The 72,089-nt window shown below is 35.0% G+C and overlaps 3 protein-coding genes across 9 annotated transcripts; 1 reads left to right on the forward strand and 2 right to left on the reverse strand.

The window, feature by feature from the left end:
• The first annotated feature begins 10,934 nt into the window (after positions 1-10,934).
• Positions 10,935-13,655, forward strand: LOC122603940 (chitinase-like protein 2). Of its 5 annotated transcripts, none has more exons than XM_043776800.1 (4): positions 10,935-11,023; positions 11,683-12,076; positions 12,337-12,496; positions 13,000-13,655. In XM_043776800.1, the coding sequence occupies exons 2-4, from the start codon at positions 11,689-11,691 to the stop codon at positions 13,415-13,417; spliced, it is 966 nt and encodes a 321-aa protein (XP_043632735.1). In that variant the 5' UTR covers positions 10,935-11,023; positions 11,683-11,688; the 3' UTR covers positions 13,418-13,655. The 5 variants fall into 5 exon arrangements, with proteins under 5 accessions (XP_043632735.1, XP_043632734.1, XP_043632738.1 ...); XM_043776799.1 differs by having other exon boundaries at positions 10,947-11,031; XM_043776803.1 differs by having other exon boundaries at positions 10,966-11,027.
• Positions 13,656-15,294: 1,639 nt separating this feature from the next.
• On the reverse strand, positions 15,295-24,247 carry LOC122602757 (PTI1-like tyrosine-protein kinase 1). Of its 3 annotated transcripts, none has more exons than XM_043775351.1 (8): positions 24,099-24,247; positions 23,070-23,247; positions 21,977-22,230; positions 16,737-16,863; positions 16,392-16,665; positions 16,147-16,279; positions 15,827-15,913; positions 15,295-15,731 (listed from the first exon to the last, which is right to left on the reverse strand). In XM_043775351.1, exons 2-8 carry the CDS (start codon positions 23,161-23,163, stop codon positions 15,606-15,608), a joined length of 1,095 nt encoding a protein of 364 aa, XP_043631286.1. In that variant the 5' UTR covers positions 23,164-23,247; positions 24,099-24,247; the 3' UTR covers positions 15,295-15,605. The 3 variants fall into 3 exon arrangements, with proteins under 3 accessions (XP_043631286.1, XP_043631284.1, XP_043631285.1); XM_043775350.1 differs by lacking the exons at positions 15,295-15,731; positions 15,827-15,913; positions 16,147-16,279; positions 16,392-16,665; positions 16,737-16,863 and adding exons at positions 19,966-20,496; positions 20,623-20,709; positions 21,187-21,319; positions 21,433-21,706; positions 21,778-21,904 and having other exon boundaries at positions 24,099-24,241; XM_043775349.1 differs by lacking the exons at positions 21,977-22,230; positions 23,070-23,247; positions 24,099-24,247 and adding exons at positions 16,936-17,151; positions 17,255-18,526.
• An 11,006-nt stretch (positions 24,248-35,253) lies between these two features.
• LOC122604417 (extensin-2-like) lies at positions 35,254-39,964 on the reverse strand. The gene is made up of 3 exons (XM_043777312.1): positions 38,451-39,964; positions 35,742-37,855; positions 35,254-35,634 (listed from the first exon to the last, which is right to left on the reverse strand). Exons 1-2 carry the CDS (start codon positions 39,829-39,831, stop codon positions 35,778-35,780), a joined length of 3,459 nt encoding a protein of 1,152 aa, XP_043633247.1. The 5' UTR covers positions 39,832-39,964; the 3' UTR covers positions 35,254-35,634; positions 35,742-35,777.
• Between the last annotated feature and the right edge of the window lie 32,125 nt (positions 39,965-72,089).

Below are 72,089 nucleotides of genomic sequence, written 5' to 3' on the forward strand. Positions count from 1 at the left end.
GCTGGCAAAGGATCACTTTGTTAGCTTCTTCGTTTGCCAGCCTTGCACTTATTAAAGTTTTCCCATATAAGTCATGCTTTCTCTTTGAGCACCTGTACTTGTATGTCTTAGCCTTATAGGCACTTGGGTTTTATGATCCGGATAGGAAGTTGCTTAAATGAAGGGTTTTCTTCATGCTTAGCAATCCGGATTACTCTTTCACTTTGATTTATATCTGAAGAGTTGTTTGAAATGCCATGCTTGTAAGTAAAACGATAAGTTCATTAGTAACAAAGTTGGGATACATGACTAGACCAACTGTCATTTTCAAAGAAGCACTTAAATGATAGATTTTTAAAGATAAGGGAAAGATGGGTGACCAACATAGTTAGGGTAGAAGGATGATTGCTGCCATCATGGCATGCCTTTGTGGCTTTAATCGCCTTCCATGATCATTCAACATAGCCTTCTGTTGGACCTGGATCATTATCATCCTTACTCTTTTTCTGCCACGCAAATGTCTTTTTTGCCTCATCCTTCCTTCCTTCCTTAGCTCCAGCGACCAAATGTTCCAATTTTCCTTCCTTCACTGCCTTATTGATTGCTATTTTGAGTTGCTTGCATGCTTTGTGTCATGACCATAATCTTCATGGAATTCACAATATTACGTCCATGTTCTTCTTCCCGTATATAAAGTTCATCGGGGAAGGAGGCTTGAAAGTTGCACAAACTTTCTTAGTGCTCAAGATTTCCCTGGGACACTTAACCAGATTGACAGTTAATGCATTCTTGTTATATGGACTAAATCTTTTTTCTCGTCGATCTTGACCATCATGACGGCTACCATCAGATGACCCTCCTCCCAATGACTTTTCCTTCTTGGTGACTCCTCTTACTAGTGAGGCAGTCTCCCTAGACCGGAGGTAATCATAGGCTCTGTCAATGGCTTCTTTGAAGGTCTTTGGAACCTTTGTAGTCAACTTTTCTTGGAGGAGGGCAGGATGCAGAGCTAGAGTGAAGCCTGAAATTTGTTGACTTTCAGGGAGCCCGGGTATCTTTTTACATTCTTGAGTAAATCTCAGAATGAAGTCCCTAAGTGGCTCATTCTCTAGTTGCCTTATCAAATGGGCCTCCAAGTGATTATATTTTTGCTTCTTTTGTTGGAAGAAATGAGCCACAAACTTTTCTTTCAAGTCTTGGAAATCTTTGATACTCTTTTCCGGCAGGTCTGTGAACCAATCTCTAGCATGACCTTGCAATGTCCCTGGGAACAAGTGGCAAGCCACAGGATCTACCCATTTTTCTGTAAGAATGGATTGGTCATACAAAGCTAGGTGGTCTTCTAGGTCCCTTGTACCATCGTAGGTTCCCACAACAGGAGGAACCTTCTGGCCATCAGGGAATGGGTACTCAGCAATCCAGTCATAGAACCTTGACTTCACTGCCAACCTTGGAATGCTTATAGTTCGAGCTCTCTTTCTTTCCTCCACCCTTGATAATACTTTTAGCATTTTTAGCAATTCCAGAGCCGGGTTTGATGGTGGTGTTGTCTCCAGGTTGGGTTGTTGCTGCTTTTTAAGCTGCTCAACCATCAATGTCATTAAAGATTCCATAGAGGTTGGTGGTGGGGGAGGTGGAGTTGGAGCTAGAGCAGGTTTTAGAGCATTGATTAGTTGTGACAACCGTTCTTGGTTAGGTTGTGTTGGTAAAGTGGAAGTGGTTGGTGGGTGAAGAGAATTTTGAGAGGACTCCCCCACAAACTTTAGTAATTCTACAAGTTGGTTTTCTTGCATAGTGATGGTCCCTGATGAACCAGGGATGGGATGTCTATCTGGGGTAACCAAGTTACCCCCGAGTGGTAAGGGTGTAACCGACAAGGATATGACTGGCAAGGATGGCATTGGGGTAGCATTTTGAGTTTGAGAAATTGTATTTTTTGACAGATATTTAGTGACAAAAGAGGGTAAGCTCGTTTGAGTAGTACAACATAGTAAGCCTAGAAAAGAGGTGGCAGGTGAAAATGATGTTCCCAATGTGGAGAACAATGACCCCATAGTTGTATTTTTATCAAGTATACTTCCAGAAGAATATTGGAGTCTAGATGTGACATCCAATAGTTTCTGACCAGAGATTCTTTTTTCACTTGGGGCACGTTCACTACTAACGCCTTCCTCTACAGTGACGATGGGTGGTGGAGTAACGGTGGTGTTTCTTGGTAACCGTTCCCCACCAGTTGTCTCCATCCCTATAAACTCAGATGATGTTACCTTTGAAAGTGGAGTTTCTTCCCCAGCTATGCAAAACCAAGGAAATAGTGACACAAAATGGTGATTTTGATTTTTGAGAGAATGGCATCCGTTCAAAAAATGGTCCCACGGATGGCGCCAATGTTTGAACCTAATTTGATCAGTTCAGTGACGGATTAAGATTAGGGCATAATCACTACAACTCCTGATAAATCAGTGCGAACCTAACAAACTCTTAGCGAGTCTAAGGTGGCAGTGATTGTGTGATGAATATGATATGATTGATTCTTGATTGACTGTAAGCATTAAATGTGATTGAATTGAATGTGTGTATTGACAGACATTGAATTGAGCTTTTATAGAAAGTATATTTGGAAAGGTGATAAACACTTTCGAGGATTCTAATGTTTTCAGTTTCCTTTTCTTTGTAAAGACTGTAGCTTGACATGTATTGATTATCCATATGAATATTTATCAAGGTTACCTTTGTTCTCATGCCTGCCAAGATGTTATATTTTACTGAGCTATAAAATATGACATGCACTCGAGCAAGGGATGTCATAGCTCATGCCATGTGCTATTCAAGCAAGGCATGTCATATCTCATGCCATGTGCTATTCTAGCAAGGCATGTCATAGCTCATGCTATTCTAGCAAGGCATGCCTTAGCTCATGCCATGTGCTATTCTAGCAAGGCATGTCATAGCTCATGCCATGTGCTATTCTAGCAAGGCATGTCATAGCTCATGCTATTCTAGCAAGGCATGTCATAGCTCATGCTATTCTAGCAAGGCATGCCATAACTCATGCCATGTGTTATTCTAGCAAGGCATGTCATAGCTCATGCTATTCTAGCAAGGCATATCATAGCTCATGCCATGTGTTATTCTAGCAAGGCATGTCATATCTCATGCCATGTGCTATTCTAGCAAGGCATGTCATAACTCATGTTATTCTAACAAGGCATGTCATAGCTCATGCTATTCTAGCAAGGCATGTCATAGCTCATGCCATGTGCTATTCTAGCAAGGCATGTCATATCTCATGCCATGTGTTATTCTAGCAAGGCATTGCATAACTCATGCTATTCTAACAAGGTATGTGCTATTCTAGCAAGGTATGTCATAGCTCATGCCATGTGCTATTCTAGCAAGGCATGAGCATGAGAATCATTACTAGAGCAAGTATGAGCATAAGGTCATAACTCGGGCATCATCTATTACTCGAGCATCATCCACTACTCGAGTATCCCCTCGCGACACATCCTTGTTCGAGCAAACCTCAAGCGAACTCATTACTAGAGCAACATAACTCGAGCCATACCCTTGAGGGTTTATTTTGGCTGATTAAGCAAGGTTAGAGTACTATTACATAACTCTAGACATCCTTTGAAACTCGAGCTTTTTGAGAATACCCTATTAGGGGTTTCGAGAGATTACTTTACTTGCTATTATCCACTCGACTTATTGTCGTGGATATCTATACACGATCAGTTTCTGTTATAACGTTGATATATCTTTGCGAAATGGGATTTATCCTTAAAGATGGTCGGCCACCGAATGACCACCGACTGTTATTTACAACCTTGACAAAAAGTATAAATTTAGATTTGTGATACCAATTAATAACTCCGAGAAACTCCTTTATCTTAATGGGACACTTCAGAGGCAAGATTTAAATTTTGAACCCGAGACTTCCTTATCTTTCAAAAATTCCTCCAATAGGCCTTTGTGTGTTGTGAATGGTAATTGGGTATCCGTTAAAACATGTTAAAGTAACTATTAAGCAAAAAATATACTATGTAATATTTTTATTTTTAAAAATAATTATTTTTAATATTTTAAAGTTCAACATTTATTTTTTTTATACATAAAACGAATAACTATCATGCTCAAATCATTAAAGACAAATGTTAAATGAGTCATTTTCATGTTTGAAAGCTGAGAATTTTGTGCACACCGAACCTGTTAAAACCTGTTAAGACACGATTTATGAGTCTCGTGTGGTACCACTTAAGCAATGTTCAATTGGTCTATTAATATTTTTACTATTATATATTTAGATTTTAGGTAAAACAAAAAATATTAAAGTAAAACAAATAAAACAATAGGTTTTTCTTTAATAATAATCCCTATGCATCATGAAAATCATCGTACATCAATTGCTTCGTGAATCTTCGCGCATCAATATAACCATGATCTAACGGTCAAGATCTTGTCTTATTTATTTTACTTTAATACTTGTTTTACAATACCCAACATCTATATATTTATGGGTTTAGTATCCCGGAGTGTAGGTAACTATGCAACTTTTTCTATAGTGTGTATGCATAAAAAATTTTGAGCATTTTATGTAAGTATCTCGCTAAATTGAACACTTAATGTAAAAATTTTACATTGACCAATCAAAAACTTCTACGTGGGCAGCTCATATAGTTGTCACGTATACATTTTTACATTAAGCATTCAATTTAATGAGATACTTACATAAAATGTTCAATCTTTTTTATGCATACACACAATAGAAAAAGTTGCAAAGTTACTTACACTCCGGGATACTAAACCCTATATAAATATGTATGATATATCCAACTTTATCTGTTTTTCACTATTATGTTTATCCACTTTTATCCATTTTACTATTGTGAGTATCCGTTGTTTGGAAAATGATTTGTTACCTAGAGAGAAAGTATTCATGCGTTGCGGAGGTGAGATGGTGGGGTGATAGGTCATAGGAGGTGATAAGTCATAGAGTGTGATAGTCAAATGTCTTAGCCGTATGGGCTCCGCCATCGGGTTTAAAATTCGTCAAAAGTATGTCGAATGACATCTTTAATCAAAGAGCAACCCACATAATTTTTATGATTTACCGATATACGGTTTTTGAGATAAAAGATTATGAATGAATTAGAGAAATAAAATAATTTATAGAGGAGAGAGAAAGAAAAATATGAGTGGTTAAAATTTGAGAAAAGCGAAAAAATGAGTGGTTGAGATTTAAGGGTCTTATAGGTAAATTAGTTAGGTAGAGATGTTTAAATTAATGAATAAAGAAGGTGGTTGGTAATTTAGGTAGTTCAAATCATCTTTTAAAACTTTAAAGAATGGAAAAATATAAAATAGTATAGATATAAATATAGATATAGAAGTATAGATATAGATATAGATATAGCCGGCGGTTATATTAAATGTGAAAATATTATTACAATGTTTCTCAGTTAAAAACCAAGTCATCAAATTTCACGATTCAACCTTTTTACAGATATGTGATGACGTACCCTCCCAGCGGTACGAAGGACCTAACTCTATGGTACGAAGGGTCATCCGTCACGAAGGCTTTTTACAAATAACATAACGAGATAAGGTTCATTCTTCTACAAATTCGGGATTTGGCCTTATCATTTCCGATGGATAACTAAGGAAATTATATCTCCAACCTAAAGTGTAACATCCCAAAACTTTTTGACGTTGACCGTTAACTTGCCGTCAGCAACCGTTAGTTACTATGTGTTTTGTATGTGCTTATGTGAATTAAATGATTAACGTGAGATATGTGTTAAAGTGATTAAAGTAATGAAATTAAAGTTGATAATGATTAATAAAGTCAATTAATGTTCCCGATAAGATATAAAGGTCGATAAGTGTTCCCGTAAGCGTTAAAAGAGCCGTTAAGGGCCGAAACGAGTTGTAACGAAGTGCGAGGGCTTAGATGTAAAGTTTCCAAAGTTCCTCCAGTATATATAGAGCATGTAGGTCGACCATAATGCTGGAAAAACATATCTAAACCCTAGAAAAGTCTTTCACACAAAACCCTAGGTGATTTCCAAGGATTCGGGTAATTTCGGTGGTGATTTCCATAGGTTTTCGATCCGTTTATCTTCCCTACAGGTATAACATCATTCCTTGATTGTTAATTAAGTTCTTTGGTAAGACTTTGTCCATATAATTCGGCCATGAGGGCTAGGGATGATCAATATAAGTGTTTTCGGTTAAAAATTGTTGTTTTCGTGAATAAAGTCGTTAATTGACTTAGCTAGCAACATCAAGTTGCAAACTTTAATGATGAATTATGTTGTTTAGATGTATTAGAGTCTATTTCAGGTGGTTAATTGGAAACCCACTTGATGTATTGAGATTTTGATCAACACGTTACCGATTTTACGTTTTTTGGGTGTCTTAAAGAGTGAATCATTGTTGTATTTGATTCAAGGATCAATTGGTGGTTTCATGGTGTTAATTAAGTCCTAAAAGATGTCTTGAATTGATCTAGAAAGTTTCTGGTCGTAAGGGTCTGAGATGAGTTCGAAACGAATGAAACAAGAAAATCCCGTTTTTTGATAAATCTGAAACCAGTGAGACCCACTGGAAAGTGGTGCGACCCACTAAGGGTCAGTTTGGGGTCAGAGTGTCTTCAGTGCGACCCACTGACTTTTTGGTGCGCCCCACTAACTATAGTTTATTGTTTTCGCTCCTTTTAACTCATGTAATGTATGTTTAATGTATAATAGGTTGTCGGGGATATTAAGCAAGCACTGTAAGATATATATAACTCATTGATAAGTTGTACCAAGGTAAGATACATGACTTTTCTCACGCTGGAGGCACAACAAAATGTTGGTTTCTTTAATTAACCTCTTAATTGGATTATCTTATGTGTGTGGGGTTTTCCGGGTTATGCGTGAGGTTATGTGGGAATGTATGCATGTTGAAATGATTTATGTTGATGTGATGATGTTTAAAGTAGAAGTAAATATGTGCATATGAAGTATGATGCTTATAATTACGTTGTCGTGATATGTTTAAGATATGTGTTGTTGATAATGTCGCTGAGATGCCTTAATGTTGATATGTGATGGCTTGTATGTGGGACTTAAGTATGATATGTCTAGTTCACTGGATACACGTGGGAATTGTTATTAGTTATGCACGTTAGTGGGATTAAATGCAAAGTAGACATGGGACTAATTAGGTAACGATTGTACCTAATGTTAAAGTAAAATGTGAGATGTGGGAAACCGTTCTAGCCTTAGTGTTAGTGCGTAAAAAGTAAGAAAGATATAAATACGTGGGAAATGCTATAGCTAAATACGTGAGATTGACGTGGGAAGTGTTAAGCTTAACCCGTGCTAGTTTATGCCAAACTAGTGCGTACGTGGTCGCTTGAGTGGCTCCTTGCGGCATAGTTATGTGGGACTAGTATTTTCGGGTAAAGTGACTAACCACCAATGTTAAATGCATGACAGGATACTATGGAAATGGCATTGCCTTTCCTAAAAGTTAAGACGTGGGAAATCGTGCTAGTTGTAAAGCTATTGCGTAATATGTAAGATGTAAGAATAAGTTGATTAAGATAATTATAAAAATATGTGAGAAAGATGTACATGTAATTTAAGATGTGGGATTACAATGTGACGTGGGATTTAATAAGATGTGTTGAGACGTGTGATAAGTATGATGTATCATTGATAGGCACAATTAGGAGTATATACTCTACATGTGCTAATATGTATACGTCGGATATGTTTATGTGTGTTATGCAAAGATATGAGATGTTGATTAAGTTGTAAGTATATGATGGTATGATATGAAGATACGATTGCATTGTAAGTATATGATGATATGATATGATGATACGATTGCCTTGTAAGTATATGTTGATATGATATGATGATACGTATGTGTTGCAAGTATATGTTAATATGATACGAAATGTGACGGGATGTGGGAACAAGTAAAGATGGGATTATCTTATGACGTTTGTGGATAATATGTAATGTGATCATGTTTTGATATGTAAAATGCGAAGAAGTTTTATGAAAGTAAAATGAAGAACGTTTTATTAAATGTGTGTATCTTACTTAGCTAATTTATTAGCTAACACTTGCTTTTATGAAAATGTTGTGTCCTTTAGGATAAGCAGGTATGAGATAGAGATGTGTGTAGCTCGTGAGATGGGTAGAAAATAAAGGAAGATTAGCATTAGTCTCCCTATGATTAGACTTTACCCATAGCCATATGTTCGGCTACTTTATTTATGATTTATGAACATGTAATAATGATAGCATTTATGTTGGTGCCATAACTTGGATTTCATTTATATTGTTTTGATGATGCACGTTAGTAACACTATTTTATAAAGGTACCATCCGGTTACGGATGGGAAAGTTTTAAAGTGATCCTTTTTCGTACCTTTTTAAACGCCGTTTGGCAAAGTTTTTTGAAATCCGGGTTTTTAAAATGACGGGTGTTACAAGTTGGTATCAGAGAAATGGTTTAAGTGAACCAAAATTCGACCAAGACCTTAGGATTTTGGACTTAAACCGTATGAGAAATGATAGGCTCAAGTAATAATGCTTTAGCTTTATGATGAAAGTGCCTTTAGGACAGGTTGGGAAGAGTGAGAGTGTAAGATTAAGGTATTATAAGTTGTTTGTGGATTATGCATAAAGAAGGTGGATTTGCCTTAATTTCTTTACCTCTTATTGAACCCGTTGCTAAATATTGATGCTTAATGGTAAGACGATTTGTTATTAAAGAATTATGTGGAATATGCTTGTAGTGTTATTAAATGTTGAAACTTGATGATGTCTTATGTGACAAAGAGCTCGGAGTTACACGAATATACGGATTGTCATGAACGAAGTGATATGCTATGTGGTATTACATCCTTACGTGCCATAACTTGGATTTCATTTATATTGTTTTGATGATGCACGTTAGTAACACCATTTTATAAAGGTACCATCCGGTTACGGATGGGAAAGTTTTAAAGTGATCCTTTCCGCTACCTTTTTAAACGCCGTTTGTCAAAGTTTTTTGAAATCCGGGTTTTTAAAATGACGGGTGTTACATAAAGACTTAGGAAACCCTAAGTCGCCTACTTGTTCTCCAAGAAAATCTTCTTCTATATAAAGAGGAAGATGGAGCCCACAAAAGACATCCAAGATCACACAAACCACGAATAAGCTCATTCGGCGTAAAGAGGCAAAACTCTACCATTGGGGAATCGCCAATAAACGACCTTATTCACCTTAAATCAACCATCACTCTAATCTCGGATTCGGTGCACAAACAATATGTGCATGCTAACACGCATAATTGTGTACCAGAATTTGGTTACATGGAAAATTTATACATATATTAACTATTATATATATATATATATGAGAGAGATCAAATAAGAAGGTGTCTTAAGGAGAGAAGGGAGAAAAGGTCTTATGAACCAATCAGAACGCGACATGTGGATTTAAAAAAAAAAGAACGCGGTGGTATTTTTGTAAATAAATCAAACTTTTGATAGCCTGGTTTTGGGTCAGCTTGGGTCTGGGTCAGCTTGAGTTATTATCAGTTTGGTCTATCAGCTTGGTTGGTCAGCTTGGTTGGGTCAGATTGGTCAGCCTGGTCAGTCTGGAATCTGGGTCAGCTTGGGATCTACATTTGTGTAGATTATGTGTAGTTTTGTGTCAAGCTGACCCAACCCACGCTAACCAAGCTGACCCAACCTGACCCAGACCCCAAGCTAACCCAACCCAACCCCAAGCTGACCCAACCTAACCCCAAGCTGACCCAAAACTTATAATCTACATTTGTGTAGATTAATCTACATTTGTGTAGATTGTGTCAAGCTGACCCAACCCAAGTTAACCAAGCTCACCCAACCTGACCCAAACCCCAAGCTGACCCAACCCAACCCCAAGCTGACCCAACCTGACCCTAAGCTGACCCAAAACCCATAATCTAATCTGTGTAGATTGTGTCAAGTTGACCCAACCCAACCTGACCCAGATCCCAAGCTGACCCAACCCAACCCCAAGCTGACCCAACCCCAAGCTAACCCAAGCTGACCCCAAGCTAACCCAAGCTGACCGAATCAGACCGTGACCCAAATCTGACCAAACTGATCATGCTAACCAACCAAGTTGATCAGAACCCAAGCTGACCCAGACCACCCAAGCTGACCTAGACCAAGTTGACCACCCAACTTGACCCATAACCCATCCTGATCAAACCAAGCTGACCTACCAAGCTGATCATAACCCAAGCTAACCCAGACCCAAGCTGACCCAAAACCAGGCTGACAAAAGTTTGATTTATTTACAAAAATGTCACCGCACATTTTTTTTCATTTTGACACATGTCGCGTTCTAATTAGCCTATAGGACCTTCTCTCCCTTCTCTCCTTAAGACATCTTCTTTCAGGATTTCTACCATATATATATACTAGTCATAATACCCGTACGATGTACGATACCTATATAAATTGTATCATAAAGAAATTCAAATGTGCCTCATACATGTCGTTTTAAAAATATGTCAATCTTGTTTTAGTTTATTGATAAATTGTAATTCGTAAATATACCTAAAAGTTGTCTAATATGTGTCATACGAGCTTAAATGAAAGTGAAACTCCTTTTAAAAACTCGTCTACAACTATGGATGTAAATCTTACTGAGTTATAAAACCACACCGTCACACCGATTCACAACTATCACAACTCAATAAGTGTGAGTTGTCGGCAACCAAAACCTCTTTCAATGTTGGGTCAGTGACTCAGTGTCTTGAAATCAAAGGCACTCTTCTAAAATGTTTTGCTTCATGTTTAATAAACTATGGCCCACAAATAAACATCTAGCACCTTCCATGATTTACACACCCAACCCAACATATATCTCATCTTTCAATCTCCACCATCCATTTTCTCATTAAAACATTCCTTTCATTGTTTCCAAACCAAACAAAATAAAAACTTGTCACAAACTCAATTACTACATCATCAAAACAAGTGACATTTGATCTCTCTGTAAGTAAGTTAAACATTCATTTTCTTATTATAATTCCTAAAAGTTTCCTTCTTTATATTACACACATTCTCTTTGCTGTTCTTTCCACATTGTCTTCTAGCTTTCTTTGAAGCATCATTGTTGGGTATTCTGCTGTTTTTTTGTTGCATTTTATATTTGCTTTTAGAATGAAAAAGAATAGATGCATTTTGAAGTATAGGTTCTATCTTTTTGCTTGTGGGGTTTTGTTTTTATGATTTATCTCTGTGTTTTAGCATATGGGTGTTGCTTTTAAAGTTGTGATATTGGTGATCCTAGAATTTGAGACTTTAATTATATATCAACAACAACAACAACAACAACATGACCCAATCCCTGCGCGGGGTATGGGGAGGTAAGCTCAGGGTATGGGGAGGTAAGGTGTAGAAAGTCTTACCTCTACACAAAGGTAGAGAGACTTTAATTATATATAATATCTGAAAACCGAACCCAAATTAAGCTAAATTATTGACATATTCTATGTAATTTTACAAGATTTTACTGCCCGTTTCGACATAGTCTAAAAGAGACAAATTTTTTAGATAATTACCTCTTGTATATAACATCTGTAATGATTTTTGTTTACTGAATTTTTTAGATAATCTCTATTTGTTTTTACTGAATTTTTGTTCTTTTGTAGGATAAGATGAAAATGAAGGCAAATAAGATATGCATTTTACTAATTGGGATACTATTTATAATCGTTTCGATTGCGAATGCTGATTCGTCTGCACAAGTATTGGTGAAGAAGGTGAAGGGGAAGAAAGTGTGTGATAAGGGTTGGGAATGTAAAGGATGGTCAGAGTATTGTTGTAACCTTACTATCTCTGACTATTTCGATACATATCAGTTTGAGGAGCTTTTTGCAAAGAGAAATACCCCGGTGGCTCACGCTGCAGGTTTTTGGGATTACAAGTCTTTTATTACAGCCTCTGCCCTTTACCAGCCTCACGGGTTTGGTACGACCGGTAACAAGACTACTCAGATGAAGGAGATTGCTGCGTTTCTTGGTCATGTTGGCAGTCAAACTTCTTGTAAGTTTTTATTTTTCATTAACTATTTATATCTTGATAGTTGATGATGAACCTTGTTAGGCATTGTTTAGATCTTATAGTTTAAGTTTTGAAATTGAGCTTACTAATAGAAGCTTGGATATGTTTAAAATAAGAACTGATTTCACTTGAATGCTAGTTTTAGTACACAAATCTTTATGTGCGCTCTGTGGGTGCTTAGTTGTGTCTAAATTGTAGTTTCTTTATTTTACTAATATAAAATTGATTAATAAATAATGAAGGTGGTTATGGAGTGGCAACCGGAGGACCCACGGCATGGGGATTATGTTACAACAAAGAAATGAGTCCACCCCATCTTTACTGTGACGATTACTACAAGTACACTTACCCTTGCGCCCCTGGAGCTGGATACTATGGTCGTGGTGCTTTGCCCATCTATTGGTATGATTCACATTTCCCTTGTTACTTTTGTTATAGTCGTTATCTTTGGTTTGTTCATATCCAACTTTTACTACGTTCCATGAGTAGTGCAATGTCTTAAATGTCCTTAAACGTTGGCAAAATATGGTCATCTTGATGCGTTAATCATCATGATTTCTTGTAGTTACGCTAAGGGGTATGTGTGGAACAGTAGTTTTAATTGGGCTGACCCGAACTGCAAAACAGATGTTTGTCCATTTCTGAAAAAATAACTACAAATTGTTAACACTGATTACATGAATTTTATTTATACAACACTACTAGGAGGTTTCAGGCATCAAAAATACAAGTTGGCCAACTTTCAACCCGTTGAACATATTTTACCCATTTTGCTTTTAGCTAAATTCTTGACATCACTTTTCACCTATACGACATGTTAGCAATATACTCATAACCCACGTGCAACCCATTTGTAGGCAAATGGGCTGACATTGCTGACTTTGCTCTTGTTTGTGTTAATTCAGGCAATACAACTATGGGAAAATTGGTGAAGCTCTGAAAGTAGACCTTTTGAATCACCCTGAATACATCGAACAGAATGCTACATTGGCCTTTCAGGCTGCAATCCACCAATGGGTAACCCCACAGAAGAAGGGCCAACCCTCAGCCCATGAGGCGTTCTTGGGCACCTGGAAACCCACCAAGAATGATACTCTAGCCAAAAGACTTCCAGGGTTTGGTACCACCATGAACATCCTCTATGGTGATCGAGTATGTGGAAAAGGCGATATTGATGACATGAACACTATCACCTCTCATTACCTGTATTATCTTGATTTAATGGGTGTTGGCCGTGAAGAAGGTGGGCCTCATGAGGTGCTGACATGTGCAGAACAGGTACCCTTTAACCCCTCAGCTCCAACCCAATCATCTTCGAGGTAAGTGCGTGAAAAAACACAATGTTCTTGGTTATGAAAGATGTTGATGTGAGATTTACAAGTTGAAGCCATAATAGTGTGCAGCCGTCTAAGTTTGTGGAATGACTTCCTTACCAATCCTCTGTCTATAGACTTGAAATTTGATTCGTGAATTGAAGCATGTTCTATCGATGTAGTTTGTGAATTTTGATGTTTTATGAACTACATACATCGGTGTTATATACGAGTATATATTGTCTAAACAATGTTTTCTGTGTTTCTACAAACCACATATTGATTCCGTGTTTCTACCAACTTTAGAGTGTATTATAGCCACTAAGGGCATGTTTGGTAGGGGAGTTCAAGTTAGAGAAAAGGAAATATAATGATTTCTTTTGTTTGGTAAGGAGAGTTGAAAGTAGAGAAATGAAGACAAGGAGATTTTGATTTCCTAGGATATGCATTTATATGTAATGGGATTTCTTTACTGTGTCAAAAAATCCATTTCTCTACATTTTGAGGACTAAAAAAAACACACGGAGATATAAACTCTCCTCAATTTTCATAGTTAACAAGTGTATTTAAGCCATGACATGTACTTTCCATAGTTAATACCAAAAAATCCATTTCTCTACATTTTACCAAAAAGAACATGAGTTTTTTTCTTCAATAATGAAAATGATGAAAAAAACTCATGTTCTTTTTGGTAAAATGTTCTTCACCTTAACATACTAAAACCTGCAATTAGGATACCGAATAATAATCAAGAGTCAAACATACAGGCTTATATTTACTCCGTGCTTCCAAGTACAACCACATGATCAAGAAAAGCCCTCTTTTATCTTTTAGCATCCATGTTTTCTTCCTTCCGCCAATCTGCTTCCTTACCACCATCAATATTCTTCCCAGGCGATACCAAAATCACACTGCTTTCTTGGCACTTCCACTGTCACTCTGCCGTCTTGGCATTACCACCATTTCTAGCCTCACCATATTTGACCATCACACCATCTTGTACGGGTAGCTTCCTTGGCAATACCAAAATCATTCTGCCTTCTTAGCATAACACCCATCACCCCGCCTTCTTCATTTTACCACTAGTTTTTAGCCTCACTACATTTGACCATCACACCATCTACAGGGTGTTCACACAGCCAGCACAACATGGGCATCAGTTGCCCAGTTGGTTCCCATAACAAATGTATCAAGTAAATCTTAATCGTTAAACTAAGTTCACAATAATAATCAAGCAAAGCCGATTTTTTATAAAATGTTAAAAAAAAAAAAGGGGGTAAATGGGTGGGAACCCTCTAGTCCCATGTACCATTTTTGGTACCCAAAACGCACACTGCATAGAACTCATGCCCGGTAAGTCACCATCCTCACACATGGGATCACAAGATATAGTTTATCCACTTGCTTTTGGCAAGTTTTTGAACATGTGACCTCTGGCCTTTGTCTGTGGTCACATGATGGCGGTACCACTGGGGTTTCACCTCATTGGTACATTAACCAATCTTGTAATTTCAAACCACTACACAAGTATCCAGAGTAGCTTTTCACTTTAACAAGTCCCATAATCAAATCAAAGATTTACCTGTATTGTCCAACATTACCATTACATGTTTTCAGATTAGAGGTTGCTAAAGCTATCTGATTTTTCATCATATATCAAATATTTAACAGACTACAATGCGATTTCAAAATTGATTCCTGCCAACTTAACTCCCTGGTGACTTTGCTTTTTAACAGCGAAAGAGAAAAACACGCATAATGAACAAACACACAAAATGAATGACATAAGTTGGACAGTAACAAAGTGATCAACTCATAGAAATGTGTGAAGTAAATACGAATAGATGTCTCAAAGAGAAGCCAAAAAACAGGAAACAAGCAAGAAAGTACAAAACTCTCATGTAATTTAACGAATCACCACATGATCATATTCCAACTATCCCTGTATTCTTGAAAAATGAACAAACAACACGCAGCGGTAAAAGTATTTCTCAGATGCACCAATCAAATGGATAAAATCCTATACGTATATGTATGTATGTGCTTGTATATGAATGTAGCTGGAGGCGTAATCTACAGATGTACTCACCCATGGCTTATATATGGTGGACCTGCAGAATTTCCCATTACGTTGATGACCAATCACCATGACTCATTGTTGTTAACTACACTTCTGCCTCTGTTGCCTCACCCATGGCTTATATTTGCGGTGCTGGTGCAGCTGCAGAAGCTTTTAGGAGTGATTGAAGAGCCTTCGCTACAATGCTCATGTTAGGTCTAAACTCAGACTCATACTGAACACATAACGCTGCCACAGCTGCCAACTGTATGAAAAACAAAAACAGGTTTAGGCAAACATGTGTCTACGTGTGTTTGTGTTCATGTTTTTATATGTAGTCTATAGTAGAGAGAGAGAAACCTTTGCAACTGCTTTCGGGGGATACTCTCCCTTGAGCTTTGGATCTACACATTGTTTAACCTTGACTTCACTTAGCAGCGGAGTAGCCTATTTACGAATAAACATAACAATGATTTCAGATCTCAAGGTTCTATTAGGGGAAAACATTTTTAAGGGGTCTATGGATGTGTGTTCAGAAGTAATAATCAAATGATCAAATGAGAATGTTTAACAAATCATTATTGAGGACATATTTATGAATGGAATTAAATTCTCTTAGGCAACTTTAGATTATTTAACAGGTAATATACATCATCAAGAGAAGGCAAGTTGAAACCTACCCAACTGACAAGACTCTGCTGTCTACGTGGCATTGTGTGATCAAAAGGCTTCCGCCCAGTTAGAAGCTCAAGAAGAACAACACCAAAATTATACACGTCACTCTTCTGTGTTAGCTGTCCGGTCATTACATATCTACATACGAGTCCATTCAAACAGGTTAGCTAACCAGCAAATCTTCACTATAAAAACCCATAGTTGAGAGTGTTTTGATATTCGGAAAAAAAAAAAGGTTTAGAGGCGTTACTCTGGTGCATGATTGCCACAGGTACCCAAAATACGAGTAGAATGCAAATAACCAGCCATGTCAGGTGACTGATTGGACAGATTGATGTCTGCAATCTTAGCCTTTAAGTCTTCAAACAAGAGCACATTGCTAGACCTAATATCTCTGTGTATTATCGAAGGCTGCACCTTTTCATGCAAGTACTCTAATCCCCTTGCTGCATCCATGGCAATTCTTACCCGTTGCATCCAATCAAGCACAGGCCTTGGTTGTGCTCCTTTCACACCCTTCCTGCCTATATGTGCATATATTTTTCAAATCTTTTCCACAAATAATCGACTTGTTAATTACAATAAAAGTTGTTACCATGTAATATATCATGTAGAGATCCCATGGTTGCGAATTCATAAGCCAGGACACGTTCATTTCCCTCAACACAGTAACCAACTAACTCTATAAGATTGTCGTGCTTCAGATTTGAGAACATTGAGACCTTCAGTTGAAAGAAAAACAATGATATTAGATGCAATATAAGTTAATTTAAATTGTATTTTTGTGGTCATACCCGAGTCAAGAACTCGTTATCTGATTCGGCTTCAGTAGAAACATCGAGCTTTTTCACAGCCACTGTTTTTCCATTATTTAAAGTTGCAAAATAAACTCTTCCGTATGAGCCTTCACCAATCAACGCCTTTTGTCCAAAATTATAAGTTTTTTCTTTCAGTTCTTCTAATTGAAGTACTGCAGGCACTTCCATTGACGGTCGTTTTTCCAGTTCATTCTGTAAACGTTGACCAGCAATTTATTTATTTTGAACAACAGCCAAAATAATACTCCGTACATAGTATAATCAATAGGAAACCTGTTAATTAGTTTAAACTTACTAGTGATTCCCTGGCTTCCTCAAGTTTCTCTACAACCAAACTCATTGATGGTCGTTTCTCTCGATCATTCTGTAAACAATGATAAGCAATATCAGCAATTATGTTGAGTGAGGTTGAGCTGATTCGATCCTTGAGTTCAACATCAATAATCTCATTTAATCTTCCTGTCTCATAGTAACGTGGGGCCAAACGATCTAGAAATCGTTGCTCATTAGGTACATTCATGAAAGACAATCTCCCACACAAGACTTCAAACAATACCACCCCAAACGAATAAACATCGGACTCTTTAGTGAGAATTCCTGTATCCCTATATACTGGATCGCAATAACCATGTGTGCCGCAGGCATTTGTAATGAGATAACTGTCATTTTCATTTGAAAGGCCAATTTTAGATAAGCCAAGATCCGAAATCATAGCTTTCCAGTTCTGACCCAACAATATATTTGCACTCTTAATATCCCTGTGGATAATTTTATGAGATTTCCCAACATGATTATGGAGATAATCCAAACCACGGGCTGCATCAATGCATATATTAATCCGTTGGGTCCACGAGAGTGAAGAAGACGATGTGTCACTCCTTATAAGATACTTATCGAGGCTTCCATACACCGCATGTTCATAAATGAGGATTTTTTCCATTACCTTCTTCGCAATAACCAAGAAGCAAGATTAGGTTTGGGTGTTTATAGCGAGAAAGCAACTTAATTTCAGTTAAGAACTCCTTGAAACCTTGATCAGAAGTGTTACTATTTAGTCGCTTTACAGCAACGGTGGTAAGTTTACCCGAAAGCAAAAGTTCACCTTTGTAAACAAACCCATACCCACCTTTCCCGAGGACTGTTTTGAACTTTTCCGTTGCTACATCTATGTCGTGAAAGGATATACTAAGATGTTCTGACTCTTTAATGGTGATTGCCATGTATATATATATATACATATATATATCTTGTGTGGCAAGATTTGGTAATTAAAGGAGACAAGACCGAAACAAATTATAGAAGCTGCAACAAGATTGATGCTTCAAAGATGGATGTCTATGGATGTAAGCAACCAAGAAAGAACAAGTAAGCACCCAATGCCATTTTTTCCCGGATTTTGGGTCTGAATAACTCGATGATGTATAGGGGAGGTTAAGATGTAGACGACCTTATCCACGATGACGTAGAGAAACTGCTTTCAGATATTATCTAAGATACTAAAGGACCTTAAGCCATGCAAGGCATCAGACAATTATACCGCTTATAAAAAGAATGAGAAAAAGACCTGTTTGCTAGTGGTCAGATGTCACAGTGGTGGATCCATGATGGTTGACTGGTTTGAAAAGGGATGACGAAATAGAGAGATAGAGGACGTCCGTTCAAAAACTAGATAAAACAATAAAGCTTGTATTAATTTATGTTGTATATTTCATCCAATAGTTTTCATTTTGACACCTTTAAAGTTTCGATATTGTTTATTTTGTATGTCTTCTTTAAAAAACTTACAAAGTATTACAAAACTTATTATTTTTATATAGGAAAATTGTCATGTTTCTTTTTATTTATGTTTATAATTTATTTCTATACAATTAATTATAAAAAATATTTTTTTTAAATATCTTTGTATTAACGTATGTCTACCCTACTTATATTTTGGACTTTTGAGTTTTGTCATCTTCTGTTACCCTATCATCCCCGTACCCTGTTATCTCCTTTCTCAGAAAAACTAGAAAACCTGCAAAAAAAAAAACGAATCCAAAACCAAAGCCAGTCAAACCCATGTATGACCAAAACCGGTGCAGGTTTTAGAAAATCGGCAAGTTTGGACTTTTGATTTCAAGTTGAGACCAAGTTAAATCATGTCAGGTTCGGTTTTTGGCAAAATATAAAAACCCAAAAAAACCCAGTCCGTGTTTTACCCAAAACCGGGTTCAAACAGGTTTGGGTTTCAAGTACAAGCCGAGTTGGGTCAAACCCAGTTTTTGCCCATCACTACTTCCAAGTACACGAACATGATCGAGAAAAGCCCTCTCTACCTATCATTTCGCATCCATGTTTACCTCTGTCAGTCAATCTGCTTCCTAAGCATTACCACCATCAATTTTCTTCCTAGGCGATACCACAATCACACTGCTTTCTTGGCAATACCACTACAACTCTGCCACCTTGGCATTACCACCATTTCTAGCCTCATCACATTTGACCATCACACCAGGTAGCTTCCATGGCAATACCACAATCATTCCGCCTTCTTAGCATAACACCCGTCACCCCGCCTTCTTCATTTTTCGACTATTTCTTAGCCCCACCGTATTTGACCATCACACCATCTACAGGGTGGGTCACACTGCCAGCACAACGTGGGCATCAGTTGGTTCCCATAACAAATGTCTCAAGTAAATCTTAATCATTAAACTAAGTTCACAATAATAATCAAGAAAACTGATTTTTTATAAAAAGTTTGATACGTTAACCAATCTTGTAATCTCAAATCACCACACAAGTATCCAGAGTAGCTTTCCACCTTTACCTGTATTGTCCAATATTACTATTACATGTCTTCAGATAAAAGATTGGTAAAGCTATTTGATTTTTCATTATATAATGAATATTCAACAGACTACAAAGCGATTTCAAAGTTGACTCCTGCCAACTTAACTCCCTGGTGACTTTCCTTTATAACAGCAAAAGAGAAAAACACGCATTATGAACAAACAGACAAAGAGAAGCCAAAAAAACATAGATCTCTTGTAGAAATGTATGAAGTAAATACACATAGATGTCTCAAAGAGAAGCTAAAAAAACAAAAAAACAAGCAAGACAACACAAAATTATTCTCATGTAATATACCGAAACACCACATGATCATATTCCAACTATCCCTGTATTCTTAAAAATCGAACAAACAACACGCAGTTGTAAAAGTATTTCTCAGATGCACGAATCAAATGGATAAAATGCTATACGTATATATATGTATGTGCTTGTATATGAATGTAGCTGGAGGCATATTCTACAGATGTACTCACCCATGGCTTATATATGGTGGACCTGCAGAATCTCCCATTACGTTGATGACCAATCACCACGACTCATTGTTGTTGATTACACCTCTGCCTCCGTTGTCTCTGCTGGCTGTGCTGGTGCTGGTGCAGCTGCAGATGCTTTTAGGAGTGGTTGAAGAGCCTTCACTACAATGCTCATGTTAGGTCTAAACTCAGACTCATACTGAACACATAACGCTGCCACAGCTGCCAACTGTAAGAAAAAACAAAAAGAAGTTTAGGCAAACATGTGTCTACGTGTGTTTGTGTTTGTGTGTTTATATGTAGTCTATATATATAATATATATATATATATATATAGAGAGAGAGAGAGAGAGACCTTTGCAACTGCTTTTGGGGGATACTCTCCCTTGAGCTTTGGATCTACACATTGTTTAACCTTGTCTTCACTTAGCCGTGGAGTAGCCTATTTACAAAAAAACATAACAATGATTTCAGACCTCGAGGTTCTATTAGGGTAAAATATTTAGGGGGTCTTTGGGTGTGTGTTGCAGAAGTAGCTATGCAATACGATAATAATAAGTGTGTATTAAAACGGGTTCTCAAAGATAGATTGTAATAATCACATAATCAAATGAGAATGTTTAACAAATAATTACTTGAAGTACAAAAAGGACATACATATGAATGGAATTAAGTCTCTTAGGCAACTTTAGATTATCTAACAGGTAATATACATCCTCAAATCCAGAACTTGTTTATCCGAGCATTATCATCACTATTTTAACTAGTAATAATTGGATATTCAGTTCCAAACGCACAACCACACATCCATTTAAAATTTAAATAGTCCAAAACCGTGCAACCAAATACGTAACAACACAATTGCAGTCTTCAAAAGATGAAAGATAACGATTATAAGAAGACGCAAGTCAAAACCTACCCAAGTGACAAGACTCTGCTGTCCACGTGGCATTGTGTGATCAACAGGCTTCCGCCCAGTTAGAAGCTCAAGAAGAACAACACCAAAACTATACACGTCACTCTTCTGTGTTAGCTGTCCGGTCATTGCATATCTACATACGAGTCCATTCAAACAGGTTAGCTAACCAGCAAATCTTCACTATAAAAACCCATAGTTGAGAGTGTTTTGATATTCGGAAAAAAATAAAAGGTTTAGAGGCGTTACTCTGGTGCATGATAGCCAAAGGTACCCAAAACACGAGTAGAATGCAAACGAGCAGCCATGTCAGGTGACTGATTGGACAGATTGAAGTCTGCAATCTTAGCCTTTAAGTCTTCAAACAAGAGCACATTGCTAGACCTAATATCTCTGTGTATTATCGAAGGCTGCACCTTTTCATGCAAGTACTCTAATCCCCTTGCTGCATCCACGGCAATTCTTACCCGTTGCATCCAATCAAGCACAGGCCCCGGTTGTGCTCCTTGCACACCCTTCCTGCCTATACGTGCATATATTTTTCAAATCTTTTCCACAAATAATCGACTTGTTAATTACAATAAAAGTTGTTACCATGTAATATATCATGTAGAGATCCCATGGTTGCAAATTCATAAGCCAGGACACGTTCATTTCCCTCAACACAGTAAACAACTAACTCTAAAAGATTGTCGTGCTTCAGATTTGAAAACATTGAGACCTTCAGTTGAAAGAAAAACAATGATATTAGATGCAATATAAGTTAATTTAAATTGTATTATTGTGGTCATACCTGAGTCAAGAACTCGTTATCTGATTCGGCTTCAGTAGAAACATCGAGCTTTTTCACAGCCACTGTTTTTCCATCATTTAAAGTTGCAAAATAAACTCTTCCATATGAGCCTTCACCAATCAATGCCTTTGATCCAAAATCATCAGTTTTTTCTTTCAGTTCTCCCAATGGAAGTGCAGGCACTTCCATAGGTGGTGGTGCTGCCTTTTGCACTTCAGATTTGATAGGAGGTCCTTTTGGACCCTTTTGGTGTCCTATATCACATGTAAATCACAATACAGATTACAGAATACACATTAAAAAAAGAGACCCTTAACAAATTGTTTATACCTAGGATAAAATGCATATTTATGTACGCCCTGCATTTCTCAAAAAAAAAAATTTACAGCCAAGTGCATATATGTAGTAGGTCAAAGTGCTGTTTGTGAATTGGAGAATGCTTAAAGTTGATTGCTACTGATCCCAGGCCAATTGGATGCATCATTTTACTAGGACCTCTAAAGTTTGACATTTGCAACTAAGTGTCGTTCATATTAGGTATGGGTTATAAGAACAGGAAAGAAACCGATTAAAATGGGAATCCTTCATATGGGAGTTTGTTTACAGTATTCATTCCAAGGTCAATCCGCTTATGTTCTCATTGTTTATTTTGTCCAGCAAATGCAGCAGTGTCTATTCGAAATAATGCCCATTCCTATATGCATTCCACCCTACTGCTAAAACCGTACACGTAGTGATTCCTAACTACAGTATTTATAATGTGCTAACTTGTTTGAGTAAGTGGTGACAGTTTATAATGTATGAGGAGAAGCTCCAACAGTTTATAATGTATACGACAGTTGTGTAACATATAATTGCTAATGACTGGTTACATAACGTCACATTTAGAATGTTTGACTAAAAATCATTGGGTAAGCAGAGCAACATCAGGAGGAGTATGATTCGGTTTACACTATTCAAATTTCAAACTAACTCAAAAGCCCTTGTGTATTAAAACGAACCAAATACAACAGGCTAAATAACATTTAAAGTTTCACCTATATAAATCTAGCAATGCTTAATAATAAAACTTTGTGATTATATAGGGTGGTACCATCGTTGTAATCTGGGACATTCTTTACAGGTTCGCTGTCATTTGACGGGTACGACTCTTCAACTTGACAAGTACAGCACAACCACCTCCGCATCCTTTATTATTTCTTCAGTAATAAACTGTCTACTACTATTAAACTCCCCACGCATACAATGTATCGAGGGAGAGGCGCATCCGCCTGCATAACCATAAATACAACCTTATATCAATTTTTACTTTTGAACAAATTAAAAGTTATTTCTTTATAAAATCTTATATACTAATCAAGATAACTTTCCCTTCATTAACTGCGTTATCAGTAACAACCACAACAATATACAGATGGTAATATAAGGCTGTCGGGTATCTAAGTTTAGGTGTAGAACACTCACATATTATTTTTTTAATCCATAAAAATCATGGGGGCCCATGCATTTATTCATTAAATAATAAATAGTAAAACATTAGTATGTGAGGAGTTCCACACCTAAGCTTAGGTGCCGGACAACCTTATATTCCCTTTATACTTTATATATATATAGTATATATATATATATAAAGTATAATCTGTTGACAAATATAAGTAAAACTGATATAGGTCAGGCTAAGTGTATTGCATAAACTATTGCATACACATTTTAAAAAAAAGTATCAGATTCAAATAACACCTATATAATGCAATGTTTAAAAAAAACAGTGTGATCTACCATGAAAGAAATATACTAAATTTGTCTTTTAAGGAAAAAAAAAAAAACATAATCCAATAAAAAGCCAAATTGGGTTTCTGCAGTAATGTGACATTGTCAACAAACCCAATTCTACAGTGTTTCTGGTAACCGTGGAGAGACTGCTTCCGGAAGGACATTTAAAGTAAAACTGGCAATCATAAATCAGATTAAAAGCACACGAAAACCAAACGAAAAAAAATTCACAAATGCCAAAACAGGAAGAAAAAATAAATAAATAAGAATAATCACTTGAGAGATCAATATATAAGATTTAACCTTTAACATATGAAAAACTGGATGGTAATCAAAATTACAAGAATACCTGTGATTTTTGGACTTTATATTTAATCGATTTTTATAATTAATTTTGATAATTTTATTTCTGTGTTATTTATTTGTGAAAAAAATTAAAGAACATAGCAAAGCACAACATAACACAATAACACATATATGTAGCAATTATTACGAGTATTTTTTTGGGTTAAAAAATTTATAATATTTAAATTAATTTAATTATTTAAATATTGGCTGTCTCTCTCCCTATGAAAATGGGCGGTGGTGAATGGCAAAGTGATGATTTTCGTCAAAAGCAAATACTAACCTCTTTCAAAAATATAAACTTAACAGTGCTTAGACCCCGTGTGATGTACGCACAACTCTAAATAATTTTTTTTAAACTTTATTTTAAGATTGTATTAATGAATAAATATAACTGAGTTGGACATGGTAAAAATATTCTTATGAGTTGATTAATTTAAAGAAGAAAATTGCTAGATATACCTTGGGATTTATTAATGATACACGAGGGCTTAAAACGCGTACATTGCACGCCGGAGAGAAATTATAAAATTGATTGTCCATAGTAGGCGCATATAAAAAGGATTATTTTGGTTACCTGGATGTGATAGGTATTATGAATTATTCCCCACTTTAATATATAGACCCACGTGGATGCGCTATAACCTTAAATAATTTCTTTAACACCAGTTCAAGCATGCATGTAGCGAAGTAAATGTACTCCTATTACAACTAATGACCATTTTAAAAAAAATTAATGACTTAAAATGCATAGAAAAGCCTTATTTAGCACTAAAATAACATTTTTTCTATCTGAAAGATCATTTTACATTATCATATATTGTGACAAGTTTTCCATTTAGTATAAAGGATAATCACATGACACAATGGGGCACAATCAAAATACATTTTCCTGATACTTTCTATCTTTAATCCTTTGGCCTAGTGCAATAAACTCCAGTTGTATTGTGCCAATATCTGCTAGGATACTATTTGTTTCTCAATTTACTCGATATATCATTAATCATTTGGGATATTGCAATAAACTCAAGTTGTGTTGTCCTGTGCTAGGATACTGTTACCCTGAGATTACAAAACATAATGAGATTACAAAACATAATGAGTAGATTGAGAAGCAAAATCAAATCCATGGTCAAATATGTATCATACTAAAATGCTCATTAAATCTTACTTTCTTTAGGCAAATTCAAAATTATAGTAAATTATATACTCTAAATATATGAATTGGATGTATAAACAAAGAAATACTTATTTGAAGCTATACTTACAATATCGTGGTCTAGGCCTCTTCAATAGGATGAAGAAAGAACTCTATTTTAGGATCCAACTGACCAAATACAACAAAGCTGGGTTGAAAAAGAAGCACTTATGTGGCCTTTAATCCAGCTTAAGAGGAATCCTCGTAGCCTTCTTTGTTGTTGTGAATGACCAGCAAACAAAACCATTACAAATACTCTTTATAGGCTGATCAAACAGCAGCTACAGAAAACCGCTATAGTAGCCAAATGAGGTTGTAAGAAACCCCACCCACACTTTGCTTTGTATACCCTCATGGTAAAAATGTAAAAAAAGACAACTTTTGGCCGAACAAACCTCTTGCTCACAACAATGTATTCCTAACTTGTTGTCTGATATGCAGCAATGCAGTCAACATTTGTGGCTATACACGCATGGATCCACCATTTGTTTCAATCCAATTTCCCCAAACCAAGTAGACATGAATTAATCTTTGTTTCAGATTTGACTATAACTCGATTGTTGGTCACTCATGACTAAAAAAACTCGGGCGATGTAATAGTTACTGAATGAATAACATACGAAAATTTAGAAAATATATTGAAAAACCTTTGAATACATTTCTTCCACTCATCCTTTTGATCAAGCATATAACCTGATAGATAAATCAAGCATTATGTATGTTTAAAGAAATTGAACTTAGACGTCTTCATAAAAAGCTAAAACAGACAAGACATATTTCAAAACAATCGAACTTTGACCATATCATCATGCCTTGGAACCATTTTGTGACGATTTACCATTGTCAAGACCAGAAAGAACATGTCATCATCATCATCAAGTTCATCGTCATCAATTAAGCGGATAATTTCTCTTAATCCCTGAGTAAAATCAACATGTTTTCCGAAATTAACCTAAGAGCTCATAAGTTGAAACACCAGATAACTATAAAAGACAGTACTAACCTTTTCGAACTTATGAAAATGGAAACCTACATGAATACCAACCACTCACCTTTCCATCATAACCAGGATCACCCTTGAGGAAGTACAAATTTGGTACTATTAGATTCTACAAATGAAAGCAAGTTACAAAGTTGGCATATCCCACCTCGTAGTATACTAACTTGATTGATAAACTTTGAATTTGATATAAGCTGAACACGAACTCTTTCTGGAAGGGAAGGAAGGGTTCTTTCTGTCCCACCATATGCCTGCACATAACACGTCAAATACAACTATATTAAATATAAAACAGTGCAATTACTATATAAACACAGATGGCTAAAGACATAATCCATTAAAAAATCTATAACATGATTCAAACACAAGGCAAACAACTCCATTCTCACCTCCTACTCTATAACCAAGTTACCATACCATGAACTAAATATTAACCCATACATGTTTTTCAAGATCAATAATTTTGGGTCCAAGTATTATGAATAATTTTGAACTAAATATCTAAGTTTGGGTCTAAGTATTATGAAGCTAACCTGGATGTGATAAGTTTCATGGCTTTTGTTTTCTCCCACTTGGGTACTTGCTCATGAATTTTTAATAGTTATATAAAATATTAATAAAAAGAAAACAAACGTTCTGCATACTTGTGAAGCTTGTAAGCTTCTCGTATGTATTATCTATTTGTCATGTCGTTTTACTCGATCTATATACCTTATCACTCGCCGTGCCTCATGAGATGCCACATTACCCTCTGCCCTCTCATCAACCAAGTTATCGGTATCCGAATCATTGATATAACTGAAATTAGTAAACAGAATTATTACATATTGGTATGAAATGAAAAAGGAGATTTCATGTTAATATGTATGATAGAATATAACATCACTACACATATTATATATTAGACAACATAGAATGAACAAATATAGGTTGGAATTATCATAACTATTCAACATATAAGAATCATAATCTATATCTCACACTACCAACATGCACATCGTATCTAATACAATACATGACACTTATCTATGCACACCATATCTATTATGTAATACAGTAATGACTTCTATCTCTAAAAGTATTTCTTTTAGTAACATGACTTAAAATTTCAAACGTATGGCACTGTGATATTTTTCACTCATGAACATACTCACTAAAACATCAAAATAAAGATTTAAAAGAATCTCAAACTTAATAGGGGGCTTAACACATTCATTCCAAAAAGTTCAAAATTAAAAAATAGAGATACATATATATATATATATAGAATAATATAACAGTATACAATATCATCTTCAAAAATTTTTCCTCACTGATGCTTGAAGACGATCTCCCTGGTTTTAAAAATAAATATCAACCAATATGATACTGCATATATATACAGTATACAATACAATAATATATAAAGTAATATGATCAAAAAAGAAAAATTCACAAACGATGAATACTTACATGTTCGTCCATCAGGATCATTTCAATGTTACCTATGTTATTAACATCTCCATATAGAGGTTGCTTCCATAGCTGCAAAATTCTAACCGTTATCGTACATGGCTTATTATTTGGACGCAAATTTCTAATTGAAACATGGTTTAGTGAAGCCATGCTAAATGGTATGTTATGTGATTATGTTTTGAAATGCCTAAAAACTGAATGGAAGTGGCCTTATATAGACATAGACATGCAAGGAAGTAACCGCCACAAGCAATACACGAACGGTTACACTTTCAAATTTTAAGGTATGTATTGTTAAATATAGTAATACATGTCGTGGGTAACAAAACATATGAACTTTTTACATAATTTTTTTTTTAATAAACCAAATATACCTCATAATTTTTATCACAAATTTGATAGGTTGTTATTTGTATAAGATTTGAAATTTGTTGATCATTCATTTTAACTCCAATAGCATCAGTGGCATCTACAATCCTAACTTGCACATTAAACCTACCAAAAAAAAAACAGAGATACAATTTTACCACACAACTTAATGATTATAAAGTTTTAATATGAAATATAAATATATACCTAGGATTGATGAGAACTCCTTCCTTGTTACATGAACAACAAATCCACATTTTGTTGTCCCTTAAAGCATCAATAATGTCGACTGCATCCATGTAGAGATCGGTCAACTTAACTTCTTGAAAACAGTTCACACATTCCATTAAATAACATAAGTGGTCAGTTGGAATAAAACCGATTGTTGCAACAATAACCACTTTATCAAATTGTCAAAATGAAAATGTTTATACATTAGAATGTTAAAAAGCTAGTTATAAATTCGAAAGAATGTTATGTTAAAAAGTAATCTTATCAAAAAAGAAAAATTCACAAACAATGAATAATTTACTTGTTCGTCCATCAGGATCATCTCAATACTACCTATGTTATTAACATCTCCATATAGAGGTTGCTTCCATAGCTGCAAAAGTCTAACCGTTATCGTACATGGCTTATTATTTGGACGCAAATTTCTAATTGAAACATGGTTTAGTGAAGCCATGCTAAAATTGATCTATTATGTGTTTACGTTTTGAAATGCCTTAAAACTGAATGGAAGTGGCCTTATATAGACATAGACATGCAAGGAAGTAACCACCACAGGCAATACACGAACGGTTACACATTCAAATTTTTGAAAATTTGAACTTTTTGAAAGCATAACTAATCTGTTTTCGAAAATTTGAACTTCTTATAAAAATAACTAATCTATAGACCTTCCAGGAGCAATATTGTAATGATTTTTAGGCTTTCTTGCATTTTTAAGCATGCCACATAGGCAATAACTAACAAATTTTGAAGTGAGATTTATATAATGTAGGATAATCATCATACGCATAGGCTATTTTTTCAGATATTACTATTTTTTTAACAGCTATTTTTTACGATTAATCTATATTTATCCTTTTTTAATAATATATATATATACTATCTATATAAACAAACTACCTTCCTTAAAATTTAACACTCTACCTTTAAAATTTCCAATTTACCCTTTTAATATATATTACCATAAAACACTTTATTCTTGGAATTCCAAAAATACCCTTAAAAAAGATCTTACGCGTGTCCCTTCCCTTCCCTTAAGTTGCTCACATAGTATACCAAAAAAACACACATGCGTTACCGAATTTAATAATCAATCAACATAAAAAACGCTCACTCTAAAATAATAACGGTGGTAAGAAACAATTGAGTTAAATCATACAATCATGTAATAATACGGTACAGCTACTTAACCAGCGTTTTTTTCTTATGTCCCGCTACATCGCGCGGGTACAAGGCTAGTATATATATATATATATATGAGTCTTTTCATGAATTTTAAAAATTTAAATATAAAATTATTAGGGGAGAGGAGTGGCAGCGACATCTCTCACGGTTTGAGGAGCATGCCGAGTGTACACCGCCGCCATCACAACGGCATGAAGACGGGCTGGAGGATGGCGGGTTAAAAGCCAGCTACGACTTAGGAAAGAAAGATATGTTGGGAGCGTGGGGTCTAGCCAAATTAGCCGTTGGAATATTATTAAAAAAAAATAAAATTGAACCCCCTTTGACTAAAGTAGCCGTTAGTATATATATATTATATATAAAACCTCCTCTTTTTTTTTTATCTATAAATACACTCTTTATTCTCAAACAACCACAACAAAAAAACTATACCTTTTCATACACCAAACACATTTTCTACTTTCACAATCATCCATGGATCAGAGGAGGGGGAAACATGTTAGCGGGCCATGAGCACCGACACGAGGCAACTTTCATCTACCACGAAGAGTAGAACGACCTAAATATCAACCTCAACAAGTCGACATCTTACAATACTATATTCTCGACCAACCACCGACTACTCAGCCTCAACATCATTACGCCTCACAATCTCATACGGCATATTTTCCTCCTCCCCCTCGCGCAATGCATCCTCCTCCCCCTCGCGCAATGAATCATCCTCCCTCTCGCACAATGCATCCTCCTCCCCCTACCCACGGCCAAGAGTATGAGTGGTATCAAACGGCTAAGATTGATTTGGAGACCTTCGATCTGAGCACCGACTCCCCTCCCCACCGACGATGAGGATGAGGTCATTCCCGATACACAAGAAGTTCAAATAGGTATATATATATATATGTGTGTGTGTGTGTGTGTGTTCATTACGTTAACTATTAATTATCAATATACTACCTTATATATATATATATATACTGCGTTTACTTGTTTATTTATTAGTCGAAGAAGTTGTACCAAAAAAGAAGCTTCCAAGGCGGGCTGAAAAATCAAAATGGATGCAAGAAAAAGAGGTGGCGTTGGCACAAGCGTGAATTCATATTTTCACATGTAGATAAGTCGGTAATGAACAAGGACGGGATATGTTTTGGGCCAAATTTTGGAGCATTTCTCGAAGGAGTTGGGTTGTACAAGTCGATCTAAGGATAGCCTCAACACCAAGTGGGGCAACATGAATACGGCATATCAATGTTCAACGGATGCTACATCACAGAGGTATTTATCTACTTTATTTATATTTACATACTTTATTAATTTTTAATATATTTATATACTTTATTAATTGTTAATATATTTATATACTTTATATACTTGTGATGATATAAATGTGATGACTGAAGCGTTGAAGGACTACAAAACAAGAACCAGTAAGGACTTCACGAATATTGCAGCTTGGGAGGTTGTGAATATCCTCACGGGGTTTCATCTTCATGGTGGTATCTCTAAGGGTTTCTAATGAGATTGGATATATGTGGAAATCATATAAGTTGTCATACGTATAATGCTATGTTATTGGTTTGCAAGTTTTTGTTTGGTTGGGTACATCCAATAACCAGGATTTAAAAGTACCTGAATATTTCATTACACAACATAATCATTAATGCATAATTTTTACATTTTGGTGTCATTATCCTTTAGTTTTTTCTTTTTTAAATAGGTTTAGTATTTGAAGGTGTAAGTGGCTTTTATACTTTTTCTATTGTGCGAATGTAATTAATTTTCATTTAGTTCATTGTATGCAATCAACGCGTTAAATTGAACGATTAATGTAAAAGTGTGTAAGCTGCTACGTAGAACTTTTTGATTGGTCAACATAAAAAATTTACATTATTCGTTTAATTTAATGAGTTAATTACATACAATGAATCAAATGAAAGTTACATTCACACGATAGGAAAAGTATAAAAGTTACTTACAACTCGAGGTACTAAACTCTTTTAAATATAGTTGCATTCAAGAATAGAGAGAAGGGAATATAAGGTTGTCCGACACCTAAACTTAGATGTGGAACCCTTCACATACTAATATTTTATTATTTATTGTTTAATGAATAAATGACTGGGCCCCCATAATTTTTATGGTTTAAAAAGTTAATATGTGAGTGTCTGACATTTAAGCTTATATACCTAACAGCCTTATATTTGAATGATATATTTATTGTTTCAAATCTATACTTTGTTACTTGTTTGGGATGGGTCTTGCCTTAGTCTTGCCTTGAGATGGAAAACATAACTAAACTTGGTGGAGATCCTCTAAAGTTGTTTTCAACTTTATAGGTAAAGTTGAAAACATCTTGACCTTTGGATAGATTAAAGGCCAAGATTCAAAAATCATACTTGAATCTTGACCCTTGATTTTAATCCAATAGTCAAGATACCAACTTTACTAATAAAGTTGAATTTTAACTTTAGAGGATCTCAATTCAACTAGACTTATATCTTGTATGGGTATGTTTGCCGTGGCATTAATTAACCATGCCACAATCTTTATCTATTTCAATTCGTGTGACGTCATAGTAGTTTATTCATCATTTAGTAGTTCTCTGGTATATTATCAATGTGTTATAATCATCTGGTCCGTCACACTGTATGATTCTATCTAAGGTGAGGTATAATATTATTGGAATGAACATGGGAATGATGAATATTTCGATAATGATTAATTTGATGAAGGTGTAATGATTATTGAGATGATAGATTAATATGTAATCCTTTTAGTTGAAATGTGAAGTCGAACCATACACTATAATGGGTTAGTATGATAAAGAGTTAAATGATAGTAGCCTTGCGAATGTGATTAAAACCAACCGAAAACCCTGCTTTTACCAGCATGAAAATAAACACGGACTAGCAACAAGGAGTTAACTGAATGACCAAAGCATTGGTTGCTTCCACTTGTGTCCTTCTTCTAAGACTTTTGTGTATTAGTTATTTTGAAAGACATTTGATGGAGAACATTTTTTTGTTTTTGGAACTTGTCATTTGTGTGGCCAAGATAATTACATGTACGTGTATATATATCAACCTATTTGGTGTGCTTAAAGATATGTCTAATAGTAAGATGATGACATGCCTAAAGATATGCCTAAGATTTTAAGTTGATTTTTAGACATATAAGTTAGGTTGATTAATCATTTTTCTTTAATAAAACATCCTAAATCATGTTAACATTGATTACTTTAGATTGGTAGAGTCCACTTTACTACCGGATGTGCATCCATATGTACCGATAATAAATGGTATGATATGCTTGAAATGATGGTGCAACGATATTTATGCTTTTATGTATAAGAAAAGTAAGTATGAGGTTGTTATGTACCCAACTTGAGTAAAAAACCTCTCAAATATTAATTTTTTAAAATTTTGAACAAATGTATGGGCCCCATGCCTTTTATGGTTTAAAAAAAGATATGTGAGGGTTTTTTCACCCAACTTAGGTGCCTAACAGCCTCATATTCACATCCCCCTTTATTATATATATATATATAGAGAGAGAGAGAAAAGTGAGTATGGGCTATTATACACCCAACTTGGATGAAAAACCCCTCACATACCAATAATTTAATATTTTGAATAAATGTTTGACCCCCCATGATTTTTATGGTTAAAAAAAGGTATGTGATGGGTTTTTCACCCAACTTAGGTGTCTAACAGCCTCATATTCTCTTCCCATATATATATATATATATATGAGAAAAGTGAAGGTGGTGTTGTCACACACCTAAGTTGGGTGAAATCCCTCTCACATGCTAATTTTTTAATCCATAAATGTATAATGAATAAATAATGGGCCCTCATGTTTTTTATGGTTTAAAAAATTAACATGTGAGAGAGATTTCACCTAACTTAGGTGCCTAACACCACCACCATGACTTCCCCCTATATATATATATATATATTATAGCCACCCTATATATAGGTAAGGTTCATCTAAGAACTGTTTAAGATGAACGTATATAGTATTAAATATAACTTGAATTGGTCAAATATGAACAAATTTGTTTACAACTATTAAGCTATAATTTAGAAGTTCTCATTGTTCATCTAATTCATATCGGCATTAACCTTTTCCTATATACGTGATATACTTACTAAGCATTAGCTTACCATTTGGTTGTTTCCATCTTATTAGACGAACGAGCGAGAGGAAGCGTCGATTCACAAGTTGACCGTTGAAGCTCATTTTAAACCATTGATGATTTAAATGATAGTACATACCCTATATGGATTAGTAATCTCCTTTTACTTAGCTACCGACCAAAATGCCCATTTTGTTTGTAAATGATGTGAGAGTTGATTTGAGAATTCGTCCCGTGGTTTCTTCATTTTCACGATTTACATCACTTCTTAAGAATTTTTAGTGGAATATGACCACACTATTCAGTTTGTTGTTGTTGGTGATATGTAAATGGTATAGTATGAACTTATGCAAGTTTTCGATTATTCATCATAAAAAGCTTAGAACGAATGATTATTTAGTAAGTCACCATTGTGAGTCACTATAGGTCGTTAGCCTATTCAACCATTTGGCAAGTATATTTTTAGTCACACTTATTTGATGTGTCTTAGGTGTTGATTAATTCTATAAGTTCCGCACATTTTGGTGCTTTAAAATGAAGTTTTAAGTTGAAATTGGTTTAATATGTTTTACTGTCCAAAAATGCTCCTCTAGCCTACTTTGTGGGCTCATAACTCATAAGCTTCAGTTGGTTACGTTTATAAAAAAGTAGTTATTTGGGTTAGCAAGTAGGCCCATGCCCGGCCAATAGGCTTTGGGAATGGTTTTGGTGATATATAGATTTTTTTTTAAAACGGCGTTAGCGATTGTATACCGGTTAGACAACGACAACTAGCTAGACTGTCTCTATAAGTCTATATATTAATAATATTTGGGGTTTCAAATTTTGTATATTAACTCAAGTCTACAGCTAGAAAGTTAGTTAATTATTACATCACATGCATATATAAAAGATCTATCGAATGTCAAGTTTAAAATTAATTTTATATTTTTCTATTGCATGGATTACTTAGAACAGGGATTGTAACATATCCAAGTTATTGAAATACATACCAATTAAAATCAAGAAACTTATAGCTAGATAATTAAGTCTGATTTCATAGCATTCAAGTTGGACCAAAATAAGTGAACATATAAATCATATGATATGATATGTCGATATATATGATGGGAGCAGTTGGATTGTTGATTTAGATCACCTGCTTCTTATTCAAAATTCCTTCAATCACTTTCTGGAGCTGTGTCCTGTGCGTCTCATATGTTGAATTTTAATGATGATTATCTGGATCGCACCTAATTAATCTTTATTCATTTTGTCACTCTTTAATTCTATATGCATATATTTGAAAAGGATGCATGATGTATTTGAGTTATTAATTACATAAAGATGGAAGCAGTTTAGAGTTGGTTACATGTTCAAAAGCATGAAAGTGTACATAAGTAAATTATTTGCAAATGATAAGATGGATTAGGTGTAAATTGAACTTTAATTATGTACTTTATGAAATAATAATAGTGCGTGTGTCTCTATATATGTATACTAGCTTATATATCATAGGTCGTGATAGTTTTGTGTAAGATTACAAACAAATACGTTGATATTTCAAATGCATATTAGGTAAAGATATAAGACTTGAAATCATGTAATTGAAAAAGTAAGAAGAAAATATCAATCAATCATATATATGAAAAATATTATCTACCTATTTATACAACGATAATAAATTAAAATGAGAATAAACAACAATAAAAGAAATAACACTTTATCACCCTCTTCCGATGGTAACACCAGTTATAGTTTTCTTCTTCTTCTTTTTTTCACTTTTAATATAAAACTTCAAGCTTTCCTCTTAGAGATGTCGACCCGTAACGATGAGATAGACAGGAAATGATCACAATACCAGAAATGATACGTACTTTGAAGTGCGACATTGAAGACCTTATTAGAAAGAAATGGGTGTCGAAGAACTAATTATCAAGCATCTCCTTGAGGAGCCTTCTTTATTGAACTCATAATTAAATTGAAACCTAGAAACATAAATACGAGTTAGTAAGTTATATGTATTACAGTATAAAAAATATATATGGAAGACACAAATGGTTAATAAATAATAAGATAAATATTTTGTACTCACGTGATTAAAGTAGCGATATGATGGAGTTATGGGAGTCTAATAATGAACTGGGGGTGGGGGAGAAGCATAGATGTACACAGGGGGTGGTGGTGATTTTACTGGTGGAGGGGGTGATGTGTAGAGATATGGTGGTGGAGGAGATTTAACCGGTGGAGGAGGAGAGGAATAGTGGTATGGTGGGGGTGGAGATTTCACGGGTGGTGGAGGTGATGTATAGTGGTACGGTGGGGGTGGCGATTTTACTGGAGGTGGAGGTGAGGTGTAGTGGTATGGTGGTGGTGGAGATTTCACTGGAGGTGGTGGTGATGTGTAATGGTAAGGTGGTGGTGGAGATTTAACTGGTGGAGGAGGTGAGGTATAGTGGTATGGTGGTGGTGGAGATTTCACCGGTGGAGGAGGTGATGTGTAATGATAAGGTGGTGGCGGCGATTTAACTGGTGGAGGAGGTGATGTGTAATGGTATGGTGGTGGTGGAGATTTCACCGGTGGTGGAGGTGATGTGTAATGATAAGGTGGTGGTGGCGATTTAACTGGTGGAGGAGGTGAGGTGTAATGGTATGGTGGTGGTGGAGATTTCACCGGTGGTGGAGGTGATGTGTAATGATAAGGTGGTGGTGGCGATTTAACTGGTGGAGGAGGTGAGGTGTAATGGTATGGGGGTGGTGGCGATTTCACTGGTGGTGGAGGTGATGTGTAATGGTATGGAGGTGGTGGGGATTTCACCGGTGGTGGAGGTGATGTGTAATGGTATGGAGGTGGTGGGGATTTCACCAGTGGTGGAGGTGATGTGTAATGGTATGGAGGTGGTGGAGATTTCACCGGTGGTGGAGGTGATGTGTAATGGTAAGGTGGTGGTGGGGATTTAACTGGTGGAGGAGGTGAAGTGTAGTGGTATGGTGGTGGTGGAGATTTCACTGGTGGTGGCGGTGAAGTGTAGTGGTAAGGTGGTGGAGGGGACTTAACTGGTGGTGGAGGAGATGTGTAATGGTAAGGTGGTGGTGGAGATTTCACAGGTGGTGGTGGCGATGTGTAATGGTAAGGAGGGGGTGGTGATTTAACGGGTGGTGGTGGTGAAGTGTAGTGGTATGGTGGTGGTGGGGATTTAACGGGTGGTGGTGGGGAAGTGTAGTGGTATGGTGGTGGTGGGGATTTAACTGGTGGAGGAGGTGAGGTATAGTGATAAGGAGGAGGAGGAGATTTCACCGGTGGTGGAGGTGATGTGTAATGATAAGGTGGTGGTGGGGATTTGACTGGTGGAGGAGGTGAGGTGTAGTGATATGGTGTTGGCGGGGATTTAACCGGTGGTGGAGGTGATGTGTAGTAGTAAGGTGGTGGTGGTGATTTTACGGGTGGTGGTGGTGATGTGTAGTAGTAAGGTGGAGGTGGAGACTTTACTGGTGGGGGAGGAGATGTGTAGTGGTATGGAGGTGGTGGAGACTTAACCGGTGGTGGAGGTGAGGTATAGTGATAAGGAGGAGGAGGAGACTTCTTTGGTGGTGGTGGAGAGGTGTAATGATATGGAGGTGGTGGAGATTTCTTTGGTGGTGGTGGTGAAGTGTAGTAGTAAGGTGTTGGTGGTGATTTAACTGGTGGTGGTGGAGAAGTGTAATGATATGGAGGTGGTGGAGACTTCACAGGTGGTGGTGGTGAAGTGTAGTAGTAAGGTGCAGGTGGCGATTTAACCGGTGGTGGTGGAGACTTATACATGTAAGTCGGTGATGGTGGAGGTGGTGATTTATACGAGTAAGTCGGTGATGGTGGTGGTGGAGATTTGTAGTAGTATGGAGTTGGAGTAGGCTTTGGTTTCTCACAAATCTTGGAAGGAGTCTTTGGTGCATAGGCAAATGGTTTGGCATATAGCACAACCTCATCATATGTCTTGGACTTGACCTTAAGCTCGGCACCCTTCAAACCGCCATGGAGATTTGTTGGGACATTACATTTGGTTCCATTTGGTGCCATATGAAGTTTAGCTTCACAAGCTTCAGCACCTCCATATTTGGAGTAATCTAAACCATCAATAGTAATTGCATATTTCCCATTGATCTTTGTTTTTCCATAAGCAACAATATCTTTCAAACCATGAGCCTTACATGTGACCTCCACTACAGCACCTTTACAACACAAATTAAAGTACAAACCAACATCAAGTCAATTATTATGGTCAAACTATTAAAGCATTAATTCATTGATAATGATAACCTATATATGTTCCAATTATTATCACATCAAATAAACTTTATAGCATCAATAATCTGTTAAATATCTTTATCCAAAAATAATAAGTATACTGCGGTCTAAATATAAGTAAGCATTTGGATCTAAAATCTATATCATAAATAAAAGCTTTGTGGATTTTATATTCATAAACATATATATGACAAATATATATATATAGAATAACTTTTAAAAATTTTGGTGTCAAAAAAAATGGGTTGGATCGAAACAGAGGGGTCAAGTTTGTCCTCTCCACGGCCGCCCATGAGGAAAAACAATTAAGCCAGCCACATGAGATGCTTTAGAAAACTCTATAACGATTTTATGCTTTTGTCTCTCTTAAGGATGTGAAAACTAGAAAAAGAAATATATAAAACATGGGGCCAACCATGAAATTAAGCACATGCATCCAACTCGATTGATATAAAAAAAAAATGTACGCACGTAGTGCAAAAGATAGGTTATTATGACATAAAGATAGTTAATTAGTACCTTTGAGGTGATGCTTGGCATGAGATTTGATTGGGTAAGTCCAATCGTAGCAGCTGTAGCAGTAAACTTTACCGACGACCTTGACGATCATTTTGTGGTGGTGAGGGTGGGGGTAGTAGGGAGTTGGTGGTGGTGGTGAAGTGTAGTAGTAGTGGGGAGGAGATTTGGTTGGTGGTGGTGGAGATTTGTAGTAGTATGGAGATGGTGGTGATTTGACTGGTGGAGGTGGAGACTTGTAGTAGTATGGTGGTGGTGGAGAATGCACTGGTGGTGGTGGTGACTTGTAGTAGTAAGGTGGTGGTGGTGAGTGTACTGGTGGTGGTGGAGACTTGTAGTAGTATGGGGGTGGTGGAGAGTGTACCGGGGGAGGTGGTGACTTGTAGTAGTATGGTGGTGGTGGGGAATGTACCGGTGGTGGTGGAGACTTGTACACGTATGGTGGTGGTGGTGAGTGTTTTGGTGGTGGTGGGGACTTGTACTCATATGGTGGTGGTTTGTGTACTGGTGGTGGTGGAGACTTGTACTCATATGGTGGTGGTTTGTGTACTGGTGGTGGTGGAGACTTGTACTCATATGGTGGTGGTTTGTGTACTGGTGGTGGTGGAGACTTGTACTCATATGGTGGTGGTTTGTGTACTGGTGGTGGTGGTGGAGACTTGTACTCATATGGTGGTGGTTTGTGTACTGGTGGTGGTGGAGACTTGTACACATATGGTGGTGGCGGTGAGTGTTTTGGTGGTGGTGGAGACTTGTATTCATATGGTGGTGGTTTGTGTACTGGTGGTGGTGGGGACTTGTATTCATATGGTGGTGGTGGTGAATGAACCGGAGGTGGTGGCGATTTGTACTCATATGGTGGTGGTGGAGAATGCACTGGTGGTGGTGGAGACTTATATTCATAAGGTGGTGGTGGAGAATGCACTGGTGGTGGTGGAGATTTGTACTCATAAGGTGGTGGTGGAGAATGCACTGGTGGTGGTGGAGACTTATATTCATAGGGTGGTGGTGGAGAATGTACGGGTGGAGGTGGAGACTTGTACTCATAAGGAGGAGGTGGCGAATGTACTGGTGGAGGTGGAGACTTGTAAACATATGGTGGTGGTGGTGAATGTACGGGTGGAGGTGGAGACTTGTACTCATAAGGAGGAGGTGGCGAATGTACTGGTGGAGGTGGAGACTTGTAAACATATGGTGGCGGTGGAGAATGTACGGGTGGAGGTGGAGACTTGTAAACATATGGTGGAGGCGGGGAAGAATACATATAAGGCTCATCAGAAGCCGAAACAGTTAACACGTTAGCAACACAAAATATAGTAAATGCAATGACTATAGGCCATTGACGACCCCTGAAAGGGCCGCCGCCACCAGCGGTAGCTGTCATGGTTGACTGGTGATCGGAGAAAAGGGGAGAGAATGGTAGTAGGATGAGGTGATGAATTGTGAAGTAATTGTGGTATATATTTATAGTAAGAGGACAAAGAGAATAGTCGTTAGGGGGAAGCTGTCAGGCAAAGCTCAAGTATGCTGTTTTTGTAATAAAAAAAATAGTCTATTGTTTCTATACAGCTGGGACATATACTACTTTATTAGACCTCATCTTGGCCACTTTGATAAAATGAGACTAAATCAAATACATATCGACATTTTAATTTACTTTATTTTTGGCAAATAATGCATCATCTTGAATTCTTCTCTTACTCAAAACACGTCCCAATTCATCTTCAAAAGTGTCTTCTATTTTCTGTTTTTACATAATATTCGGTGAATGTGTATTATTCCTTCAACAATGACGTTTGTCGTCGAAAAATGTCGTCACCAGAAGGTGTATATATATATCGACGACAAAGAGCACATAAATCACAACATGGATCTGTCATCACAAAAGTGTTCTTCTTGTAGTGATTATATATGCATGTACATTTTCGTTCATCTTTTTTCTACTTTAAACTTAAATAACTAGCTAGTGTATAGCTTGATACACAAATGTGAAAAGGAAAAAAAAAAAAAATCATATATATTGTCACATACTTATTTAATGATAATGTACTAATTAGCATTTAATATAAGACCGTTATAGTTACCTGCTCTAAGTTTTTATATGTTGTGATCCAGACAGATGCTCTGCCATTTCTAGTATACAATGTCACAATTGCAATATTTTCCCTATTATGTTTTAAGAAGTTCTACATTTCGTGTTTGTTATATCATGGAGAAAATGACATTATTTTCTATCGAGAAATTTCTTTTCCACCTTTATTTATAAAATATAATATACTTTCTAAAGAGAAGTTTTGTATTGTTGATACATACTTGATAGACAATTGACAAATGACAATGTTTATTATTATTATCATTATCTCATTTTATTTATAGTTGCTTGCTAGCTGTCACGTTTTGAAGTCAATAAATCATTTTCAACTATTTGATGTAACTGTTTTTTTGTAAACATACTAATTTTTTTCTCATATAAAAACATGTTGATTCAGTAAACCTCATAAAAACCCTTTTATCAATCTTCACTTCATAGGTAAATCACAAATGTATCAACTAGCTAAATTGAAATCATTGACAAAGTACTCGTAGCAAATATACAATACCGAGAAACAGCCATAAGTGGAAAAATATTTATGGGTTGTAAGAGTCCACTAATGAATTAATTTAGTAAATAATTATGCCATTTGTTTGTCGCCCAAGGCCAGCATTAAATCTTATATATTTAATTATAAATTATAAATAAATGCATATAAATATAAATAAATGTATATAAGCATAGTAAAATATTGTAGCATTTATATAGATGAATAGTGTGGACAACATAAAAACCGCTAGAAACTACAAGCAAGTGCTTCTTTCATTTGGGTCAAGATTAATTATGAATTATTGGATTATTCTGTTAATGATAATATTTTGGAGACTTTTTGTGTTTAATTATTTTAATTTGTTTTTATTTACGTTGTTTGTTTTGTAGGCCATTTACCTAAGAATTCCAACCTTTGGGTCTCTTTGTCCTATTCTTTCACCAATTAACAAGTAACAATATAATATCAGGGTTGTTGCGTGTGTTTTTCTTTCTGGTGGGACAGGGCGGCTTTATATATGACATTTTCACACATTTTATTTACTGCAGTTAAAAGAGTTGTTTTTTGTGAAACAGTTTCTCAATCTTGAAAATACGACCGTTTATACATCATTTTTTCGTTTCACTTACGAAATTAGGTATTGTTATTGTTACTGCCAAAACAACCATGTTTAAATTATCTGGCACAAAAATACATTAATTTCCTTTATCAAACATTAAAGGGGAGGGAGTCGAAAGGGGATGGCAGCGAGATGGAGGCGAGTTGGCGAGGGCTTCGCGAGATCTGGGCGTCACTTGAGCGAGTTCGCCGCGAGCTGGAGGTTGCGAGCTTGAAGCTCGCAGGAGGTTGAAGAAGGGCAGCATCATCAAGGACTAAAGGTGCCACAATTGGAAAGTTAAAGTGACCGTTGGGGGGACTAAAGGGACCAAGGGTGTCAAGTAGCTAAAAATTTTTTTTTTATTTTCTTATATATATTACCCATTTAAACTTCCAAAAACACAACACACACTCCATATAAATTCTTAAAATGATATTTTATTTATTAAAAGAGTACATTACAACATAATTAAAACCAATTTAAAAGTACATAACATTACAACATACTAAACACTTATTTTTTTTATCATAAACTGCTTCGGCATTTAAGACGATGAAGAGTAGTTATGTTTTTTTTAACTTATGCATTGTGCGCTTTTATTCCGTACGTGTGTGTTATTTACTTTTAAAATATAATGTGTTTTAAGTTTATGTAATGTATTTTGTTATTAATAAAAGATATAAATTAAAAAAGGGTTAGTTATGTAATGTTTATAATGTTAAGGATAAATTATTAATGTGAAGAAAAGGTTGGGAGTTTTGATTGCCACTAAAAAAAGGTTGAAAAAAGATTGGAGGGTTGAAATAAGGTGGACTAATTTGATTAGATAGTTGAAAAGAGATGAAAAGGCTGGGAACTTCGGCTCCCTTCCCCTTATTATTGAATAAACTAGTGTACCTATTTAATGTGTGATACAAGTATATAATTCTCCCTACATATTGGTATGATATATTAAACTTTATGCAGCATAATTTACACTGAAAATTTATATATCGTAGATTATAACTTTATTAGTCATTGAGATTTTGATATAACACTGGGAAAAAATATTATGTTTTTTCAATAGTAAGTCAATATCTGACTTCCCAGAATTTAAAAGTAAAAAATTAAAATTTAAGTCTCAATATTTGCAATTATATAATATTAGTTTTAATAAAAAAGTTTGCCCTTGAGCTCTTTTAAAAAATACAGTGGGTATTTTAAAAAATACAGTATGTTAGCTTTGTTTTTTAAAAAACTCTTTTTTTTATAACAAATACTGTATACTATATTTATTTTTATTCCTAAACTATAAACTTGATCTCTTCTTAAAAATGCAAAATAAATGACAGCATCGGAATTTTTTATTTTGTTTTCTAAACAAGACTTTCCAAATTCCAAACATATACATATGTAACGATTTACAATCAACACTATTATATATTAAAATGACGACCAAAGTGGAATCCGATTACCATTGGATCTTGGAGGGTAGTATAATGTTTCTATTGCAAAAATATTTTATATATAGGAGTATTTTGTTTTTCAAAAGATCTTTCTTTAGTTGTTAGGGTGCTTCATACACCCTCATAAGAAACATGGTCATTGGTCACTCGGGCGGTCGGGCCAGTATCGATTTGAACATCGCCTCATGGTCCTGGTGTTGATTGGGTAGTGAGCAAAGTGGGCAACACCCTTATCACCGGCCCTTAAAAGAAATTGACGGATTGTGACAACCATAACAAAATCATATCATTTAAATAGATGAAATTTCATATGATGAGCTAATACAATGTAACGACATATACTTCAAAAAAAAAAAATTAATAATAATAATAATAATAATAATAATAATAATAATAATATCTTGATGACGGTACTATTGTTGGAGATACCCTCATGGTAGCCAAGGCGTTAAACATCATTAGGACAGATGGCCCCGCTCGTGGTTTGTTTTTGAATGTGGACAAGACTGAACTCTTTTGGCCCATGGAGGATCCCAGGAGTAGAGTTGAGGGGGTTTTTCCTATTAACATATCACGCCTGTTCAATGGTGTCAAGCTTCTCGGTGGGTCGGTTAGTTTGGACGAAGGTTTCTGTATGGATTTGGTTTCAAAGAGGGACTCTAAAACCATCTCTTTGATGGAGGCAATCCACAAACACTACTACAAATTTTGGGTAATAGAAAGCGGTCAAATAAATAGAGACCGGTTGTTTTCTAAAATAGTGGTCTCTAAACTTACGCAACTGATCTCTATAGTTAGGTAAGAATAGAGACCGGTTGAAAAAAGAATAAAGACCGGATGACTATAAAACAAGTGGTCTCTATTCTTTAAGGCCTGTTGTTTTATACTCAACCGGTCTCTATTCTTTGTGTAAGATGCATTATCCTATTGTCTTTTTGTTAAAATGTATAGAGACCATGTTATTTGTAACCGACTGGTCTCTATATTTGTATGCATTGAAGCTTCAAACATGTTCATTCCCTTCTTTCTTACAATTTGCACGGTTAGAAAAAATAAATACAGCTGTATATTATATACTTACAATATCTTATTTATACATATATCCTTTGTATTGTATGACATAAAATCGTCATTATATTCTAACTAGGTGGTATTTTGAATTTATAGGTTTGTTTAAAGATTGTTGCGCTATATAGCTAATGATTTGTTAACATATACATAAGAGGTATATTTATCATAATTTATATAACTTACGAGTATTTAATTATGGATAAGGTTCCTTTAAAGTTGTACTAACTTCATAGATAAAGTTGAAGTGATCTCAACCCTTAGATTAAAATCAAAGATCAAGATCCAAATTTGAGTTTTGAATCTTGACCTTTAATTTTAATCCAATGGTCAAGAGTTGTCCAACTTCATCTATGAAGTTGGTACAACTTTAGAAGATCCTTATCCTTTAATTATATACGTTAATTTATTTATCATGGCATTTATTCACATAATATAGGGTCCACATTGTATTCCTTAGGTTATACCCGTCCAAAGTTAACCTACTAGAGGTTAACTTCGAATTGTCCCCATTGGGCTACTTTTTAATATTTTGTCTCGTTTAGGATGTGAAAGGTTTGTTAGTGATGAGTGATTTATTTATGACTTTTTACCTATGTATTCGGCCATTTTTAATGTCAAAATGAGTTTAAATGTATGAACTATCGGTAAAGGTCATCTACCAACTCAACTTAGATGCCAAAGGACTTTACAAGACACAATACGGTGAAAAGAAAACCTAATGTTAAAACCAACTTTTCATCCTATAAATAAAAGAATAAAACCTCGAGACTTAAAGGAGAGCAATAAGCGGCCACTAGATGAAAAACCCTAACCCTATGTCGAATTTTGAATTTTTCAAAGAGGATTTTGAAGTTCCAAACATCTCTTGATATTCATCTTCAACCCCGATCTTCATTCTATTTTATTTTTTATTGTTGATAAACAATGTCTTTAATATTTTCAGACTTTGATATTTCTTTAATAATGTCCGACTAATGGGCTAATACATGTTTGAATTGATGTGGTCATGCATACTTATATTTTACTTTATTTAATGTTAGATTTGTTGGATTGTGTTAACTGTTTACCGTAGATCTATGATAGAGTTTCATATGATTACTGGTTTTATATCTCGAGTATGTTGATCTATTCCTCTCTTGATATTTTTATAGTCAGTCATTAGGGTTGACGTGCTTTGGATGGAAAACACCCGTTGGTCTATGATTAGACGTAAAAAGTGATTCCACTCTAGCGAGCGAATCCATAATCAATGTAATTAGAAATAGATGAACATGATGCTTAATAATGTGAGACGCGACGAGTGACATGAAAACGTGCACTATGGCCAACAAAAAGTTGTGACCTGTAAACGTGCACTATGTTTAACAAGGTTTTCCATTAGACCAAGTAGTTGTGACCTTTCCTATAATACTATTTTAAATAGTTTAATTAGAAAAATCGTGACAACCCTAACTACTGGAATTATATACATATATACTCATTCATATTTATCGATGGATCATATTTACCTTGGAATAATAAAAGACTTTACGAGTACTCACTGTTAGATGCTATGGTTCGTTTTTAGACAAGTGCAATTTCGATTCACACGGCTAAAGTATGGATTATGTATTATAATTTGGCTTTATTAGGAATTTTCTAATGAGTTTTCTATTTTCCGAAGATACGTAGTTCTTAAATTTTATTTAGTGGTTTGATTGAGCATTTGGTGCTAGTAGTTTGGATGTTATAATTGAACATCAAGTTAATTTGGTTTTGGTTTCTATTGATGAGGACCAAGTTTGTTTAGGGTGTTTTGGTTTTTGTATGAATGTTGAAAAGCATATATGGTGTTTTGTATGAATGTTGAATTGTGAGAGCATATTTTGTTTTGGTAGCATTTTGGTTATTTGGTATAATATAGCATAGTAGGTTTTAACAGCCATAACAGTTTTTTTTTAAAATATAAAAAATGAATAGAGACCGGTTGGATATAAAAAAACAGGTCTAAAAATAAGAATAGAGACTTGTTGGAATATAAAAAACTGGTTTCTATTCGCTTGGCGGGAAATACTATATAGTGGGGATAAAGAATAGAGACCTGTTAGGTTCAATGGAACCGGTCTCTATTCTAAGAATAGAGACCGGTTGACACCCGGTCTCTATTATAGAAACCAGTAGTCATAGAGACCGGTTGTAAAACAGGTCTTTAAAGTACTTTTGACCGGTCTCTATAGTCTTATTTTGTACTAGTGAAACTTCATGATCCCCAGTGTGAGCTTCTTCTTTTACGCTATTGTGCTGGGTTCGGGAAGTTATCTTACTCTTTGAGGACTTCATCTCCTTTATATTTATCAGAGGCCCAAGTTCAGTTTGATCAGGCATTACGTGCCTCCTTGGAAAAAGTGGTTACCGCTTCAGGGCCGGGGTTTGGTGATTGGCAGTGGCGGTTGGCCACTCTCCCAATCAAGTTGGGTGGTCTTGGTATCCTTTCAGCAAGAGACATTATTCATTATGCTTTCCTCGCCTCTCGTATGCAAACGAGCACTCTGCAAGCTAAGATATTGGTGAAGACTGGTATTGACTCACTTGGTTCTTCTTTTCAGCATGCTCTTGATGTTTTTAACTCGAGATGTAATGGTGACATGATCTCTGTCACCAGAAGCACTTGTGCCTCCCAAATGATGAAGACCTTGGCAAAGTGTTACTTTGGTGTCATTGACAAAAACCTAGTTTCTCAGTACTCACCAAGTCCTCGCCAGCTAGCTATTCTCAACAACATCCGAGCCCCACATGCTCAAGATTTTCTATCTACCATTCCTATTGACGGTTTGGTTCAGCGGATGAACCATCGTCATTTCCGTTGTGTTTTGAGCTATAGGCTTTTTATACCGATGTTTTCTGAAGGTAGCATGTGCCTAAGTTGTAATGTGCATCGGATGGACCAATGGGGAGATCATGCTATTCACTGTTTTAGTGAAGTGGGTGTAAAGTTTAGGCATAATTTGGTGCGCGATATCCTTGCTGACATTTGTTCTAAGGCAGGGATGATGGTGCGCAAAGAGGCTCCAATGGGTTTTCTATCAGAAGTTGGAAAGGATCTACGCCCGACAGACCTTTTATTATTTAATTGGGCACAAGGTAAAGACGCCTGTATGGATGTGACTTGCATTTCTCCTTTTGCTGGTACGGGGGTTACTTCTTTTGCACTTGGGGTAGCCTTACACAATGTTGTGGAGAAGAAAAAGAAGAAGTATGCGTCCAAGTGTGAGGACAACGACTACAAATTCATAGCATTCACTTTCTCCACTTTTGGAGAATTTGATCAGGATGCTTTAGACACACTTTCACGTATTAAGTCTATTTCTAGTAGCCACTCAAATAATGCTAGGAGTGGTACTTTTATTTTTCACAGATTATGTTTTTGCATTCAGAAAGGGGTGGGAGCACAACTTATGTTTAGACTTCTATCCAACTTTATGTAAAAGCTTCATTTTTTAATTAATAATAATAATAATAATAATAATAATAATAATAATAATAATAATAATAATAATAATAATAATAATAATAATAATAATAATACGATAAGTACTTTGCACATTAGCTAGTCCATCATATGTACAAATTTAGTAAGTGATTTTTGTTTGGAATAGGTTATAATCATTTGAAACATAAAAATTTGTGAAAACTAGAAAACTGTTCAAAATGTACTGTGATATGAACTTAACACAATGTATTAAATTCAAATCACAGTATGTTTGAATAATAATTTTTCGATTTTCATGCGCTATCAAAAACACACTGTGATTTCAATATGTTTTTATATTATACCATAAAAACACATTGTGTTTTTAGAAAACACGAGCATGGTACCCGCGCAATGGGGCGGCGATGATATTAGTTGCAATGTGGTACGTGGCGTCAACGGATGGTGATGGCGTCAAGTAGTGTATGAAATTGATACAAAGATATTTGAAATTAGAGATACTGAATATATATCCTTTAAAGGAATATGAAATAATTGCGTAAGTTATTTAATTAAGAGTAAAACGGTAATTTCGCATGTCCCAAATTGTAAACTTTTCAACATATGAATATAATTTTTATATAGTTGTATAGAAGTATTGATAATTAAAACACATTATGTTAGATACAGATCACAGTGTGTTTTGACCAGTTTTCTGGTTTTCATAAAAATTTTAGTTTTTAAATGAGCATTTCACATAGTTATTAATTTAAATATGATACTTTATATTTAGTCGATTAAAATTTACTTATGGTTTTGATTGTAGCTTGTATCTCGAAAACTACTGAAAATTATTTAAAAAATACATAAGTAAATTTAATGATAATAATAATCTTAAAGTTCTGCTGAAGAAATAAGAAATGAATTTACTTTATAAGATAACCATTATTACGCATTCGATATCAGTTTCATGAAGAGTTTAAAGTTTCGTATAGAACATTAAAGTTTCCATGTACTTCTTCGTTTACTTACACTTAAAATGTGTTTACATATTTCAACATTATGCTAGACATTAACCCGCACGATGAGACGACAATGACGGTAACGAGCTAATGGCACAGGTGGTGGTAGCGACGATGGGTGATCACGAAATCGTTGGGGGCGAAAGTGGTAACAGTAGTGAGGTGATCACAATTTCCTCCATTAATAGGTTGTTTTGATATCAGGGTATTTTGTCGTGGTCATGATTTGTATTTGACATCATCAGATATATATTTTAAAATGTACTTTATAATATTGTGAAACAAATTTGATTAAAAAAAAAGCAATGTACAAATCACTTTCCTTTATAATTTATATTATCAAACCATGTTGTTATGACAACAAGAGACAGTACTAAAGGAAGGGGGGGGAGGCAACTGCCCCCTCCAAAAATTAGATTTTTGTCATGTAATTTTAAATTTTTCATAAACTTTTAAATTTTTTTATATCTTTTTTACATTTTGTCCTTTTTTTAAATTTACTTTTTATGATTTTTTAATTTTGTCCTCTCATTGATTTTTTTTGCTAATATGCTACCACCAACATTGACTAGATGAGCGTAGAGGTAGTACTAATTTCAAACACATCTGCTCAAGAAAAAGTCGGGTTTTGCTTGATATTCAACAAGACAAATGTGCTTGGTTTATATAGTTACAATAGTTAAACAAGTTGAACGCATGAAATGTTTGAAAGGGCATGTGCTGAAATATTTCTACATTGTTTTGCTAAAAACACAATTAGAGATAAAGCTTCTAAAAGGTTCTATGAATCATGATTTTTTGACTAAAGGGTATTTTAAATGTCGAATACTTGAAATGACTTAAAATTTGGTAAAGTCGAGTTGACTACTCAAATTAGCATGTTTTTATCCTAATTCATGTGATAGGTAACGAGAGTAAGTATCCGTGCGTTGCGGCAGTGAGATGGTGATGGTAATAGGTCATAGGACATAATAATGTCATAGAGTGTCAGTCAAATATCTTAGCCGTACGTGCTCCGACCTCAGATTTAAAAATTCGTCGAAAGTATATCGAATGACATTTCTAATGAAAGAGCATGAAATTTTAAGAAAACCCATATATTTTTTATAATTTATCGATGTACTGTTTCTGAGATAAAAAATTTTGAAAGAATTAAAGGAATAAAATGATTTATGGAGGAGAGAGAAAGTTGTAGGCATTAATGTATGGTACATTATGTATCATCATGTGTACATTGTTGAAATTAAAAGTTGAAACCCTATTTGATTTATAATATATATATATATATAATTGATATAAGGTTATTGTAAAAGCGAGCATCATAATGATGAATATATTACTGTATTATAGAAGATATAGGTGACTAAACATTTAGAACTCAAATATATATAATATATCACACTTAAAACATTTAATTAATAGACCATAAAATTCTGGTCACTGTTCATCTTGATCGATTAGTAAAGGTCATATCTAGGGGTGGTAAATTTTGATGATTTATGAGCTTAGTGTGAGTAAAAAAAAAAAAAGACTCTAAGTAGATCTAATGAGATTCATTATAACACTGTAAATACTAATTAAAATGTACATAGTCGGGATAATTAAAAGTTAAGATATTATATAATACATAATTTATATACAGTATATTTTTAAAAAAATTCGAATCGCTGAAGATTTAGTTCCTGGACGGTCTCACTCACTTCATCCAATACTTAGCCGCCCTGATCATACGCTGCCACTCGTTTTCGAAGACTGTACTAAAAAGTTCGATTAACATTTAAGATAATGTGACTTTAAATACAAACTTGCAAAAATACAAAACTCAAGTCCTCCACTACGATACTTTTTTAACTTTTTATATTGTTCGTTTTTCTTTATCTAATTATTCGTTTTTATAAGATGTCATGTTTGCTAAAATTTGAAGAAAAACAAATACTAGCATGTGGGCTGTAATCAATTATCCTCATTTTGCAATGAAGACTTTTCTTTTCTTCTTTTTCTATTTATGTAACAGGGAATTCTGTGAAAGGGAAAATGCACAAAAATCGGCAATAAATGAAATCCCATTTTTTTTTTGATTATATCTTCTGCCTAGTTATCATGATTGATTGCATGTGTCCTCTGTATATTATTAACAAGTCGAACTTATAAAATTTCTAAATCTAATTAAAGAGCGTCACAGTATAGAGAATTTTATAATATTGTTCTTAATATGATATTGCCACTTTTACAAAATGGATGGGATATTATTAGGCATATACTACATAGAAACACATACTAGATGCAAAATGATTAAATATTGTTGCATAATATAATGAACTAATGGAGGGAGGCAGATCATCGAACTATGAAGACACCGGGAGCTAGGGTAGTCCTGACCATCTCAAAGTTTCTGTGTATATATTGTTTTAATTATATAGATTCTATATATATAAAGGGAATGTTAAATATAACCCTAAACTGTATTTAACGTGCATAAAAAAACTTATACCTTTCATATTAAAAATCTACCTCCTGAGTTTCATGATAATATGCACCTTAAACAAAAAACTACGGATTGAGCATATTACTTGGAAATTTGTCCAACAAAACGGATATGCATTTATGATGACCATTTAAGTGGAGCGGTAACCTCTTACAAAAAAAAAATTACTAAAATTCAAATCCTGACAATAGTCTACTATGGAGTACTTTATAAATTAATTTTGACTTTAGATGTAAGATTTGCTGTTAAATAAAACGGATATGCATTTACATCTTTAAGTAATATTGAGGCCTATGAACGACAACTATCAATTAGTAGAAGCAAATGTGTTAATTATTCATCTTTGTATTGCAACATCCTGTAACACTAGTTTTCTATATGTTTAATACATACAAAATGTCATATACTTAAATATTGTCATTATATTCCTTTAGTAGCAAAGTCCATCCTAAACAGACCTAAAGCATAATTAAGTTTGTCATAAGTGTCTTTATTAGTAGCAAAGTCCATCTTAAACAAACCTCAAGAACAAGTTTATCACATGCATTCCTCTAAATTAATTCTTTTAATTATACTTCAGATGTCATTAATTTTCTTTTATTAGTACCAATGTCCATCTTAAACAAACCTCAAGCATAAGTTTATCACATGCATTTCCCTAAATTAGTTCGTCGACTTACAAGATACAGAATTTGTCATAATATATTATGGTGGTCAATCAAATAAGAACGGTTTTAAAATAAAAACACGGTGAGAACACTTAAAAACTACACTTTGATGCATTAAAAGTCCATAAAACTAATATAGTGTGTAACTAATTATCTTTATTTAAGTGTTTAACAACACATTGGTCTGTGAAAATTGAGAAAATCATGTTTTTTGTTTTGTGCATCCATGTTTGATGCATGTTTATCAAAATGATACATCCAACAAAAAACGTGATTTTTTCAATTTTGACGGATCAATGTATTGTTAAACACTTAAATAATGATAATTAGTTATGCACTATGTTAGTTTTATGGGCTTTTAATGCGTCAAAATGATGTTTTTAAGTGTTCTCATCGTTCTTATTTTAAGACTGTTCTTACCGGAGTGTTACCCTATATATGTTTTTAAAGTTAAGGGCTACGCCCATACCATATCCAGCCATCACTCTTTCTTGGATTACCGCTCATCAAATCCATACTATTCTTATATGCGTCTGATGATAACCCCTTTAGAACAGATAAGGTCAACGCTCGTGCCGTATTCATACGTTTTCAACACATAACTCATAAAAAATTTTACAAAAAGAAGTTCTTTTTTTTGGAACAGGTTTTATTAAAAGAACATAAAAAAAAATTAACTAAAAATTAAAAACCACACCAAAAAGGAAAAAAAAAGATAACTAGTGTTTCTCATAGTTCTCTCCTAAGTTTTGGCTCACACATTAACTCAACACATTTTTAATATACTAATATAGATAACATATATATTACACTTTACTTAGAATAATAAATTATGTACTCGTATGTTTACAGAGTACAATAATAAGTTAATTATTTAAATGGTACTTAACGTTTCCGTGATATTACTGATTTGATATCTTTCCTTTCGAAATTATGCAGATCATACCTAACGTTTCTAAAACTCCACTCGGACCATACTGGAACCAAACGTCGTTTGATGACCGTTCAAACGCCGTTTGATGACCATTAACCCCCCACGTGACTTGCACATGAGGGGTAAAGATGTAATATTGTGTTTCTTAATTACCTAAATGGTACCTAACATTCGCATGATATTGTTGGTTTCAAACCTAATGTTTCTTAATTACTTAAATAGTACATAATGTTTAGTTATTAAATTTATTTATTTTTTTTGTATTTTTTTTATTTTGAAAGGTGAATTTTGTTTTAAGTCAATGTCTAAAAACCAGTATTTTAATCATACTGGTGTGAAAACAAGTCTGGTAGTATCGGTATTACAGGAAATACCAGCCGATACGATTATTTTTAATATGTTTTGTTTTTCTTTTATAAAAATTCTCCAAAAGTTGTTACAATTTAACGAAAATATTCAAAATACACTTATAATTTACTAAAAAATAATATCAAATACGTATTTCATAACAAAATATAAGTTTTAAAGTTCACAAAACCCAAAAATAGCAATAAAGCATCATAAAAGTAATTTTTTTAAAATTTCAAATTTTCTTTTGTGAAAATACCGGAAATACCGCAATGGTAATAATTGAATATACCAAGAATACCATAAATGCCCACCGTTATTTACCACGACACGAAGCTTAAAGCAATGCTTTAAATATCGATCGATATTTCTGGAATTCCTGAATATTTTTGGTATTACCATTGCGGTATTTCCGATATTTTCAAAAAAGAAAATTTGAAATTTTTTAAAATTATTTTTATGATACTTTATTGCTATTTTTGTTTATTTGTGAACTTTAAAACATATGTTCTTTTTTATGAAATACGCATTTGGTATTATTTTTGTGTGGATCATAAGTCCATTTTGACTATTTTCGTTAATTTGTAACAAGTTTTGAAGAATTTTTATAAAAGAAAAATAAAACAAATTAAAAATAGTCGTACCGGACAGTATTTCTGGTAATACTGATAATATCAGAAATTTTTCCACACTAGTATAACTAAATTACTGGTTTTTAAGATATTGGCTTAAAGCGAATTTCACCTTTCAAAATAAAAAAATACAAAATTTTCTTTTTAAAAATTAATAACTAAACATTAAGTATCATTTAAGCAATTAAGAAACATTAGGTATGAAACCAACAATATCATGCAAACGTTAGGTACCATTTAAGTAATTAAGAAACGCGATATTACATCTTACCCCTCACGTACAAGTCACGTGGGGGGGTTTTTTAACGGCCATCAAACGACGTTTGTTTCCAATATGGTCCGAGTGGAGTTTTGGAAACTTTAGGTATGATCCGCGTAATTTTGAAAAGAAAGGTATCAAACCAGTAATATCGCGCAAACGTTAGGTACCATTTACGTAATTAACTCTACAATAATATATACTGTAACGGCTGATTTTTTTGCGATCGGATTACTTGATGACGAGGATTTTTAACCACGTACACATGTCATTTCACTACTGGTCATCTCCAAGATAGTTTACTTAGGAAGATTTTGAGAGTTATAAACTACGACTTTTTTTAAAAGAACAAGACGACTACTATTTGCGCACCGAATCAAGGTTTATGTGATGTGGATTAAAAGGTGATTGAGCTCGTTTATTGGCGATTCCCCAAAGGTAGAGTTGGTCTCTTTACACCAGTTAAGTTTTCTTTTTATTTGAGTGAATGCCTTTAGTAGGTCTTACAGTTCTCCTTTTATAGGAGAAGTGTTCTTGAGGAACAAGTAGGCCGCTTAGGGTTTCCTAAGTCTTAGGTCGGGGATATAATTTCCCTAATTATTAGTTGGGGATGATAAGATCAAATCCTTACTTTATAGGGGAATGATTATTATCCTTTGCTGTTCGTTGCAGAGCCTTCGTCACGAATGGTCCTTTGTATCTCAGCCATTATGTTAAGGACTTTGTATCGATAGAGGGGTATGTCATCAAGACCCCCAGTCCGAGGTGATATGTTTCGCGAGATGTATATTGCCTTGGACTAATTATAATCATTCTTCATTCTTTGGGGGGTTGTTTATGAAAATTGATTAAAGACCGCCTTAATTACCTTTCAATATCCAATTAAGGGGGAAGGTTTGCACGAATCCCTAGGAAAGCGATCGATGGGCGAAAACTCCATGCAGCCGATCATATAAATAGCCATACCAGTTGTTTTTGGCTTATTTTCTCTTTATTTTAGAAAAAACACTCCCCTTTCTCATTCTAGGGTTTCTGCTGTGCACATCGTCTGATCACTAGGTACGCAACTGCTACTTTGTTAATTTCTGTCTTTGTCTTTTGATTCTTAGTGTTCCGATGCTGAAGGGTGGTATTGAATCGACCGAGTCAACTCTACCATCTGATGGCGATACTATACTAACTCCTTCAGATGAGTATGTCGGTTTTTATATTAAATCGATGACTGATGGTAATGTCAGATACCCCTTCTCTACTTTTATGCTTGATGTTCTAGATTTTTTCGATATCCATATCTCTACTATCACACCATTAGGATTATCCAGAATAATTTCATTCGAAGTTATGTGTAGAGCATATGGTGGCGAGCCATCCTTAGATTTGTTTAGGTATTTTGCACAGACACATCCATCTGGGGATTGGGTTACTGTGGGTAATCGTTCAAAAGTTGGTTGTTTTAAGAAAGGTGGTTTTGATACTCGTGATTGGAAAAGCGATTTTGTGTTTATGAGAGCATCTTTGATCCCTGCTGGTTATGAGGTTGTGACTGATAGGAAGTTATTGTGCATGCATAAAGATTTTGAAAATCCCTTTCCTGAATATGTGGTTGATGATTTGTGTCGGGAGATCCAGATGAATCCCATATAGGTTGCTTGTTATCATGATTGTGTGTTGTATAAGGCAAGACTGATAGATATCTTGCCACCTGGGAGTATAGAAATCGATGGTAAGGGCTGAATTTGGCTAATTGTCTTTACTATCGAGTGGTCATTTATTTATGACATTTTGTTCTCTGTTTTATGCAGATATGACTTTTAGGAAATTTGTGAAGAAAGGTGTGAAGGAGGTGACCATAATACCTCACAATGAAGAACAGGGAAGCCTTGTTGCTGATGTTGGTTCGTCTGATATTCAAAATGAGAATCCTGAGGTTTCGAGTGCGGTGAATCTTCCCATCCTGAATGTTGATATGTCTGGTGTCGAAGCTGTGCCTGCCTTTGCCTTTAGCAGAGGTAAGAAGAAGAAGAGGGATGTTCCTGGATCAATTGGTGCTCAGTCTGTTGTAGGGCGTCTTTTAAAGAGGAAAAAGGTTGTGGAGAGTGACAAAAACACTGTGTTTCGCGAGCTTGCTGCTCCAAAATCAGGTGTGAATTTTAATTTTTTAATTTTTTTTTCTTTATTTTGCTTCTTCTTTCTATTATTTCCTGTTTTTTTTTTTTTTGACAAAAAGTTCCTTCTTTGTAGACCTCCATGATCAAGAGATTCTAGAGTGGTTGAATGGTGAGGACATGAATGCAGAAGATGTCAAAAAAAATTGACAATATGGACAATGAGACATTCCTTCGTGTCTTTATAAAAGATCGTCAGTTCCATACATACCTTGATGCGGTTATTGCAAGGCATTTTTCTAGAATGTCTGTTGATCTTAGGTCCAAGAATTTGGAGATGCATTCTTTGTCAACAACCATTGAAGATTTGAAGGCTAGAGAGACCCGTTTTGTCACTACTATTGAATCATCAAATAATGTTCAAGATTTGAGGCGACAAATTAATTTGTTGAAGGCAGATGCAATTGTTCATGATGAAGCAGTGTTGAAGTTGCAGGATGAGTTCGCCGCAGAGCGTGAGGTTTCCAAGTTGTTACGTGATCAGATTGATTTGCTGAAGGAGGACATGGTTAGGTTGATTACAAAGGTCATTCCTCATGTGAGCAAATCTTTGTTGTATAGTGATGAAGTTGGGCAGCTGTTGGGGGAATTGACTTCTACTGAGAAGGCAGAAGAAAGGTCCACCGTGTTAGAGGAGTTTTCTGCAGAGGGTAAGTGTGACCTTTGTTGCAGAAGTGATTTTGTTGCCACTGCTTCTCTGGACCTTGAGGTTGCTGACCAAAAATGGAAGGAAGCTTCTTTTCCGTTTTTGGAGAAGATTATTGCTGATCCCAATGCTGCTGTGGATGACTTGCTCAAGATTACCCCCAATGTGATTCAACCTGAAGTTGTTGCTAACCCCCAGTGATGACCTGCGTGCCTTTGTCATGGCGAATGTGCCCTTTTCGAATAATCTTCTTTTGATAACAGCTCGTAATGCTGTTTTGGATAATTTACTTTTAATGTTTGTAGATATTTGAAACTTGTGTCTTGTTAATATTAAACGTGTTTGCAGCTTTAGGAGCCGTATTTCTTGTAGCTTGAATGCTGTCTTTCTCTTTTCTTTTACCTTTTTTTTTTTTTTGCAGCTTGAATGCCGTCTTATTTTGCACCTATTTGTTTTGCATGCTTGTTTTGTGTGGATATATCCGTAGGTGTCTGTTAGGACTATTGGTCCTTTTGTTCTCCGGAGTTTTATATTCATGGGCGTCCCCATTTTATTTTGAAATTTTTGTGGCGCATATTTTTGCGTCTTATATTTTTTCTTTTTCTTCTTTCTTTTTTTTTTTATTTAAAAAATAAAGAAGGAAGGAGGAAATAAAAAGCCTTTATTACATAAAGGTTGAGGTTACATACCATATTCTCTAGGCTTTGGAAAAAGAAAATGTATTGGGCCTTGTCAAATGGGCCATTCATTATTATCCATGGTATGGCCTGTCATTCATAGATATTTCACTAGAGCCGTCTCGGCCTTCGTTAGAAAGCTTTTTGGCCTTTCCTTCTAAGGTTGCTATTCTTCCATTCGTTTCGTACTTGATCAGGCCATGCATTACGGATGGAATCATTCCAAACTTTTGGATTCCGGGCCTGCCCAGAATTGCTTGAAAAGGTGAAGTTCCACTAACTACCATGAATGTGATCTTCTACTTTCGTTTCCAATGTCCCTTTCCGATCGATGTTTGCACATGTTAATTTCCCAACGGTTCGGTTGTGTCGCCAGAGTACCCTTGAATCGATGCCCCTGCCTTTCAGAAGTTCATTCGTGACAAAGGATTTAGCTTCCAGAATACTTCTTCGTACAGAACATTGCACTCACTCCCGGTATCTACTACTATTTCTTTTACCTTTGAGACCTCTAGGAATGCTGAAATAATTAGGGGGTCTCTGAAGATTCTGCCATTATAGATGGGTGGGAAGGTGATACTGGGTACGTTCCCCCTGTAGGGCCTTCGGGACGAGTATCCAATCTTTTTCTTCACGATAGTGTAGATAGTTTTGTCGGGGAATTTCTTTTTGTCATCTGTGTCATCTTCCTTCTCAGGTTGTTGTTGTTGTCTAACGCTTTTCACCAAGTGTGACAGCTTTCCTTCGTTGATTGCTTCTTCGATTGCTTTTCTCAATTGCCAACATGCATTCGTGTCGTGGCCATAACCCATGTGAAACTCACAGTATTTTTCGGGGTCCTTCCTATTTTTGACGCTCAACCTGGGGGTGTTGGAAAGGTCTTTGCGACACTTTCAGTGAGGAGTATCTCCTTCGGACTCTTATGGAGTTCCGGTAGATTGACCTTCAGATACCTTTTTCGTCCTTGTTGTACGGGCCATATCTTGGCCTTTCTCTCTCGTTATTCCATTCCCCTTCCCTATTCGTCTGAGTCTCCTTGTCCCGAGTCGGGCTAATGTCTCCCTTCGGCGCGGTATCCCTTGCATCAAGGTATACGTGCGCGGTCTCTATACAGAAATTCAACGAGTCCCCTGCTTCGAAAGCCATGTAACAGTGCCGATATCCTTTGTGACTTGGGAAGATCCACGATATCTTCTGTTTCGGTGGTGAACCTGTCGAGGAATGCCCTACAAGGCTCTGTTTCCCTTTGCTTTACCCCATGGGCTGCCTCATGGAGTTTTTTATGTTTCTTCTGTTGGCTGAAGCGGGCTCTAAATTTTTTCTTAAGGTCCTCGAAGCTAGTGATGGACCCTTTCGCCACACTTTTTAGCCATTCTCTGGCATCCCCTTCGAGCGCATACCTGAACATCCGACACGCAACCGGTACGTTCCAGACCTTCATTTCGGCCACGCCTTCGAATGCTTCAATGAAGTCATCCGGGTCACTTTTCCCTTTGTATGTTCCGAGATGAGAGGGATATTTTAGATCTTTTGGGAGACGATAGTTCTGTATCCATGGCGATGAATGGTGAGTTTTCGACGCTTCCCCCATACCATTTGCAATTCTAGGGCATTTTGATACATCGGAGCCCCCAGTTCTGTGGTCCGTAAGGTCCTGGTGCGGAGAGGGGAACGATATGTTGCGGTGGATAATACTGATGGAACTGCGGCTGCCCTGTCTGAGGATTTCCGTAGGCCCCTCCGATGGGTTGGATGCCATATGGTCGGGAAACATGTTGTGAACCTCCCGCTCCATTCATGCCTTCGTATCGAAAACCCTGCGGCATGGGATAACTTTGTCCTGTAGGACCCTGCGGGACCTGCCCTGAAGGCCCTGGTTGACCTTGGCCCATGGGCCGTGAGAGAATAGAGCCTGGGAGTGCATGGAAGGTCGGGCCCACGTACTGTTTTGTCCCTTCGGTGGGTACTCGAAAGACAGAAGCAGAAGACCCGACATGGGTTTGTCCTAAATTTTGATGCGTTCCAGCCGAGACTCCTGAATGGCCTCCGGGTGGTATCTCATGTCTTGGAGGTGCGTTACCTGTTGCGTTAGGCCCTCTTGGGGTCGGTTCAGATCGGGGCACGTTAGGAGTCTGGTTGCCCTGTCCCGCAGCGGGGACGTCGCCTCTAAGATTGGCTTCGGGCGCCGTGTTCCCTTGTATTGGAGCTTCTGCGCCTTCTGGTTGTGTTTGGTGTAGGGGTGTTCGAGGTCTTAAACCTTCACTTCCCAGGCCAAACCCATAACCTTCTTCGAGACGAAATCTTGGATTCCGCAGATAGCGCCGAAGCTCTTTCGGGGGGGTATCAACATCATAGTCGTCGTCTGTTTCCCCGTCAAAGTTCAGCGTCCTGGTGACGCTATCGAGTGCTCCCGTGCTTCTGAGATACCTGATGGTACGACTAATGTGGCCATAACTTCTAATGATGTAGTCCGGATCGAACAATTGCGGGGGTCCGGACAAGGACCCTAGTGCGAATCCCCTTCGTCCCTCCAATGTTTGTTCGGGGCGACTAGTGTTGATGTCGGCTCCATGATCGACGGGTTGGCCATCGCCCCCAGCCGCTTCGGTTGTGGGTCCGGACCCTGGGGTGGGGTTTCCGGAATTTCCATTTTCGTTGGTTTGTTGGGAATTCTGACCAAACCCTGGCGGGACATCAGCCATGTCTCGATTCGATACAGAAAACAATGCCTACAATGGTTATGGGATCCTAAGTAGTGGGTCCCACGGATGGCGCCAAATGTTTGTGCACCGAACCAAGGTTTATGTGATGTGGATTAAATGGTGATTGAGCTCGTTTATTGGCGATTCCCCGAAGGTAGAGTTGGTCTCTTTACGCCAGTTAAGTTTTCTTTGTAATCGACTGAATGCCTTTAGTAGGTCTTATGGCTCTCCTTTTATAGGATAAGTGTTCTTGAGGAACAAGTAGGCCGCTTATGGTGTCCTAAGTCTTAGGCCAGGGATATAATTTCCTTAATTATCAGTTGAGGATGATAAGATCAAATCCCTACTTTATAGGGGAATGATTCTTATCCTTTGATGTTCGTTGCAGGAGCCTTCGTCACGAATGGTCCTTCGTATCTCAGCCATTATGTTAAGGCCTTTGTACCGATAGAGGGGTATGTCATCAACTACCATACTTTACTAGCTATACTCCGGTCTTTTTGTTCTATATTTCTTTCGTGTGTAAAAGATGGATTTTATGTCGACTTATCTCCTGTTTATTCCCCTTGACGTTCTTACAGTATACTCTTTGTTTAAGTACTAATATCACAAATGCATTTGGTAAAGAAAAATATTTAAATAACCAACCGAAAAAAGGCTTTATGCCTTATTTTAAAAGAAAAAATAGTTATGTTTGTATCCTTGCAACAATTACGAGTATAACGTCTATCAGTGGCTAATCGCTTAAAGAAAGAGAAAAACTTATTGATCAGTCAATATCAAAGACTAAATTTTAATGCTATGTCATTTCATTTGTGATCGAGACTGTACAATATATTAATTTAAATCCTCAGATAATGTAAGCGAAAGTCATAAGTAAACTATTTTTATTAAAAAGTTGTAATTAACCAAATTTAAAAAATTACTAAATATTAGTGTTATATTCTTATATATACTAGCTAAATAATGTTGAACCCGGACATTTTAATACAAATTTGTTAATCAATAATCAATAATGTTTACTAAAGGATTAGTTGCAAGTTTGTTTTATTCTTACATATATATGAAAAGTTGATATGAAAAATACTGAATCAAATAATGCAATAATAATTGAACATGATGCAATAAAGTATTTTAACGTTGACTATATATCACATGTATGAATAAAACTGATACAATATACATGAGAATGGGAGAAAATGTTATAACCATAATAGTGTATTTAAAGATTTAAATGGACATCATACAATTAATTTTTCATTTGTTCACACCTTCAAGTTCAAGAGAATAAAACTTTTTATGAAAATTATTACAGTACTTAGTATCAACTATTTAGAGATATTGTTTAATAAAAAGTATTTTTAAGGTTAAAAATCTTATAAAATACACACAAAAAAATAATTATATTCTTTTAGTTAAGCTACAACTTAAAAGAAACTAACAATTAAGTTGCAAATTAAAATATAATTATATTCTTTTAGTTAAGCTACAACTTAAAAGAAACTAACAATTAAGTTGCAAATTAAAATAAATATAACTGTATATTTAAGATACAAATTAAAATAAATATAACTCTATATCACTAATAATAACATTAACATAATAATCAAAGTTTATTAGATTACTTAGTATCAACTATTTAGAGATACTATTTAATAAAAAATATTTTTAAGGTTAAAATTTTTATAAAATACACACGAACAAATAATTATATTCTTTTAGTTAAGCTACAAATTAAAAGAAACTAACAATTAAGTTACAAATTAAAATAAATATAAGTCTATATCACTAATAATGACATTAACATAATAATAATAGTTAACAACTATAAAGAAGCATTTGGTAGGTTAAAAAATAATTAGTTTCCAAATTAGATAAATTATATAAAAGTCAAAAGAAAAGAAAATCAAAACGATTTATGATGTCATGATTTTTAAAAACCCTTGTAGGAAAGAGTATAAGTTTAACACATAAGATTTTTGTTTAAAAAAACATTTAGAAACAATTCTTTTTTATTTTTATAAGATATATATATATATATAAGGGTGGGTTAAATAGAATACAAACAATCCAAAAAGTACAAGGGGATGAATCTCCACCGTTGGAGCAAACATCTTCCTCCTTCTTATCCTGCGAGACTGCCGCCACCAGCCACTACCTTCTTCTCCGGCGACCGTCACCACCTCCTCCTTCTTCCTTCTTCTCCAAAAAGACAACCACCACCACCACCACCACCTCTGGCGACATCTCCGGCATTTAGTAGTTTCGTTTTCCGGTGGATACGGATCGGACGTTGCCCTCACCCGTTTTAGACTGGTTGTCACTGATGTGTATTTTCTAGTCTTAAATTTATGAACACGAAATACCTAGCTACTGACTACTACACACTTGCGGGCAATGAACCCGTTCGTATGCAATATAGTTGACTTGGTAAACCGAGGTCGAACACAAGGACTTAATAAGCAATTGTTACAATAAAATGATTCAGATAAAAGGGAGGTTTTGTGACCGATTTGTCACGTTGCAAAGTTAGTGAAGAAAGTCAGTAATCCCGTAGGATTAATCACAAAGAGTATTTGATTGGTTGAATCTTAACACAGATTTAAAAATGAACACCTACTTGGATCAGCTCACATGCCAATCATCGGGTCTAAATATTACTTGCATTTATTGAACGACTCAAAAAGTAGACAAGATGAACTCCCGTTATACTTGAAACTTTAACTGCTCAAAATATAATTATTGCTCCCGCACTTAATTTCTCCTCTAAACAGTTAAGCATTAAATTCCTTAGTTGATTTTATGATTTAATCTTTTGAAAGCTTTCTCCCGAACTGCTTATTCGCCTAATCAGATCCCTCTATCATAGGCGTTTACACATTCAAAATGAATTTAATTTTTTTTACTCTTTATCGTTGATTTCTCCCGAACTCCAACGATTTCAGGTTAATTATAGACCGATTAATCATTTCATAAATCAATTGACAATGACATAGATTTCTCCCGAACTTCTAATTACAATTATCAATCAATTAATATAAAAGTCGAAAACAATATTTAAATCCAAATAAATGTGGATCTTCAATTAAACATATAAACCTTGTTCAACATTCACAAGCAACATTAATTCGACCCTATGACATGCTTACTACCCAAGCGGGTGCTAATGATTTAGCTACTCATATTAAAAACACAAGAACAAACAAATAAAGAGGAAATCATATTATACCAAATGAATGACGATAATCCGGTAGCAATGATGATTACAATCCAAAGCTGAAAATAGGTGAAACCCTAATCACTTGTTTGCTCCCAAGTATTCCAAAAAAATGAAAAACCAATAAAATTGTGTTATGATTTCGTCCCAAAATGCAGAACCCTAACTGATCCCATGTACAAAACACGCGTGTAACGGCCGTTACTGGGGTAACTGGCCGTTACACTTATACTACATGTCTAACGGGCGTTACTGGCCTAACGGCCGTTACTCGCCAGTTGATTTCTAACAGCCGTTAGTTCTCTAACTGCCAGTTACAGGAGAAACCACATATCACCTCTATAACGGCCGTTACTACAGTAATGGCAGTTACAACTTCCAAATTTCGTTTTCTTCATCTTTCGCTTGATTTCACCCGAATCCTTCTCCCGTTTCTTCCATAACTCATCAAAATCGACCCATTCATTCGATTAATCAATTTCCAACCTGAAAACACTCAACACACCTTCAAAGCATCGAAAGTTGGATATAAAACTATCAAAATGACGAATAATTGGTTCTAAAATCACGTGGAAAATGGTATAAAATATGATACATCAGTCACCGGATGCATATGGGAATCGTATAGATTTGATGGGCGACGATCCAAGAGATGGTGGCGGTTTGATACGGTACGGGCTTTGCCCTTGCTGCCGGCGTCAGTACCGTGGTTGTCTCGCCGAATAAGAAGGAGGCGGTAGCTGGCGGCGACTGTCTCACCGGAGAAGAAGGAGGTGATACTGCAGCCGGAGATGGAGGGGGAAGGCTTGACCTGAGCCCTTGATCGGACGGCCAAGATTGACCCCCTTCTACTTTTTGGATTGTTTGTACTTTAATTATCTATCCTCTCTTTCTATATATATATATATATATTAACTAACACTTTTTCTTTCAACAATTCTTTAAAAACAATTCTTATAAACGCGAATAGAGTTAATTACTTATATGATACCCAACGTTTGATACCTTTCCTTTCATATTACGCGGATCATAACTAAAGTTTTCAAAACTCCACTTGGATCATACTGGAACCAAACGTCGTTTGATTGCCGTTAAACCCCCCACGTGACTTGCACAAGTCACGTGAGCGGTAAAAATGTATTTCCGCGTTTCTAAATTACTTAAATGGTATCTAACGTTTGCAGGCTATTGGTATGAATTTTGCACGCTATTGTTGAATTCATACCTAATGTTTAGTTATTAATTTTATTTTATTTTTGAATTTTTTGAATTTTGAAAGGTGAACTTCGCTTTAAGTTTCGTGTCGTGATTCGACAGTAAGAGGTCTAGCATACGATTTTTTTTTGAACGACATTAATTAATAATTAAACAAATAAAATGCTAATCTTAGACTACCTGTATCGAATCTTGGAGGAGGCAGTTATGTTTCGAATAATCTATCTAGCGTGGACCCGATTAACGTATGTTATGTTGTCCATCAACAAACGAGGATTTGAATACTGAAAATACAAATATATATATATATATATATATATATTATATGGGTGGATTAAATAGAGTACAAGCAATCCAAAAAGTATAAGGGGATCAATCTCCACCGTTGGATCAAACATCTTCTTCATCCTTCTTACTTCTTCTCCGGCGGGACTGTCGTTGCCAGCAACCACCTTCTTCTCCGGCGACTGTCACCACCTCCTTCTTTTTCTTTCTTCTCCGGCGAGACAACCACCACCGCCACCTCCAGAGACATCTCCAGCAATCATTAGTTTCGTTTTCTGGTGGATACCGTACGGGCATTGCCCTCATCCATTCTAAACTGGTTGTCACCGGACGCATATTGGAATCGTATGGATTTGATGAGCGGCGATCCAAGAGATGATGACTGTTTGATAAAGTACGGCTTCGCCCTTGATGCCGGCGTCGTGGTCGAAGTGGTCGGAGATGATGGTTGTGGCGGTGGTTGTCTCGCCGGAGAAGAATGAGATGGTGACTGGCGGCGACTGTCTCACCGGAGAAGAAGGAGGTGTCATCAGCCGGAGAAGGAGAAGGCAGGTTTGATCTGGGCCCTTAATCGGACGGTCAAGATTGATCCCCTTGTAGTTTTTGGATTACTTGTACTATAATTATCTTTCCCTATCTATATAAATATTAAAACAGTAAGAATCCTAGCCTTTTAAGCCATCCTCTCTAAATCAAAGCTATGCTTAAATGTTGCCACATAAGATTTATTCTATGTGGCATCCCCATGTTTTTTTTTAAATTATCAATCTTTTTTTATAGAAAATATAGTATAAATTAGAATATAGAAACTATAAAATTGGATATATCGTATATGAAAAACAATATATTTATGGGATTGATTAACATTAATTTGGCAAGAATATTACAAATCCACAAATTCTTACATACCCTTTATTATTATTATTATTGTTGTTGTTGTTGTTGCTGTTGTTGCTATTATTATTATTATTTTTATTTTTAATAAAATCGTCACTTTGTATGTACGATTACAAATTCTATATTACTAAATCTTTATATTTGTTAGAATTGTACATACGATTACAAATTCATTTGTTATTGATTCCATTTGTATGGAATTCTAGCCTTTTAAGTCATCCTCTCTAAATCAAAACTATGTTAAAATGTTGTCACATAAGATTTATCCTATGTGGCATCTTCATGTTTATTTTTAAATTATCAATCTTTTTATATAGAAAATATAGTATAAATTAGAATATAGAAACTATAAAATTGGATATATCGTATATGAAAAACAATATATTTATGGGATTGGTCAACATTAATTTGGCAAGAATATTACAGATTCACAAATTCTTACATACCCTTTATTATTATTATTATTATTATTATTATTATTATTATTATTATTATTATTTATTTATTTATTTATTTGTTTGTTTATTTTTATTTTTAATAAAATCGTCACTTTGTACGTACGATTACAAATTCTATATTACTAAATCCTTATTATTGTTAGAATTGTACGTACGATTACAAATTCATTTGAAATTGATTTCATTTGTATGTGTTTAGGATAAATGATAATATAATCTAATCACATTAGTAATTAAATAAAAAGGGTTTTTTTAAGCTTTATTTTGTGTATGTATATAATTGCTATTTAACAAATAGTTAAACATTCATCAAACTCTATGTAGTCAAAAGATTCAATCATCAAGATGTGGAAATAATATACTCTATATGAACTAATAGACGATAATAGATGTGTCAAAATAGGTTGATTCGCGTGTTTCAACTTTACATGTAGGTCTACACTACACTTTATTGTTTTGTTTTGTTGACCTAATTGTATGTTGCGGGTATTCGACCAACTATAACAATTCTTTAAAGTATAGCCAAAGTCCTTAATGCCAAATTTCAACCTGAATTTAGATCTATTTGTATGTTAAAACATTATGCATGGAGTTCACATTACATAATCTATCATCTAAGGATTAGAGGTCATTATATTTTTCATGTTTCATAATATAGTTTATTATTATACTGCTTTAAAAAAAATCCACACATCGTACGAGTAAAAGACCTAGTATATGTATATATTTATTTATATTTCTTCATGACTACAGTTTTCCTCGTAACATGCTAACATCCTTCAATCATTTGTAACTTGGAGAACCTAACACGCCATTGACCCAGACCTATAATCCGTTATAGTAGAATCAAAAATTTTATATATGCGATAATAATATAATAAACCATACTTAATCCCATGTATAATTTTCCACTTCTTGGATTTCCACTAATATAAGACTCTAAGCATATGTATATTATCGCACAATGTAACGGTGGTAGTTGCAGGTGATGGCCACTGGTGGTGGTGTTGGGGACAACAAGTGATGTAGATAATGGATGTAAAACTGATAATGTAGTTATTTTATAAAACAAGAAATAAAAAATGTATAATATAATAAGGATATTATCAAATATTAGAAATATTTAAGGTGTTTGGGATTACATTTTGAAGTGATTATTTGATTATTACGTATATAAAACACAATCAATTCAAAAAAAGTATTTAGAAAAAGTGATTATTAGCTATGTAAACACACTTTTAAAGAAGTAATTACGTATATGATGCTTTTCAAAATATACTTTTAATTTAAAAACGTAAAATCTACATTAAAAACATAAAATCTATGTTGAAAACACAAAATCTGTTATCACTGTTCAGTCACAAAGTTACAATCACGAAACATGGAGATGAAGATGATTAGTTTATAATTTCACAAAAAGTAACAAATACTACAACATATAGGTTGAACCATATATTACTTTAAGAAAATCTAACAACTAAAAGTTCGAGACTCCACTTGATGGCTACAACTGCTTTAAACTGTTTTTGTTTTTTGCTATTCTTTTTTTCTTTCCACTTTATTCACTCTAGGTTTAAAAAAAGTAGTAAACGTACGTAGACGGTAGAAGTCTATATGTATGACTATAAATGTAATCATCACATATATTATTTTCATACAATCACCATCTTAAATGTAAAATGATTGATGATTGTTTGTCTAACTTTATTTTCCCATGTTGTGTGTTACTCGTAGTATTTTGGTCTTCTTGATACGGGGGATTATGAAGGGTTTAGACAATATAGGAATGGTAAAGACAATAACGACCTACTTAATACCGCATTAATTAAATTTATGTAAAATATCAAGAAACTGGGTGATTCAAAAGATTACATAGTCTGATCCAAAACACAAAACAAACTAGCCGATACAAAATATTACTATTGACCTCCTTTGATTTTTAGAACTTTGAAAATAAAAAACCATGACTCCCAACTAATTATAGAATTTGGTATCTCACTCGTAATAGGTTTTGCCTTTTTTAAAAAGTAAAAACTGGATTGCATAACTATCACTTAGTTTGACTTAGTTACATCATTACTCGACAATCTCTATATTATACGGATTTAACCTTACTAGCACGTTACCCGCGTAATGCAGCGGTAATCGTGGTGGCGACGATGTGGTGGTAGATGCGACTATTTGTGGTAGATGAGACGTCGATTGATGTAGATTATTAATGGGGATATTTTAAAAAATAAAGGATTGGTAGTATAACGTAATCATTAATGTTAAGGGGTAGTGTAAGTAAAAATATTTTAGTGCTAAGTAAAAATATTACATATCTTAAGGGTGGTAGATGAAAATATTACATGGAAGGACATTTTAGACATTTCCCCCTATAACTTTCAACATGGGGATTATTTTTTTTAATAAGTAGTATACATATAGATGAGTAATTAACATTGATAAAAAGATATATGCATGTTACTTTTGTGATATATATATGTAGTGGCTAACATATGAAAAAGGGGAAATTACCAAAAATATTGACATCGACACTTCATACATTTCATGTCAGTAATCACATATTAGATCACCGGTTGTTCCTCGTCTAGTGTTCAAGTCAAGGTATATGAAAGTACTCATTAAAATACCTGAGGTTGTGTCGCAATGTGACGTGACGTTCATTCGAATACTTGTGATTGTGATCCATGGGATATTGTATTTTAATATTTTTTAAAAATAAATTAGAACGTACAAATATCGCATTACATTAGATCAAGACTAATGGAAAACAGAGAGAATTTGATTGTTCACGACTATATTATTCTAGTTTCGGGTCAGGATTCGATTATAAGTTGGTTTGATGTTATAGCTATAAGTTCTTTGTTTTTAAATAAAATTATCGAGATATATTGTGTTGGTTAGTTACCTTTTCAAGTAGCGAGGAGTCAAAATATTTATCTTAAAAGAACAAATTCAAAACGTTAGTTTTATGTTTTGTATATATTCACTATACCTATTTTTTGTATGGATAAAATTTCAAATATATATTTTTAAAAACATAAAATATTATATTATACCAAAATAGGAATGAAGTCGGCTGGCCACACTACCCCAAGCTAACTCCGTCCATGTTTTAAAGTAGAATTTTGTTATAAATATTTAAAGATATCTACATTTGTGAAAGTCATTTAGTACGAGGAATTGGAAAAAAAATAAGATGTAAACAGTTTTATTTTTACTCTAGGATAAAAATGTTTTTTTACAACCCCCAGTCATATTGCAGAGAATGAGTATCCAATTCTTAATTTGGTAAGAGATGTTATACCTAGTGGGCTTTTTAAGTTGTTTCGGTAATTTGTGTTATCTAACATCTTCTTACTAGAATTTTATTAACGAACTTTCTTTGCGGTTATAAAAAAATTGCTATCGATATGATACTAATAAATATCCACCGATGCGTATATTCTAATATACGATGGAGTAGTATTGATAGTCAATAGTAGTATTGATTTAACGATTTGAACAATTGAACTCAAGGAGTTGACAAATCTTTACTTACAAGATAGTAATAAAAAAAAAAAGCAGACCAAAATCATAAACAAAATAGAAGTACCAGAAGATTAAAAAAAAAAAACTACAAAAAAGTAAAAGGTTACTAGTTAAAAAAGCGTAGACGATAAGCCATCAATAAGGACCATTTTTCATTTAAAGCATAAAATTTAACCCCTCAAAATAATAATTGAGAGCCAAATATAGATAAAAGTGGGACATGGTGGCTAAGCTAACACTTTGCCTTTTGATCTATTTCTCTTTGTGGTCTCCTTTTTACAGGCTGTGTAGACCACAGTAAGAACAGTGCATTAAGCAAACCAATTACCTTTACACCAAACATAAGTTTCAGCTGCTCCATTAATCTCATTTTTTCTTATATAGTCTACATCATTGATCTTTTTAGGAAATGGGGCTTAGAATTTTGTCTTAATTTTATATACATAATATACATTGTAGTGATTTGAGTACACGTTGACGGTTGGGTGGGCACAGTGTCGTACAGTAGTCTTTATCTTTTTCGATTGGTAAAATAGATATAGAAATGAGAATGTCTGATTACTTGCGTACATATATCAGACTTTCCATTTATTTGAAGCTTAAAATGCTAGCTCAAAGTTAAACGCTTCTTTTCTCTTTTTGAAAACGCATGAAATTTAAATTACAAATGTTGGTTTGCTTCGACTATCTATCAATAAACTAAAACAGAATCGTTAAAGTCTTATTACGACACATGATATGATTTTGAAATGACTAAGTGTTCTTTTAAAAATATATTATAACTCTAAATTAAAAAAAGTTGTAATATATCCCTTTTTACGTTGATATAAATTATTGTTTATTTAGTTTCCAAATCTATTATATCTCCTAAACCTATACATATTTATAGCCATTCCGTATTTGTTTTAAAGTTTAACAAGAAAACATAAACTATAAACATGATATTTTATTTTTTGGTTATGTTGTTGGTCGACCTGTATATAAATACACAAAGGATTGTTTTTGATTACTTCCATTCTAGCAAAAACATGAAGATATCACAAAGGCTATTTACTGTCATCCACCATGATTATAAGTTTCAGTTTTGATATAATTGTAAATATTTAAAGTAAATTTAAAACTCTAACTAAATATATATTATATTTATATTATAATTTAGCTTTTATCATCAGTATACTTTAACCACAGTTTATTTCATACTCATGAATAATGTATGTGGCATATTCGAATTTCTTTATAATACAATCTATATAGCTACTGTACATCGTACGGGTATTAGGACTAGTAAAAAGACAGCTACCACATGAGTAGTAACTTGCGATAGAGAACTTTTCTAATTTATAGGTGTAAACAAAATTTTAGGCGATCATAAAACCGGTTATGTTGTATGGGCCTGAGATGTTAGCTGATGACGAAAGCCAAAACAAATCGATAAGATAGAGGTGGTGAAGACTAAAGAGGCCCTTAGAAGTCGGACCCACACATGCTTTCCTTACACCAAAGAGCTTAGGCGCAAGTTCGAATCTCGGCCTGCAATGCATGTTGTGTGGTATTTGGTGGAAGGGATTTTCTGGGATATATACTGAGCGGCCGATGTATATGATACCAAAGCGGTATACGGGATTGAGGTGTTCCCGCCCAAATACACCTTTTTTGCACCAAAGATAGACATGGTAAAACTATGCATAAATAATTTTGACATATAGATTAACTTTAGAGCGAAACGTGAACTTATGACTATCATCAACAAGTTGAGGGAATGACCATTGAGATGGGGTTTTCCAATTCCTATTTTAATTGTCCATACATAACAAACTTTTTTTCAATTCAGATGTAAACAGTCTAATTGGAATATCTTGAACCTTTTACTCGTTACCCCCAAGATTATGCTAGTTAGGATTTGAATTCGAGACCCCATTAAAAAAACTCTACTGGTATAATTTAACCACTATGTCACTTTAAAGGTGGTTTTATCCCTATAATAAGGCTATATAACCTATTTGTATAACTAAATTGGTCGTTTCTAGTCATTTCAAACAGTTTTCTACTATTTTTATAGTATATGAAAATTTGTGTACCAAGCTTCTAACACATAGTATGTACCAAGCAAATTCTAACATATAATACGTGTAACATATATATACGATGACATTAAAAAAAATATCGTAACGTAATGTGACATGACCATTCAATACAATAATTAACCGAATCTTCATTTCTATTGTATGCATGCATGATTGACTACCAAACCACTTAGATTGGTAAACCTAATCCTTATCACATCATAAATTAATTATATTGGATTTGAAATAATTTTGATTTGCTAGTACATTTTTTTTTTGTTTCCCTAA

Source organism: Erigeron canadensis, chromosome 6 (assembly GCF_010389155.1).
Source record: "Erigeron canadensis isolate Cc75 chromosome 6, C_canadensis_v1, whole genome shotgun sequence".
Lineage (NCBI taxonomy): Eukaryota > Viridiplantae > Streptophyta > Magnoliopsida > Asterales > Asteraceae > Erigeron > Erigeron canadensis.

Coding starts and splice junctions, on each gene's coding strand:
- LOC122602757 (XM_043775349.1), bottom strand. CDS start 17,899: ATGGAAAAAATCCTCATTTATGAACATGCGGTGTATGGAAGCCTCGAT. Junction 15,914..16,146: donor AGCAGAGTCTTGTCAGTTGG/GTAGGTTTCAAC, acceptor ATTCGTAAATAG/GCTACTCCGCTGCTAAGTGA. Junction 15,732..15,826: donor CCCCGAAAGCAGTTGCAAAG/GTTTCTCTCTCT, acceptor TTTTTCATACAG/TTGGCAGCTGTGGCAGCGTT.
- LOC122603940 (XM_043776800.1), top strand. CDS start 11,689: ATGAAAATGAAGGCAAATAAGATATGCATTTTACTAATTGGGATACTA. Junction 12,077..12,336: donor TGTTGGCAGTCAAACTTCTT/GTAAGTTTTTAT, acceptor TAAATAATGAAG/GTGGTTATGGAGTGGCAACC. Junction 12,497..12,999: donor GGTGCTTTGCCCATCTATTG/GTATGATTCACA, acceptor GTGTTAATTCAG/GCAATACAACTATGGGAAAA.
- LOC122604417 (XM_043777312.1), bottom strand. CDS start 39,831: ATGACAGCTACCGCTGGTGGCGGCGGCCCTTTCAGGGGTCGTCAATGG. Junction 37,856..38,450: donor TGCCAAGCATCACCTCAAAG/GTACTAATTAAC, acceptor TGTGTTGTAAAG/GTGCTGTAGTGGAGGTCACA.